Source organism: Zalophus californianus, chromosome 11 (assembly GCF_009762305.2).
Source record: "Zalophus californianus isolate mZalCal1 chromosome 11, mZalCal1.pri.v2, whole genome shotgun sequence".
In the NCBI taxonomy this organism is placed as follows: Eukaryota; Metazoa; Chordata; class Mammalia; order Carnivora; family Otariidae; genus Zalophus; species Zalophus californianus.
Window position 1 is genome coordinate 60,447,353 of NC_045605.1, and position 72,089 is coordinate 60,519,441.

The 72,089-nt window shown below is 38.0% G+C and overlaps 4 protein-coding genes and 1 pseudogene across 4 annotated transcripts; 1 reads left to right on the forward strand and 4 right to left on the reverse strand.

The window, feature by feature from the left end:
* Window positions 1–1,425: 1,425 nt before the first annotated feature.
* Window positions 1,426–2,376, reverse strand: LOC113915151 (annotated as a pseudogene).
* A 7,632-nt stretch (window positions 2,377–10,008) lies between these two features.
* LOC113913674 (olfactory receptor 51F1-like) lies at window positions 10,009–25,780 on the reverse strand. Its single transcript, XM_035723126.1, has 2 exons — window positions 25,663–25,780; window positions 10,009–10,997 (listed from the first exon to the last, which is right to left on the reverse strand). The coding sequence occupies exons 1-2, from the start codon at window positions 25,778–25,780 to the stop codon at window positions 10,009–10,011; spliced, it is 1,107 nt and encodes a 368-aa protein (XP_035579019.1).
* Window positions 25,781–26,774: 994 nt separating this feature from the next.
* Window positions 26,775–27,739, reverse strand: LOC113915150 (olfactory receptor 51F1). The gene is given in 3 exon segments (XM_027580947.2): window positions 26,775–27,366; window positions 27,368–27,628; window positions 27,630–27,739. Coding segments are annotated over 3 exon segments (963 nt in total).
* A 19,386-nt stretch (window positions 27,740–47,125) lies between these two features.
* On the reverse strand, window positions 47,126–55,058 carry LOC113915155 (olfactory receptor 52R1). Its single transcript, XM_027580951.1, is given in 3 exon segments — window positions 47,126–47,655; window positions 47,658–48,071; window positions 55,031–55,058. Coding segments are annotated over 3 exon segments (945 nt in total). The 5' UTR covers window positions 55,032–55,058.
* Window positions 55,059–65,128: 10,070 nt separating this feature from the next.
* On the forward strand, window positions 65,129–66,075 carry LOC113915153 (olfactory receptor 51F2). Its single transcript, XM_027580948.2, is given in 2 exon segments — window positions 65,129–65,972; window positions 65,975–66,075. Coding segments are annotated over 2 exon segments (945 nt in total).
* Window positions 66,076–72,089: the final 6,014 nt, after the last annotated feature.

Consider the following 72,089-nt stretch of genomic DNA (forward strand, 5'->3'; position numbering starts at 1 on the left):
TCTCTTATCTTGAATTCTGTTCCTTATGATAGAGCTAAGGAAAGGCTGATTGAAGCCCCAATATTCTCTGATTCCCATGCCTGGGATAGATCTTCTGCCATATGAGTAGGGCTGGGTGCATGAAAACAGCCACTGACCTCTTGATTCTACTCACCTAGAATTTAGCTTCCACAACTAGAGCTGAGGTGGGAAGAATGAAGAATATGGTGGTCTGCCCTTTCTGGGAGATATCATAGCCTTAGGCTGAGAGCTGGTGGGGATGAGGGTGGGGAGGGGGCTAGGGAACAAAGCCCTGTGTTCTTGACTACACCTATCTGGAATGGAGTTATCAATATACTGCACTGTGGGGGAAGGGAGGAGTGAATGCTGGCTCTGATTCAAGTGCCACCGACTCCCAGTCTTCTTTTTTTAAAAATTAATTTATTTTTTAAAAAGTAGGCTCCACACCCAGTGTGAGTTCAGACCTGAGCTGAGCTCAAGAGTTGGACACTTAATTGAGCTAGTCAGGTGCCCCGAGACTCCTACTGTTCTTACAGTAATTTAATATATTTTCTTGAGTAGTAGTTTTTCTTTTGCTGTATGCACTTAGGGTAATTTTCAGAGAATTTAAATGTTTATATCCATGTCTATATAAATATTTACTGTTTATGGTTGTTTCCCTAAGGGAGAGTGTCCACAGATCTCTTCATGCTATCATTCTGAAAATTGACCTCTCCAGTTTTTAACTTTACAGTTTAAACAACACATTGTGATGGTTTCCTGATCTTCCCAGGTTGGACTAAATGTTGTTCTTATAAATTCTATTAATCCTTTTGCTTATATCTATATGTTGTAACATATCACATAGTATATCAGATTTTGATTGGTTGCTTTCTTATCTACATATTTTACTAATTATGACAATATCTTCTTGTTTGTCTCTGCCACCCTATCATATTGTACATTGTCTAGCAATAGTAGACAGCAAATGAAAGAATGAATCAATGGTGATTAAATTGAATGTAAGAATAATAGAGAGCTGTGTCTAATTGAAAATTAAACAAAACTTAATAACTATTATATATACTTTAAGAAAACAAAATGAGACAGAAAGATATGAGTTACTGTTTTAAGCATAATTTTGGAGGCTTGGTGTAATGGGCAAGGTGTTCATTTTAGCCATTGTCATTCATGCTTTCAAAACTTTATATTAAGATATATAATACCCATTATATTAGTATATTTTATTGCTTATTTCTAAAGAGTACATTATTAATAGTTCTATTGAAAAAAATTTAAATTTCTGTCAAACTGCATCTCCTATCCATCCTACCCAGATATCTAGGTTTTTGGTATCAAGCCACTGATAGAAGAAAGCATATTGATTAAATGCTAGGTCTTGAAAGTGATTACTAAGGAGTAGATTTTACTATAGACGTATTAGAGTCAGACCTCAGATCCTTTGGCAAAGAGGATTTTTTAAATGGCCCTATGGATCTGCTTGGTCTTCACACTATAAATAATGGGATTCATCACTGGTGGAATAAGCAAATACACATTGGCCATAAGAGTGTGTACATAAGGAGGTGCCTTTTTCCAAACCCATGAACAAAGCACAAGCTAACGAGAGGAATGTAGAAGATGGCAACAGCACCTGTGTGGGAGATAACAAGTGCTGAAGGCGTTATGCCACTCCTCTGGGGAAGCAATGCTTAGGGTGGTCTTAATAATCAGAGTATAGGAGAGAAGAATACAGATGGCATCCACTCCTGGAGTAACTGCAAGGGCAGTAAGTCCTAAAACACTGTTGATCTTATTGTCAGAATATGACAGCTGGATTATATCAGGATGGAAACAGTAAGAATGATGAAGCACATAGTTTTGGCAGAAGGATAAACATTTAGGAAGCAGGACCAGAGGCGTTAAGATCACTGTCCCCCTGACAAAGATGGCAAACCACACTTTGACAATTCTGGAATCAGTCAAGACGGCAGCATATCTCAGTGGGTTACAAATGGCAATGAAGTGGTCAAAGGCCATTGGTAGGAGCACTGAAGACTTCACAACAGTAAAGAGTTGAATGAAGAATGTCTGGCCAACACAGGCATGGAAACTGATCTGTCTTGCACTGAACCAGAATATGCCCAGCGTAGTGACCAGCGTTGAAATACACAAGCCCAAGTCAGTGGTTGAGAGCATAAAGAGGAAATAGTACAAAGGTTCATGGAGACTTGACTCAGTGAGGATGACAAACAGGATTATACCATTCCCAGAGAAGGCAGTCACATACAGACAGCAGAAAGGGATGGAGATCCAGGTGTGGGCAGCTTCGAGTCCTGGAACTCCCATCAGGAAAAAGGTCAGAGAAGTGGAAGGGTTGTTAGGAAAAGATGACATGATTCCTTTGGAGAAATAATTCTTTTTTAAATAAAATATCCTAGAAGGAAAAATGAAAACACCATTCAGTGATTTCATTGGGATTTCTATTAACTGTAACTAGATCAATCAAATTAGAGATTATTCTTAGGACTTTATCCTTTCCTTTTTGCTTCTCAATTATGATTTTTCTTTTTTCTTTTTTTTGCTGTATTGAACGTTCCCTCTATGATTTGTATTTCCTAATTTACAAAAGAGAATAGGAATTTTTTTTTTCATCTCAGCAGTACTTTTTGTCATCTTCCACTTTAACCCAAAGTATTTTCTCTCCTCCCTCCTTGTACTTCCTACTTAGAGAGAGAATTGTAGCAAGGTAATCTGAAAATGTCAAGAATTTAATGAATATCTCAAAGTAATATTAATTTTTAAAAGATTTATTATTTAATAAAGAATATATGTGTGTTTGAGTGTTTGTGTTGATACTAGTGCATTATCATGAAACTTTATCATACATTTTAAAGACATAATCTTTTCAGGAAATAATTTAAGGAAATAATTTGATACATCAGTTCAAAATAGCCTATTCATTATTTCTTGGTCAGTGGATCTTATCCTTGTCTTGCTAAGGTTGTTTCTAGTCTGGGGTTATGTTTCTGATATTGATTTTTTATTTTCTTATCTGTTATCACTGTAGTGTTGATACATAATTGTTACAGAAGATTTTTCCTTAGCATTGTCTTTGGCAGTTAGTCCCTTTCAGAGACAACTGTATTAAACTTCAAGGCTAAGAGTGAATGGTTTGTACAGAAGCCAGATATTAGATACTTCCCTCTGCAGTCTGGTGTTGTTGCAATCATTGCCACCTGTTACTTATGTGTAGCCTCAGTAGAGTACACTTACAGAGGGTATCTTCATCAAAGTAAATACACATTTGAGCTTTCAGCTCCACCATTAGGTAGCATCTGAAATGAGACTTATGTAGATGAGGTCCTGGGTAAGTTTTCTTCTCCTTCCTTTCTTCTTTCTCTGTATTGACTTAACTCTTTTATGATCTAGTCCCCTTAATGTACTGGAAAGTCTTGATGAGATGTTCACTAAGCCAAATGGTAGTGCTGTGAATACCCTAAATTGTCTTCTCTTTGGCTTCTCAAAGACTGGTTACTTTTCTCATAGTCCTAGTAATTGGCTGGAATCCCATTGGTCCTTCATGGACATTTGAGCCACTATGCCTCCAACCACTTGATTTGGAGAATGTATTCCTGCAGCTGTGTTATACCTACACAATTTTACCTCCTTAGTTATTGAAACATTCCAGCTCCAAGTTTATGATACCTCTTGTGACTACCTGTTGTATTGTTGACTACTTATTTTTATTTTATTTTATTTTTTTTAAAGATTTTATTTATTTATTTGACAGAGAAAGACACAGCGAGAGAGGGAACACAAGCAGGGGGAGTGGGAGAGGGAGAAGCACGCTTCCTGCTGAGCAGAGAGCCCGATGTGGGACTCGATCCCAGGACTCTGGGATCATGACCTGAGCCGAAGGCAGACGCCCAACGACTGAGCCACCCAGGCGCCCGACTACTTATTTTTAAATCTCTAGCTACTATTGCTGTCTAGTCTCAGCTTTATTCCTGCTCTCACAGGCTGCTGAGATTCCAACATATCTTACATCTGAGGCTGCTCAGTTTGGCACATGTCCTTGGTCTTGTCATTTAATGTTGATATTAAGGATGACTGAATTAGATAATCTCCATTATTTTTTTTCTTACTCTATGCAGTTGCAGTTTAAAAAAAAAAACCACAGAAACAAGCTTGTGGGCATTACTTAATATCCTTAAATATTTGAGAGATTATGGAAAGGGTCCCATGCAGAAATTTCAGTTGTGTAGTATGGTCATTATGGAATAGTTACTATGGTGATTATGAGATGATTGATTCATGCTCCATAACTATTTGACTGAAAAGTGTATTAGGTGGAATGAAATCAATCTCTCAGTTTTATGGCATCATTCAAAAATCAATATGCAAAAATAAAAATAAAAATCCCTGTGTATCAGATAATTTTCAAAGAATATTTTAAAGGCTATATGTATATATATATAGAAGGATAGGGAAATTATTCGAAAAATAATGCCCTTATGGCTGGAATTATCAATACAAATTTAAGTAAATTTAATTTAAATAAAATAAATACTCAAGAAAATTAATATTGAAAACCAGTGTCCATTGGCAGGACAGTAGCAGCAGTAGGGTTCAAGAAAACATACTATTTTGGTTTTCGAAGTTTCTTCTAAGGCAGCATAGGACATTGGCTTTAATTTATAACATTTTAGAGTAATGTAGAATTCTAGAATTTCTATTTATTTATTTATTTATTTATTAAAAAGATTTTATTTATTTATTTAACAGAGAGAGACACAGCGAGAGAAGGAACATAAGCAGGGGGAGTGGGAGAGGGAGAAGCAGGCTCCCCGCCAAGCAGGGAGCCTGATGTGGGGCTCGATCCAAGGACCCCAGAATCATGACCTGAGCCGAAGGCAGACGCATAATGACTGAGCCACCCAGGTGCCCCAAATACTAGAATTTTTAAATTGGAATGTACCTGAGAGATATTTTAATTTCTTCCATAGAATGACATTATATTTATCACATGGTCTTCTTATGATAAAAGCAACTGCTTAATTTTATTAGTCTTATTCCTATCAAGTTGAATTGAAGGGATGGGTGTATAAAGAAAAAAAGAATGGTTGGAAATGATAAAGTTTAGAATCAGCCAGGAGAAGAGAAAACCAAGAGCAAACACATGGTTGTGTTCAAATGGCTGAAATGTTATATTTGAGAAGAATTACATTTGATCCTGTGCCATACAGAAGGCAAGCCTAGAGCCAGCAGGAGGGAACTTATAAAGCACTAAGGAGTGCTTTAACACATGGAATGATCCAGAAACAGTGGAGGACTGAGCTTCCAGTACTACATGTCAAAACAGTCACTTTAAGCACAAATAATGAAAATTCATTCAGTCATTCAGAAAATATGTACTGCACATCTACTATGGATCAGAAACAGGAAATTAAATGTTAAGCACAATGATGTCTCCGACCCTGAAAATTCTTAGTTGACTAGGAGACACAGACAAGTAACATGGAATTACATAGTGTAAAGAATAAATCTAGAATGCTATGAGAGCACATAAAGAAGACACCAAGCTCACTGTGAGGGATAAGGAAAGGTTTCCAGTAAATAATGTCTAGATTGAGACCTGAATTCTAAGCAGATTTGGCAAGAAATGGATTTAGGTATGTGTATGTGTGACAGTTAGTTTTATATGTCACCTTGACTGAGCCACAGAATGTCCATATATCTGATTAAATGTTATTTCTGGGTATGTCTGTGAAGGGATTAGCATTTGAGTCAGTAGATTGAGTGAAGCAGATTACCCTCCCCACTGTGGATGGGCCTCACTCAGTTAGTTGAGGGCCTGAATAGAACCAAAATGCAGAGGAATGAAGAGTTCTCTCTCTTTCTGCCTGACTGCTGAGCTGGGATATGAGTCTTCTGCCCTTGGGCTGGGACTTACACCATCGGTGCTCCTGGTTTTCAGGCCTTCATATTTGGACTGGTACTATAGCATGGGCTTTCCTGGATCTCTAGTTTATAGATGGCAGACTATGGAACTTCTCAGCCTTCATAATTGTGTGAACCAATTCCTCATAATAAATCTCTATCTATCTATCATCTATCTTTCTCATTGGTAAATTGGAGATAATAATATAGTTGCTTGGAAAGGTAACTATCATTTATGAAATCCCCTACAATCTGTCAAGCTTTACATGAATTTTGTGCTTTATGTGGATTATCTTAATTAATTTGAAAACCATATTGTATATAAGCTTCCAATTTTTCATCCCAGGAAGGTAAAAATTAGATAAACAAACTGCAATGTTTCATACAGTGGGAAAGCTAGGATTTGAATTCCATTTATGTAAATTTAAAATTGGTTAAAATTCTACTATGCTGCATGTCAATACTTCTTGATGTGGTGAAATTTGTAGAATAACATTAAAACAATAAACTTTTGGGCGCCTGGGTGGCTCAGTAGGTTAACCATCTGTCTTTGGCTCAGCTCATGATCCCAGAGTCCTGGGATCGAGTCCTGCATTGGGTCCCTGCTCAGTGGGGAGTCTGCTTCTCCCTCTCCTTCTGCCCCTCCCCTCTGCTCATGCTCTCTCTTTCTTTCTCAAATAAATAAATAAAATCTTTTAAAAAATAAACTTTTATGTTGCATATGCACGTGAATTACTAAAATGTCAAGTATTCATGTGATATTTTCCCCCCTTCAATAGTCTTGCACTACCACTGTTCCTTGGCTCTAAATACTCATATAAATGCATATGTATTAGGGTTTCAAACACTTGATATTTGATAGATTTGTTTTTCACTTCCTGATTTTTGTTGCTTTATTTAAAACTTATCTCCTTGTCAATTGAGGAGAGATGGAAAGCTATTATTTCCTTACATGCTAAATTATTAAGACCACTGGTAAAATTAATCATGTATGTTAGATAATGATGTCTCCTGGAGTCATGGATTTGAGCTATGAATACTTCTATTAGTGCTGCTCATTTTCATAGCCACTGCTGACATATTTAACCTAACTTAATTGACTTCAAATGCATCTCTTCATTATCAGTCTGGCTTGAATGTCTTGATCTCTTTAAGAATATTATAGTAACACTACATTAAAAACTTATGATGTACTATATGCTGGCTAACTGAACATAATAATAATAAAAAAGAATATTATAGTCTGTTATTCTGAAGGGACCAGCATCATCCCTACTGTAAGAAAAAGAACTAAAATCCCATGCCTTACTAATAATAAATCTCTATTATTTTTGGATGAATTATTTATCTCTTTGAAATTCAACATTGGGATTTGGGGATATCCCATATTTTATGTTTTTGCTTAAAGAAATTATATTGTCTTACTTTTTATGACAGAATTCTACATTGATGACTCAAATTCAATTTTGGGGTTATTCAGACTCCCCACGTCTAGTATCATGGACAAATACACTTTGGATATTTTATCTTATCTAGGGAATCCTAGCCAGATTTTAAACTGACCACATGTTCTGGATTTTTTTATTTTCAGAATTTTACTGTTTATGAGTTTTTTTTTTTTTTTCAGAATTGAGATTCAGTGCATTGGAAAGAATCTCTGTTTTTTATTTCTAAGCTTTGTTGACAACTCTACAATACTAGGACATTTCCAGAGTAAATGCTTAAATCAAAGGCAGTGCCACAGAATCTTATGTTTGCATCTTAGAAATACTTCCTCTAATAAAGCCAGATTTCTTGTTGCAAGATGAGCCCACATAAACCTAACATTAATGTATATCCACTGTCTTTCTGTTGCCCCTGTACTTACATCAAGTGAAGATGATGAGGAAGAGACAAGGATCTGAGGTATCATTCACATCTGAGGGGAGGGTATCTATGAGAAACCCATTCTCAGGAGAATCATTTGCCTCTTAGAAAAATCTATTCCTAAGGGATCTCTTTCTGGTCAGCTGTATTTTCTTGTTTTGCCTTTGTGCTTCAAAAATACTCTGCATTGCCTAAATCTGCTTGCTGTCCCATGTGGTTTAACGTACTGCAATTGCTAAGGTGGTTTTCTTTTTAACTTGCTATGAACAATATTGAAATATATGCCAGGAAAATATAAATATTGAAGAAACATGGAAAGTGTATGAATATAGTTTTCACACCTACTTTGGGAAGGAGACCACTGAAATCACTTGATATACTCTGGTATTTTAGATCCAGTTTTTCCACAGAGAGAAAGATTTAAAGATTATTCTCTCCCCCCACCATTCCCTACAGAGATCAAAACAAATAAATATTGTATTGAAGATAATAAACAAACAACAGAGAGATATACAGTTATATCTTGTTATAGTTCAGTGGCTTCCCAAACCGGCTGAGTATTAGGCATACCTGGGGATTTTGTTATAAATACAGGTTCATAGGCCTCATCCTTGAACTAGAAAATAAAATATTTTAGGAGTGGGGCTCAGGAATCTGCACTTTCATAGATTTGGGGTTTTTAAGAGCAGTTTTAGGTTCACAGCAACACAATTCAGTGGAAATTACACAGTTCCTGTATACCCCTCACCCCAACTTATGCATAGCCTCCTCTATCATCAAAATTTCGGATCAAAGTGGTGCATTTGTCACGATCAGTGAACTTGTCTTTGGCACCTGGAAAATTTTTTTTAATTATGTATAGTAGTTGGTTCTGTGAAACCATTCATGAAAAAAAAATTGGCTTAAATTACTCTTAGTCAAATTGGGCCATATCCAAATTGGCATAAATTCCAGAGACTGTGCTCTCAAGTTCTAAAATAGCCCTTTGCGTATGTGGTTTGGAAAGTCAGAACTATGATCAGTTGCTGGATAATATAGGTAGAAAAATTGGGATCACTTGTAAGAAAATGTCTTACACATGCAAAATGAATTAAATGACACTTAAATTGTTCAGATGGACTATTTGATAGTCTGTTATGTTCAGTTCAATTCAACAATTACCACTGAGTATCTGCTATGTGAAAGGTATTCTGCTTAGAATTGTAGAAGCTTTAAGGCTTTTTTTTATTTAGGGAATTTATAAACTTGTGACAGCCTTTGTATTCATATTCATATTCATATTCATATTCATATTATCCATATAATCTAAAGTCTATAAAGGCAAAAAAGATATTGGAAAAGTGCTATAAAAGGCAAAATATGGGGCACGTGCATGTCTCGGATGGTTAAATATCTGCCTTTAGCTCAGGTCATGATCCTCGGGTTCTGGGATGGAGTCCCTCATCAGGCTCCCTGCTCAGCGGGGAGTCTGCTTCTCCCTCTGCCTCTGCTTCTCCACCCTGCTTGTTATTTCTCTCTCTCTCTCTCTCTCTCAAATGAATGGAGTCTTTTTTTTTTTAAAAAAAAGGCAAAATATGGGAAGGAGAGATCAAGTGTCATTGGGGAAATCATAAAAAAATTAATGAAGAAGATATTTAAAGATGAGCCTTGACATATAAATAGACTTTGGAGGTGGAAGATGGGTGTCAAGGTTGAAGTAGAGTTAACAATGAAGCTCACCATTAAGAAAGTTGCATGTACTTGAAGGAACAGTTAGCAGACTGGTATTCTATGACTGCAGAGTATGTGAAAAGAGAAAGAGGTAAATTTTAAAGGAAATTTGAATCCAAATTGTGGAGGACTTTGTTAGAGATAGGAATGGTGTATGAGAAATAAACATGGAAGAGATGCTTATTGGTTTCTTACTAAATTTTATTTGTGCTGGATATTTGAAAAATTAATTCAAAATGAATGTTGTGTAGTTTTGATAGAAATAGCAGAGAGATAGGAAGTCAGTTAGTAATCTGTAGGAATAGGGTAACTGAGAGGTACTGAGAATCTGACTTAGTATTTTGGTGGTAGGAAAGGTAAGATTGCCTTAGGGAGGACTAACAGCACCGTGGAGATGTTTGAATTAGATGACACCTAGTTCCACCCAACTCTAAAATTGCATGGGTTATAACTCCAATTTATGATCAAATTTCACTGACTTTGAAATAGGTCTTTATGGGCCAGTAATTGTTAAATATGAGTTCCCTTAGAACACACAAGTTTGAGCACAGCTTTTTCAATCTGCTTTGTTTTCACCCTGTAGATGATGGGATTCATCAAAGGGGGAATGAGCAAGTAAATATTAGCAATCAGTGTGGGCACGTATGGTGGAGAATGTTTTCCAAATCTGTGAACAAAAGACAGGCTGATTAAAGGGATGTAGAATATGGCCACAGCCGTGATATGAGAAATGCAGGTGCTGAAAGCCTTTTTCCTCTCCTCTGGAGATGCAATGTTGAGAACTGAATGAATGATCAGGACATAGGAAAGCAGGATAAAGATAGAGTCCACTCCAGTGGTAGAGATGATTGCAATTAGTCCAAATGCACTGTTGATCTTTGTGTCTGAATACAAGAGCTTCATCACATCAGGGTAGAAGCAGTAAGAATGACGGAGCACATGACTTCGGCAGAATGATAGATGCTTGAGAAGCAAGACTAGTGGTGTCAGAATGACAGTCCCCCTGGTAATAACTGCCAAACCAATCTGTGAAATCCTTGCATGAGTTAGAATGGTAGCATATCTCAATGGGTTGGAAATGGCCACAAAATGATCAAAAGCCATAGCCAGGAGCACTGAAGATTCCATGAAAGTGAAGAGGTGAATGAAGAACATTTGTGATAAGCAAGCATTAAAGCTGATCTCTCGGGCATTGAGCCAGAATATACCTAGTACTGTCACCAGTGTAGAGATGCATAAGCCTATGTCAGTGGTGGACAACATGGAGAGGAAATAGTACATGGGCTCATGGAAGCTTGGCTCAGTGAGGACTACGAACAGGATCAGGGTATTCCCAGAAAGAGCAGTTAAATAGAGGCAACAGAAGGGGATCGAGATCCAGGCATGGGCCCATTCAAGTCCAGGGACCCCAGTCAAGAGGAAGGTAAGGAAAGTAGAATTATGGGAAATTTGTGTTATGATCCGCAGGAGCTGAATTCTCTTGTTAAGATCTTGATTTTCTAAATTTAGAATTTAAAAATTACTTTTCAATTTTAATACATATTTAGTCAAGTGCTCAAAACTTTAGAGTATAGCTTAATTGAGTACAGCTTAATGCATTTGTATGCACTCGTATAACTACTTTCAAGATAACCGATAGAACATTACCAGCAACCCAGAAGGCTTCCTAATGCCTCATCCGCACCAATATCCTCTCATATTGTAACCATTATTCTGACTTCTGTTACTATAATGACTTTTCTCTGTTCTTGATCTTGATATAAATAGAGTCATGCAGTATATACTACTTGCATCTGGCTCCTTTCACTTGGTGTTATGTCTGTGGGATTCATCACTGAAATAAGATATTTAATTAAGTTCAATTTAATTTCATACTCAGCTAAATTTGTTGTTTCTCACTAATTTGGACTCTTATCAATATTTTTTGTTACATTTTTTATCCTTCAACTAGATTATAAGTTTATACTTATTAATATGGTCTCATGAGAATAAGAGTTTATTTTTAGCTAAACTTTGCTTAGTATAATTCTTTGCTCATAGAAGATATTCAATATGTTTTTGCTAATTTCTATTTTATTTGCCCTTCCTGAAATACTCTAATGATGAGAAGGTCTAAGCCTAAGAAAATAATTGATTAATTTTGCCTTGCAATTTTAGAATTATTAAACCCATATTCTAAGTGAAAATTTATTTTAACTTAGCAGGGAAACATTTCTTTTTAGGGATAACCTAAGAATCCACCATAGATAATGCCAGTTCATCCTGTCTCATGACATAAGTTTACTATAGGGAACTGAGGGAAGATGCTTCAGTTCCATGGATCTGAAGCTTGATACTCTTCTTAATTTATAAACTAAAATACCACCTTGTTTACCATTATGGAACCTGCCCCTGTCATGGTAAAAATCAATGAGGAAAATGATAATCTTCTTTTGTAGCATGTATACCCTGGTCTTTAATCTGACTTTTGATTTCTTATAGGGTTATTTGGATATATATTATATGAATGATAAGAAGATGTTCCATACAATGATCTAAGTATTTTACATAGATTACTTCATTTGAGCCTTGGACAAACCTAAGGGAGAAGTATTTTTATTTGTTACAGATGCATAAGGTGAAGTTTAGAAGTTTGGATAAATAGCTGAAGGTCATAAAAGCTGAAAGAATTGATGCTGGGAATCAGAGAAAATAAGACTTTAGAACCTGTGCTATTAACAATTACACTGCACTTTTGGGGGTGGGGAGATGGGTTAGCCCGGTGATGGGTATTAAGGAGGGCACATATTGTACGGAGCACTGGGTGTTATATTATAACAATGAATAATGGAACACTACATCAAAAACTAATGATGTACTGTATGGTGACTAACATAACATAATAAAATAAAATTTAAAAAACAAAACAAAAAGCAAACAAACAAAAACAACTACACTACACCTTTCAATGATAATAATAATGATATAATTCTAGTTCAATAATAATATAATACCATATCAATAAATAAGACCAATGTGTTAGAGATATCTATGTTTGTAAATCTCCTAATTATTTAATGTTTCTATGGTTCAGAGTCAAAACAATTTTATGTCAGGATTGCATATGTATTGTATAATATGTAAATAAACTAATGAGGCTTAATTTAATTTAATTTTATTATTTTTTTAAAGTTTTTATTTATTTGACAAAGAGAGAGACAGAGAGAGCAGGAACACAAGCAGGGGGAATGAGAGAGGGAGAAGCAGGCTTCCTGGTGAGCAGGGAGCCTGATGCGGGGCTCGATCCCAGGGCTCTGGGATCATGACCTGAGCCGAAGGCAGACGCTTAACAACTGAGCCACCCAGGCACCCCGAGGCTTAATTTTAGCAAATTGTAAGTTCTTAAGCATATTGTCAGATGCTATAATTTAAATTAATTCATTGGATGTTATAATTTAAATTAACCCATGGTGGGATGCATGGGTAGCTCAATTGGTTAAGTGTCCAACTTTTGGTTTCATCTCAGGTCATGATCTCAGGGTTGTGCGATTAAGCCCTGCATCCAGCTCCATGCTCAGCATGGAGTCGGCTTGAGATTCTCTCTCCTTCTCCCCCTCCCCCCATTCATGCTTTCTCTCTCTCAAATAAATAAATAAACCTTAAAAAAAAAAACCCTCTTTAGGATATCTGTTGTTCCTTTAGAGGCCATCCATGATAATTTCTTTTTTTTCCCCATTTTTATTGTTATGTTAATCACCATACATTACATCATTAGTTTTTGATGTAGTGTTCCATGATTCATTGTTTGTGCATAACCCCCAGTGGTCCACGCAGAATGTGCCCTCTTTAATACCCATCACCAGGCTAACCCATCCCCCCAACCTCCTCCTCTCTAGAACCCTCAGTTTGTTTTTCAGAGTCCATCGTCTCCCATGGTTTGTCTCCCCCTCCGACTTACTCCCCTTCATTCTTCCCCTCCTGCTATCTTCTTTTTCTTTTTTCTTAACATATGTTGCATTATTTGTTTCAGAAGTACAGATCTGTGATTCAACAGTCTTGCACAATTCACAGCACTCACCATAGCACATACCCTCCCCAATGTCTATCACCCAGCCACCCCATCCCTCCCACCCCCCACCTCTCCAGCAACCCTCAGTTTGTTTCCTGAGATTAAGAATTCCTCATATCAGTGAGGTCATATGATACATGTCTGATTGACTTATTTCACTCAGCATAACACCCTCCAGTTCCATCCACTGTTGTTACAAATGGCAAGATCTCATTCCTTTTTATGGCTGCATAATATTCCATTGTGTATATATACCACCTCTTCTTTATCCATTCATCTGTCAATGGACATCTTGGCTCTTTCCACAGCTTGGCTATTGTGGACATTGCTGCTATAAACATTGGGGTGCACGTACCCCTTCGGATCCCTACATTTGTATCTTTGTGGTAAATACCCAGTAGTGCAATTGCTGGATCGTATGGAAGCTCTATTTTCAACTGTTTGAGGAACCTCCATACTGTTTTCCAGAGGGGTTGCACCAGCTTGCATTCCCACCAACAGTGTAGGAGGGTTCCCCTTTCTCTGCATCCCTGCCAACATCTGTCGTTTCCTGACTTGTTAATTTTAACCATTCTGACTGGTGTGAGGGGGTATCTCATTGAGGTTTTGATTTGGATTTCCCTGATGCCGAGCGATGTTGATCACTTTTTCATGTGCCTGTTGGCCATTTGGATGTCTTCTTTGGAAAAATGTCTGTCTTCTGCCCATTTCTTGATTGGATTATTTGTTCTTTGGGTGTTGAGTTTGAGAAGTTCTTTATAGATTTTGGATACTAGCCCTTTATCTGAAATGTCATTTGCAAATATTTTCTCCCATTCTGTCAGTTGTCTTTTGGCTTTGTGGACTGTTTCTTTTGCTGTGCAAAAGCTTTTTATCTTGATGAAATCCCAATAGTTCATTTTTGCCCTTGCTTCCCTTGCCTTTGGCGATGTTTCTAGGAAGAAGTTGCTGTGGCTGAGGTCGAAGAGGTTGCTGCCTGTGTTCTCCTTTAGGATTTTGATGGACTCCTGTCTCATATCTAGGTCTTTCAACCATTTGGAGTCTATTTTTGTGTGTGGTGTAAGGAAATCGTCCAGTTTCATTCTTCTGCATGTGGCTGTCCAATTTTCCCAACACCATTTGTTGAAGAGACTGTCTTTTTTCCATTGGACATTCTGTCCTGCTTTGTCGAAGATTAGTTGACCATAGAGTTGAGGGTCCATTTCTGGGCTCTCTATTCTGTTCCATTGATTGATGTGTCTGTTTTCGTGCCAGTTCCATACTGTCTTGATGATGACAGCTTTGTAATAGAGCTGGAAGTCCGGAATTGTGATGCCGCCAGCTTTGCTTTTCTTTTTCAAGATTCCTCTGGCTATTCAGGGTCTCTTCTGATTCCATACAAAATTTAGGATTCTTTGTTCCATTTCTTTGAAAAAAGTGGATGGTATTTTAATGGGGATTGCATTGAATGTGTAGATTGCTCTAGGTAGCATTGACATCTTCACAATGTTTGTTCTTCCAATCCATGAGCATGGAACGTTTTTCCATTTCTTTGTGTCTTCCTCAATTTCTTTCATGAGTATTTTATAGTTTTCTGAGTACAGATCATTTGCCTCTTTGGTTAGATTTATTCCTAGGTATCTTATAGTTTTGGCTGCAATTGTAAATGGGATCGACTCCTTAATTGCTCTGTCTTCTGTCTTGTTGTTGGTGTATAGGAATGCCACTGATTTCTGTGCATAGATTTTATATCCTGCCACTTTACTGAATTCCTGTATGAGTTCTAGCAGTTTTGGGGTGGAGTCTTTTGGGTTTTCCACATAAAGTATCATATCATTTGCAAAGAGTGAGAGTTTGACTTCTTCTTAGCCGATTTGGATGCCTTTGATTTCTTTTTGTTGTCTGATTGCTGTGGCTAGGACTTCTAATATTTTGTTGAATAGCAGTGGTGAGAGTGGACATCCCTGCCGCGTTCCTGACCTTAGGGGAAAAGCTCTCAGCTTTTCCCCATTGAGAATGATATTCGCTGTAGGTTTTTCATAGATGGCTTTTATGATATTGAGGGAGGTACCTTCTATCCCTATACTCTGAAGAGTTTTGATCAAGAAAGGATGCTGTACTTCATCACATTTTTTCTCTGCATCTATTGAGAGGATCATATGACTCTTGTTCTTTCTTTTAATATATTGTATCACGTTGATTGATTTGTGGTTGTTGAACAAACCTTGCAGCCCAGGGATAAATCCCACTTGGTCGTGGTGAAGAATCCTTTTAATGTACTGTTGGATCCTACTGGCTAGTATTTTGGTGAGAATTTTTCATCCATGTGCATCAAGGATATTGGTCTGTCATTCTCCTTTTTAATGGGGTCTTTGGTTTGGGGATCAAGGTAATGGTGGCCTCATAAAAGGAGTTTGGAAGTTTTCCTTCCATTTCTATTTTTTGGAACAGTTTCAGGAGAATAGGTATTAATTCTTCTTTAAATGTTTGGTAGAATTCCCCTGGGAAGACATCTGGCCCTGGGCTTTTGTTTGTTGGGAGATTTTTGATGACTGCTTCAATTTCCTTAGTGGTTATAGGTCTTTTCAGGTTTCCTATTTCTTCCTGGTTCAGTTTTGGTAGTTGATACATCTCTAGGAATGTATCCATTTCTTCCAGGTTATCTAATTTGCTGACATATAGTTGCTCGTAATATGTTCTTATAATTGTTTGTATTTCTTTGGTGTTGGTTGTGATCTCTCCTCTTTCATTCATGATTTTGTTGATTTGGGTCATTTCTCTTTTCTTTTTGATAAGTCTGGCCAGGGGTTTATCAATCTTGTTCATTCTTTCAAAGAACCAGCTCCTAGTTTCATTGATCTGTTCTACTGTTCTTTTGGTTTCTATTTCATTGATTTCTGCTCTGATCTTCATTATTTCTTATCTCGTGCTGGGTTTAGGCTTTATTTGCTGTTTTTTCTCTAGCTCCTTTAGGTGTAGGGTTAGGTTGTTTATTTGAGACCTTTCTTGTTTCTTGAGAAAGGCTTGTATTGCTATATACTTTCCTCTCAGGACTGCCTTTGCTGCATCCCAAAGATTTTGAACAGTTGTGTTTTCATTTTCATTGGTTTCCATGAAGTTTTTTAATTCTTCTTTAATTTCCTGGTTGACCCATTCATGCTTTAGTAGGATGCTCTTTCGCCTCCATGTATTGGAGTTCTTTTGACTTTCCTCTTGTGATTGAGTTCTAGTTTCAAAGCATTGTGGTCTGAAAATATGCAGGGAATGATCCCAGTCTTTTGGTACCGGTTGAGACCTGATTTGTGACGTAGTATTTGATGAATTCTGGAGAATGTTCCATGGGCACTAAAGAAGAATGTGTATTCCATTTCTTTGGGATGGAATGTTCTGAATATGTCTGTGAAGTCCATTTGGTCCAGTGTTTCATTTAAAGTCTTTATTTCCTTGTTGATCTTTTGCTTAGATGATCTGTCCATTTCAGTCAGGGGGGTGTTAAAGTCCCCCACTATTATTGTATTGTTGTCAATGTGTTTCTTTGCTGTTGTTATTAATTGCCTTATATAATTGGCTGCTCCCATGTTAGGGGCATAGACATTTACAATTGTTAGATCTTCTTGTTGGATATACCCTTTAAGTAGGATATAGTGTCCTTCCTCATCTCTTATTACAGTCTTTGTTTTAAAATCTAATTTGTCTGATAGAAGTATTGCCACCCCAGCTTTCTTTTGGTGTCCATTAGCATGGTAAATGGTTTTCCACCCCCTCACTTTCAATCTGGGGGTGTCTTTGGGTCTAAAATGCGTCTCTTGCAGACAGCATATTGATGGGTCTTGTTTTTTAATCCAATCTGATAGCCTGTGTCTTTTCATTGGGGCATTTAGCCCATTTACATTCAGGGTAACTATTGAAAGATATGAATTTAGTGCCATTGTATTGCCTGTAAGGTGACTGTGACTGTATATTGTCTGTGTTCCTTTCTGGTCTATGCTGCTTTTAGGCTCTCTCTTTGCTTAGAGGACCCCTTTCAATATGTCTTGTAGGGCTGGGTTCATGTTTGCAAATTCCTTTAGTTTTTGTTTGTCCTGGAAGCTTTTGATCTCTCCTTCTATTTTCACTGAGAGCCAAGCTGGATATAGTATTCTTGGCTGCATATTTTTCTCGTTTAGTACTCTGAAGATATCTTGCCAGTCCTTTCTGGCCTGCCAGGTCTCTGTGGATAGGTCTGCTGCCAATCTAATGTTTCTATCATCATAGGTTACTTATCTCTTCTCCCGAACCGCTTTCAGGATTTTCTCTTTGTCTCTGAGACTCGTTAGTTTTACTATTATTTGTCGGTGTGTTGACCTATTTTTATTGATTTTGAGAGGGGTTCTCTTTGCCTCCTCCATTTTAATGCCTGTTTCCTTCCCCACATTAGGGAAGTTCTCTGTTATAAATTGCTCCAATATACCTTCTGCCCCTCTCTCTCTTTCTCCTTCTTCTGGGATCCCAATTATTCTAATGTTGTTTCGTCTTATGGTATCTCTTATCTCTCGAATTCTGCCCTCGTGATCCAGTAGTTGTTTTTCTCTGTTTTTCTCAGCTTCTTTATTTTCCATCATTTGGTCTTCTATATCGCTGATTCTCTCTTCTGCCTCATTTATCCTAGCAGTTAGTGCCCCCATTTTTTATTGCTCCTCATTAATAGCCTTTTTGATTTTGACTTGGTTAGATTTTAGTTCTTTTATTTCTCCAGAAAGGGTTTCTTTAATAACTTCCATGCTTTTTTCAAGCCCAGCTAGTATCTTTAAAGTCATGATTCTGAACTCTAGGTCCGACATCGCACTAATGTCCGTATTGAGTATGTCCCTGTCAGATGGTACTATCTCTTGTTTTTTTTTTGTTGAGGTGATTTTTTTCGTCTTGTCATTTTGTCCAGAGGAGAACAGATGAAAGAGAGAACAAAATGCTAACAGGGTACCAACGTCCCCAGAAAATATACTCTAAAGAAATCAGAAGAGAGCTGAAACCAGGGGAAAATAAAGGGAAAGAAAGAAAAAAGAAAGAGAAAAAGAAAAAGATAAAAACAAACAAAAACAACAGAACAAAAAAAACCAGAATATGATCAAATATGATCAGGCTGGTGCATAGATCAGTGGCACGCACTAGATTTTGGGTGTATTTTGGTCTTTTAGAAGAAAGTTCCTCCCAAGTTTTTAAAGAAAGAAAGACTTATATATGTACAAAATAAAGGTTGATACAATGCAGGGACGGAATATGACTGTAAAGATGAAAAGTATAAGAAATTTTATAAAAAGAATCGAGAAGATAAGAAGTTCTTTGAAAAAAGAAGAGGATATAAAAAAAAGAAAGCAAAAAAAAGGAGAGAATGTGATCAGGCAGGAGACTAGAACAAAGCCATACACTAGAGATTTAGTGTATATTTTGATCTGTTAGAAGAAAGTGTATCTCAAAATTTTAAAGAGAGAACAACTTATATATATACATATATATATATATATATATATATATATATACATATATATATATGCCAAAAATAAGGGTAACTACCTTGAAGGGATAGAATATGAAAATGAAGGGATAGAAAAATGAAAAATAAAAATGTTTTTTATAAAAGGGATTGATAAGATGTTGGTTGAAAAAGGGAAAAAGGAAAATTAAAAAAAAATTAACTTTGACAGACTAAAGAATCATGGGAAGAAAGCCATGAATTCTATGTGCAGTTTTCCCCTAGTGCTGGAGTTCTGCTGTTCTTATTGTTCGGTAAACTTGGTCTTGGCTGGTTGTTCATGTTCATCCTCTGGGGGAGGGGCCTGTTGCCGTTGTTTCCAAATGTCTTTGCCGGAGGCGGAATTGCCCCGCCCTTGTCATTTGGGGCTAAGTAATCTGCTCAGGTTTGCTCTCGGGAGCTTTTGTTTCATGGAAGCTTTACCTACAGCTTTGGAGGACGAGAGTGAAAATGGCGGCCTCCCAATCTCTGCCTGGGAGGAGCCCAGAACTCAGGGCCCTGCTCCTCAGTGCACCCCCAGAGAAAAGCAGTCAATCACTCCTATCTCCACGGTCTCCGGCCGCACTCCATGCTCACCTGGCCTGTGACTGAGCGTTTCTATCTCTGGCACCGGACTCAGTGTGGAGTCTCCAAACCTAGCAGATCCCTGCAGTATGCTCCGGTGCCACTTCTCCCAGGGGAGGAAGGAGAGCCTCCTCAGATCTGCCGCTTGTTGGGTCCCTGCTGGAGGAGCAGTGGCCCGACTGTATCCCCGATCACAGTTTATGGCAACCCCGAGCTGAGAGCCCACACCTCAGCTCCCTCTTTGCAGCCGGCTTCCCTGCTCCGATACCTGGCGCTCTGCTGCACTCAGGCACCCCTGGTCTTTCTGTGACCCCGAGGGTCCTGAGACCACACTGTCCCACGAGGGTTCCACCCCCCACTTAGCCACTGGAGCGACGTCCCTCAGCGGAGCCGAGTTAAAGTTCCGATTTTGTGCTCCGCGGCTCTATCACTTGCCAGAAGCGGCCGATGGAGGCCCCCTCCCCTGCCGTCTATCCTCCCGATTATTGCCTCGGATTTACTTCTCTGCATGTCCTACCTTCCAGAAAGTGGTCACTTTTCTGTTCAGAGAGTTGTTGCCATTCTTTTCTTCGCTCTCCTGTTGAGTTCATAGGTGTTTAGAATGGTTTGATCCCTATCCAGCTGAATTCCTGAGACCAGATGAAATCCAGGTCTCCTACTCCTCCGCCATCTTGCTCCGCCCCCCTGTAAACTCTGTAATTCAAAGATAGGGACTGTTTTATTTATCATTTATTTTTTAATTAATTTTTTTTTTAGGATATGTTAAAGATTTATTTATTTTAGGGAGAGAGAGCGCACACATGAGTGGGAGGGGCAGAGGAAGAAGGAGAGAGAATCTCAAGCCGACTCCGAGCTGAGCATGAAGCGGGATGAGGGCTCCATGCCCCTTACTCCGAGATCATGACTGAGCCAAAACCAAGAGTCAGACGCTTAAATGACTGCACCACCCAGGTGCCCCTGTTTTATTTATCATTTTAATCTGTGTCTGGCACACTAAGTGTTCAGTAGTAAATTATGTGAAGTATTATACCAAATACAAAATGCTGAGATTTCTCCTATGATAAAAACCTGTTTTTACCACCTAGCCTATCTGTTCCATTGCTCTCCAATTCCTTCTCTTACCTAAAAAATAGTTTTCCTCCACTTTTCAGCCCTTCTTTGATTCCAGTCTACAAGCTCTTTATCAGTCACGTTTCCCTACTGTTTGAAACCCTACATTTTATTTCCTTTCTTCTGCCTGTTACTCACTTATTAACTCAGTATAAAGAAGACTATTCTAACAGAGTTGTTCAGAGGTGGCATGAGCTTCCTGGGGGCAATACTGAATTTCCTGTTTGATTGTATTCAGCAAAGTTAGATCTCCATTTAAGGAAGGTGAGGGTATTCAACTCATGTGTTTAGACTAGATGTTTTTTTAAAAAACTTGGAGATATAATTCATATACCAGGCAATTTATCTATTTAAAGAGTATAGTCAGTGGTTTTTTAATATAGTCAGAGTTGTGCAACTATCACCACAACCAATTTTAGAAATTTTTACCACCTCTCCCACATACATACAAAAAATTCCATACCCATTAGCAGTCACTCTCCTTTCTACCTCCGTCCCCTCCACCGCCAGCCCTAAGCAACCACTAATCTACTTTCTGTCTCCATAGATTTGCCTGTTCTGGACATTTCATATTCATGGAATCATGTAATATATGGTCTTGCATGACTGGCGTTTTCTTTTTGTTTCTTTTCTTTTCTCTTCTCTTTTTTTCTTAGCATAATGTTTGCAAAGTTCATCCATATTGTAGCATGTATTGGTACTTCATTCTTTTTTATGGCCAAATAATACTCCATTGCATGGGTATACCACATTGTATTTATCCATTTATTGTCAGTTGATGGACTTTTTGGTAATTATGAATAATGCTGCTATGAACATTTTTGTACAAGTTTTTGTGGGAGCCTATTCTTCTTGGGTATATACCTAAGAGTAGAATTGCTGGGTCATATGGAAACTTTGTTTACCCTTTTGAAGAACTGCCAGGCTGTTTTTCAAAGTGGGAATTGTACATTCCCATCAGCAGAGTGTGAGAGTTTGATTTTCTCCACATCCTTGCCAATACTTTCTCTCTTTTTTTTTATTATAGCATCCTAGCCGGTGTAATATAGTGTATCTCACTGTGGGTTTAATTTGCATTTTTTGATGACTAGTGTTGTTGAACATCTTTTCATGAGCTTATTGGCCATTTGTATATCTTCTTTGGAGAAATGTCTATTAAGAGCCTTTGACCTTTTTTAGTTGGGTTATTTATCTTTTTATTGTTGAGGGGAAGGAGTTCTTTATCTATTTTGGATACTAGAACCTTACCAGATGTATGATTTACAAATATTTGCTCCCATTCAGTATGTTGTCTTAACTTTCTTGATGGTATCTTTTTTTTTTTTAAGATTTTATTTATTTATTTGACAGAGAGAGATAGCAAGAGCCAGGAACACAAGCAGGGGGAGTGGGAGGGGGAGAAGCAGGCTTCCCGCTGAGCAGGGATCCGATAATGGGGCTTGATCCCAGGACTCTGGGATCATGACCTGAGCCGAAGGCAGATGCTTAACGACTGAGCCACCCAGGTGCCCTGATGGTATCCTTTGCAGCCGAAAAGTTTTAAAATTTGAAGTCCAGTTTACCTATTCTTTCTTTATTTGTTTGTGGTTTTGGTGTCCTATCCAAAACCATTGCCTAATCCAAGGTCACAAAGATTTATGTCTGTTTTCTTCTAAGAGTTGTATAATTTTCTTACATTTAGGTCTTTAATCAATTTTGAGTTAATTTTTAAAAATAGTGTAGGTAGGGGTCCAACTTCATTCTTTTGCAGATGGATATCTCGTTGTCTCCATACTACTTGTTGAAAGACTGGATGATTTTTTTAAGCCTCCTTCTGACTCTGAAGATTACATGATGCTTTGTAGTACATTAGTTTCTGTTATTGTCTAAATAGGTGGATAGTCAAGATTTCATAGGATGGCCATCCTTTTCTCAAGAATACATTGTGTCTAAAAACAGGGATTGTCATTGGTCTTATATCAGTTTCTTAAACTTCTCATTTGCTTTCAATTCTGCCCTTCTTTGATGATGATTTATTTATTTATTTTTAGGATTCTGGTTTGCTTCTGGTCTTTGACAGCTCCATTTTCTTTTCTTCCTCTTTTTGCACATAAGTACACCTATCCCACCAACACTTTTAATATGGGAATAGTTCACTCACTTTATTTTTTAACTTTTTCATTTAGGTAACTTGGAGTTTCTTCTCAAGCCTGACTGTAGCCTAATAAAAATTTCTTCTGAATGTCCCACCAACACCTGGAACTTAGTGTGTGAAAAATGTGTACTTAGTCTTCCCCTTGTCATAAGCCCACCCAGTTTTTTCATTATCTTCTCTTAGTGTATTAAACTCCTAACCTTGGAGTTTTCTGACCCTTTCCCTCTTTAGTTCTATATTCTGTTCAATAGTAAATGCTGCTGATCATTCCATGCTCAGAGCCCTTGGATCCTTATTGTTACAGCCAGCCCCTCAGGCCCTTACATTTTAGAGCTTAATTACTGCCTTCTTGTTGATTTCTCATACCCTAGTTTGTCTCTGCATTATGCCCTATACTCAAATGCTAGATTTAATCCCTTTCAGGTACCCTTTTCATTAAGTCATTTCCCTGATCTTAGACCCAGAGTATCAAATTTATCTACCACAAGTTAGCATTTAAACCCTCCACCTCCACTTCCCTCTCCTTATCTCTTGTTACTTCCCTAAATGGGGCCAAACTAATTTGGTAGTTAGCCTTCTTTATTCTTTATTCTTATTTCTTTTTCCTCATCTCTTTCTTGTTGCAGAGTTCTTCTTTCCTTCTGGCATGCCTTTGCTTCTTTATTCTATGTCTAGTTCCCTTCAATGATTGATCCCATTTGACTCCTTTTTCTTTTTCTCTCTTTGCATTCTTTTAATGCTTAGACGTTTGGTTTATCTAGTAATGTCCATGATACCCTGTCCTTTTTTGTTGGTGTTTGTTTTCAATATACTATTTTTTTAAAATTCAGTGTGGGAACTGTTGTTTCTATTTTATTTATGGCTCGCTCCTAGAGTCCTGAACATAGTACTTGTCCTATAAATCTTCCTGGCTGACAGACTATAGAAGTTTTGGGGCGAGAGGTATAGTGTTTAACATTGTCAGCATTTTTTAATTTTAGAAGTGCAAAAAAATATTTTTGTGCCATTACCTGACTTTTATTTTTAATTTTCTTTTGTTTTATACCAAGTTTTGGAGACTGCATTCTCAGTACAGTATAATGAAGTTGAACAACGTATATTACTACAAATATTAAATCTAGTTTATTGAACACTAGCCATCTGATCTATCATATTCTCTCAAGAGAAAGGTTAGCTTTTTGGATGCTGGCTAGGCATTTTTTTTTGAAGGTGCATTATAGCCTTAAAGCCATTACTCACCATTTAATATATTAAGATCCTTGACAATTTAATAGCTACATAGTCACCACCCAGAATAAGGAGTGTTGACCTGGTTTTCTTCTGTCTGAAGCTCTACTTTTGTTGCTGTCCTCTTGAAAAGCACTTCTTCCCATAAATTCCGTGTCTTCCAAAGTCAGTATTGGGAGGGAAAGGAGGATTATCGGAGTGGAGCTGGCTGAGAGAGGGATACAAGATGGAGAGCAGCTCCCAAACCTAGTAGGGGCTGGCTGTCTTACCTCCCTGCCTGCCCGCCCGCCTTCTTTCTTACCTGAGGAGCACCGTTGGCTTAAAGACAGTCATCAGTTTATGTCACCTTATTAACATCATGAGTGCAAGTTTCTTGTTCTTTTCTCTTTAACCCTTTATCTTCAGTCCACATGCCCATTCCCTTTCCCGTTCATATGTACCTACTGTGTTTATGTCCCTATACCTACATATTTGCTTGGAAGACCTGTAGTATAATTATGATGTCTTCAGCTTACATAATGGTATTTGCTTTTTACTCAGTGCTGTGCTTTTTAAGAGATTCAAGTTGGTGTAGGTACATCTAAAGTGTGATTTCTAAAAGCTGCATAGAATTCCATATTTGTATCCACTCCATTTTGATTTTTCCATTCTTCCAGTTACTGAAATCAAAGTTTCTTCAAGTAACTGCTACATTATCGTCACAGCAAACCTTCTCACACAGTCTATAAAGTCTGTAATTTGTACATAGACCATTCTATTTGAGAATGTCTCTGAAATTTACCCACCAAAGTGGGCTCACGGGCTCACACAGGACAGAGACATACTTAATGGCACTAAGATCTCCTAGCAGAGTGGCTGTGTCTGTTTACCCTCTTCCAACATCTTTGCCGACCTTTGCTGTTATCCACCATTCTAATTTTTGCCCTTCTGATCGGTATGAACAATGCTATCTCATTATCTTAATTTGTATTTTACTCATTGCTTTTTCTTTGAATTTGATCATCTTTTCATTTACTTGTTAGTCACTTCAGCTTCTTTTTCTGTAGGTTCCCTACCCATAGCTTTTGACCATTTTTCTTTTGGGTTTCTTGTGATTTTCATATAAAATTGTAGGAATTCCTTGTCTATTCTAGACATTTAATCTGTCAATTTTGGATGTTGCAGGGGCTTTTCCTTGTCTGTCATCTATTATAGCTCTGTTTGTGGTATTCTTTATTGTACAGAAATCTGTAATTTTGTTGAAGTCAAGTCTAACAGTATTTCTCTATATAGTTTGTATTTTTGGAGTCTGATTTATGAAGTCTTTCTTCTCTCTCATGTCTTCTGCTCTGCAGTGTTAGCTCCAGTGGTTTTTCCCCACAACCCTGTTTACATGGCCTTTTGAAGAACGGTCTTTCCTTTCTTACCTGTGGCTCTCAGGTGGCTTGGCAGTTGGTGTTAATGCGCGACTGCCCCTGATGCAGGAAAAAATGCAAGACAATTGATGCACGCTTTCTCTAAACCCTGTGCTTCTACTCACAGAACCCTGTGACCCTGTTTGTGCTACATGAATCCTGTCTGCCCAGCAAAAGCTGATGGGAAAGGGATGCATACTTCCCCAAGCAGAGTAATCAAAATCTTTCTCCAAGGAATTTGAAGTTGTGACTAGTCTCTGCTGGCCTCTTGAAGGACATGCAAACTGAAGGGTTTTGGGGTGCCCATCTTCATCCATGTTCACAAAGAAGCTAGAGAAATGGTCTGCCAGAAGGGAGAATAAAGATCTGCACAGAGAAGCACAGGAAAAAGCCTATGGCCCAAAAGAGAGGGAGACAAAAGTAGACTGTGAGAGTAGCTGTCCTGGATCCTGATGGCTTTCCAGTTTCTTGTTCTTTTCTCTTCTGAGACCAGATTGCACTTCCTTTTCTGTAGTAGTTAGTGATGGCTAAATGCTGTAACAGATTCCAAAGTGTATAATGGCCCTAACACAATAGAAGTTTATTTCTCACTCACATAAACAGGTCCAGATGGTTCTAAGTTGGTTGGGTGGCAACACTGGAGGACTCTGTACCACACAGTTATTCAGGAACCTAGATTGATGGAGCCTCTGCCATTTTCATCACATGACTTCAGAGGTCTCCCTAGGTCAGCATGAAGCCTGCAGATGAGAAATGAATGTGGAGTTTAATACATGGGAAGTTTTATAGGCCAGGCCTTGAATCAGCACGTATTACTCCCATTCGTCTGGCTGGAACTCCGTTGCATAGCTACATTTAACTGTATAGGAAGCTGAAAAGTGCAGAGAGCCTGGATTCAAATCTCAACCCTGAGCCAAGTTAGATGTCTGGTTGATGGTCTACATGTCTTTAGGCCTCAGTTTCTTCATCTCTAAAATGTAATTAACATTATTATATATTTCATTGAGCTGTTTGAAGATTAAATGGAATATGTCTTAAAAGCTGTTGGTAGAACAGATAGTATAAAGTAGTCACTAAATGTTAATTACTTTGAGTACTTTTATTATTGTATTACTAATGTTTTCATGTTTCCCTTATTGGACTATAAAATTCTTGGGGTGTAACATATTTTATGACTGAAGACACAAAAATGCCCTCTAAATATTTGTTGAATAAAGGAATAAAATGACAAAAACATATCTGATAGACAGTAATGTACCAGAGTTGCTTTTCTACAGTGAAAGTCACTTTTTTCAGATTTTTCTCAAGCAGTTATCTCTGTTTATTTTGTAAGGAGAAGACTGAGTATATAGCCTTGCAAATCTGTTTTGTTTTTACACTATAGATTATGGGGTTGAGCATGGGAGGCAAAAGCAGATATATATTGGCCATCACCGAATGGACAACTTTGGGGGCTGATGGACCATAGAGATGTACCAAGGACAGGCTCATCATGGGGATGTAGAAAACAGCCACTGCTCCAATGTGGGAGACACAGGTGTTAAAGACCTTATGTCGCTCTTCAGGGGAGGCAGTACTGAGGACAGAGTGAATGATCAAAATATAAACCAGGACAATGCATGGTGTATCTACTCCTGTGGTCAGGATGAGATCAATTAATCCACAGATGCTGTTGGCCCAAGTATCTGAAAATGCTAATTTAATCACATCTGGGTGGTAGCAGTAGGAGTGGGAAAGGACATTTGCCCTACAGAAATAGAGGGGCTTCAAGAGCAAAAGTAGTTGTACTATTAATACTATAGTGTGTATAATCATTAACAGGCCCATCTGAATGATTCTAGAATTAGTGAGAATGGTAGCGTACCTCAGAGGATCACAGATGGCCACATAGCAGTCAAAGGCCAGCCACCAGCACCCCAGATTCTATGAAGGTAAATCCATGAAGAAAAAACATCTGGATAATGCAGTTATTTAGATTGATTTCAACTGCCTCAAACCAGAGGATACCTAATGTTGACATTGTAGAAACAGTCAAGCCCAAGTCAGCAGCTGAAAGCATGGAGAGGAAATAGTACATGGGCTCATGAAGACTCTGCTGGGTAATGATGACAAATAGGATCATGCTGTTCCCAGAGAGGGCAATGGCATAGAGACAACAGAAGGGGAGAGATCCACACATGGACAGACTCTAGGCCAGGAATGCCAGTCAACAAGAAGGTTGGAAATTTAGATGTCAAGTTGCTTAAGAGATCCATGTTTTTCTAGATTTGTAACATTTGTCCTCACAATTATCACATCCTATAGAAATAATAAATTACATTGTCACACACAAATACCTAGATAAATTTTCTTTTGGTTAGGAAAGCTATCTAGGTCATGGATAAGTACTCTATCATTGAGAAAACTCCAAATCAAACTCTATTTTAATTATATATATATATATATATTTTTTTTACTCTTAAATTCAAGGAAAATGTCTAAATAATCTTATATATTTTGATGGTAATTACATTGACAGATTTATTTTTTTAATTAATTTATTTTTTATTTGTCTATTTTTTAAATTTTATTATGTTAGTCACCATACATTACATAGTTTTTGATGTAGTGTTCCATGATTCATTGTTTGTGTATAACACCCAGTGCTCCATTCAATACGTGCCCTCCTTAATAACCATCACCAGGCTAACCCATCCCCCCACCCACCTCCCCTCTAAAACCCTCAGTTGTTTCTCGGAGTCCCTAGTCTCTCATAAAATCGGAAGGGGAGACAAACTGTACTGATAGAATTTTAAATACCATTAGATCGTAAGAGTCTATGAATAGACAATTAATATATAATAAATAATAAAAATCAATGCATTCAATTTTGAATATGTTGTTTGTGAATGATTATGGGAAACCCACCCAAAGATTTCCATGGATCTTCAGTGCCCACGTGGGTGTGAATTTCCAGGCAAAAGTCTCCAGAACATTTCAGAGTTATCACTATATGTGCCATTTTAATTCAACAGTGTGGGTGAACCACCTCAGAGAGTACATTTACAAGAGAAAACCAATGAAGACAAACTCCATAGAAATTATTGGAAAGGACTATATACACTAAAGCAAGATAAGGCTAGACAGCTTTACAGGAACCATTAAAACCAAAAGAGATGGTGTCACGACTGGGTGTTACATGAAAAACAATGTCAAATTGCTTAAGTGGTCAGGTCCTCCAAGAATTAAAAAATTCAAATGTTTATACTCTATGTGGAAAACCTAAAGACTCCACCCAAAAATTGCTGGAACTCATGCAGGAATTCAGTAAAGTGGCAGGATATAAAATCAATGCACAGAAGTCAGCTACATTTCTATACACCAACAACGAGACAGAAGACAGAGAAATTAAGGAGTTGATCCCATTTACAATTGTACCCAAAACCATGATACCTAGGAATAAATCTAACCAAAGAGGGAAAGGATCTGTACTCAGAAAACTATAGAATGCTCATGAAAGAAATTGAGGAAGACACAAAGAAATGGAAAAACGTCTCATGCTCATGGATTGGAAAAACAAATATTGTTAAAATGTCTTTGCTACCTAGGGCAATCTATACATTCAGTGCAATCCCTATCAAAATACCATCCACTTTTTTCATAGGACTGGAATGTTGGAAAAAGAAAAGCAAAGCTGGTGACATCACAATTCCAGACTTCAAGCTCTGTTACAAAGCTGTCATCATCAAGACAGTATGGTACTGGCACAAAAACAGACACAAAGATCAATGGAACAGAATAGAGAGCCCAGAAATGGACCCTCAACTCTATGGTCAACTAATCTTTGACAAAGCAGGAAAGAATGTCCCATGGAAAAAGGACAGTCTCTTCAACAAATGGTGTTGGGAAAATTGGACAGCCACATGCAGAAGAATGAAACTGGATGATTTCCTCACACCACACACAAAAATAGACTCCAAATGGTTGAAAGACCACAGTGTGAGACAGGAATCCATCAAAATCCTAAAGGAGAACACAGGCGTAAACCTCTTCGACTTTCGCTGCAACAACTTTTTGTTAGAAATGTCTCCAAAGGCAAGGGAAAGAAAGGCAAAAATGAACTATTGGGACTTCATCAAGATAAAAAACTTTTGCACAACAAAGGAAACAGTCAACAAAACCAAAAGACAACCTGCAGAATGGGAGAAGATATTTGCAAATGACATATGAGTTAAAGGGCTAGTATCCAAAATCTATAAAGAATTTCTCAAACTCAACACCCAAAGAACAAATAATCCAATGAAGAAATGGGCAGAAGACATGAACAGACATTTCTGCAAAGAAGACATCCAAATGGCCAACAGACACATGAAAAAGTGCTCAATATCACTCGGCATCAGGGAAATCAAAATCAAAACCACAATGAGATACCACCTCACACCAGTCAGAATGGCTAAAATGAACAAGTCAGGAAATGATAGATGTTGGCAAGGATGTGGAGAAAGGGAATCCTCCTACACTGTTGGTGTAAATGCAGGCTGGTGCAGCCACTCTGGAACACAGTATGGAAGCTCCTCAAAAAGTTGAAAGTAGAGCTACCCTATGACCCAGCAATTGCACTACTGTGTTTTTACCCCAAAGATACAAATGTAGGGATCCGAAGGGACACCTGCACCCCAATGTTTATAGCAGCATTGTCCACAATAGCCAAACTGTGGAAGGAGCCAAGATGTCCATTGACAGATGAATGGATAAAGAAGATGTGGTACACACACACACACACACACACACACACACACACACACACACAATGGAATATTACGCAGCCATCAAAAAGTGAAATCTTGCCATTTGCAACGACGTGGATGGAACTGGAGAGTATTATGCTAAGCAAAATAAGTCAAGCAGAGAAAGATAATTATCATATGATCTCACTGATATGTGGAATTTAAGGAACAAGGCAGAGGATCATAGAGGAAGAGAGGAAAAAATGAAACAAGACAAAACCAAAGAGGGAGACAAACCATAAGAAACTCTTAATCTTAGGAAAGAAACTGAGGGTTGCTGGAAGGGAGGGAAGTGGGAGGATGGGGTAACTGGGTGATAGACATTGGGGAAGTTATGTGTTGTAATGAGCAGTGGGTATTATGTAAGATTGATGAATCACAGACCTGTACCCCTGAAACAAATAGTACTTTATATGTTAATTAATTGAATTTAAATTAAAAAGGAATTCTAGAGAATGTAAAATAATCTAAAGTTATAGAAAGCAGATCCTGGGCTACCAAAGGGAGAGTTTGGAGGGAGGTACAGAGAGGGAGGTATAGAGAGGGAGGCTTTATAAAAGGGCACAAGGAAACTGTTGGTGATGATCTTTATTTTCATTATCATGACTATGGTGGTGGTTTCACAGGTATGTGCATATGTCAAAAATTGTCAAGTTATACACTTTAAACATGTGTAATTTATTGTTTGTCAATTACACCTCAATAAAGCTATTTCAAAAGAAAAAAAAAAGTAGAGTAGGGGTTGCCAGGGCCTAGGGGTAGAGGGGAATGGGGAGTGATTGCTAAATGAATATGGGTTTCTTATTTGGGATGATAGAAACATTTTGTAATTAGTGGTGATGCACAACTTTGTGAATATACTAAAAACTATAAAAAGTGAATTGCATACTTTTAAAGGTTAATTTTATGGTGTATATATTATGTCTCAATAAAAAATATTGTCAATTAAAAAAATTTTAAATGCAGCTGAGAGCATAGTGGCCCTAGAAACACAGTGAAGTCTAGTGATGAAAGCTGAGAACCTACAACAGTGGCTTGAGGATGAAGGGACAAATAAGTGGTAGAGGCACAATGTGTATTATTTCTGGAAACTCATCAGTGAAGGCAAGGAAGTGGGCCATCACTAAGAAGACCATAGCTAGATGGAGATTTGTACAAGATTGGACAGACTTAGAGAAATGTAAAGTTATAGAAGATAGAGATTGAAAATATAGAACACTAGGGATTAATTGGTATAGAAATCTCGTTAAGAAAGTAATAGGTGATTGAATATAGAGTGTGATAGTAATTAGCCTTCAAAAAGATGAGGATTATCATTTTCATTGACCTTTGAGGATAAGTGGCAAATGGGTAGATTGGTGGAGGCTTATGTGAGGGAATTATAATGCAGTGCCTACTTGGTGTTCTTTTTTTCTTTTTTAAAAATTGTGGTCAAATACACCTAATATAAAGTTTACCATCTTAAGTGTTTTTAAGTGTATAGTTCAGTGGTATTAAATACATTCATAATATTGTGCAACCATCACTACCATCCATATCCATAACTCTTTTCATCTTGTAAAACTGAAACTGTACACCATTAAACATTCACTCCTCATTCCCCAGTTATCTCTTTATAGAGTTTTGACTACTCCTAATATCTCACATAAGTGGAATCACGCAGTATTTGTCCTTTTGTGATTGGCATATTTCACTTAGTGTAATATCCCCTAAAACCATTCGTGTCATATCCTATGTCAGAATTTCCTTCCTTTCTTTCTTCCTCCCTCCCTCCCTTCCTGCCTTCCTTTCCTTTGTCTTTATCTTCCTCTCTTCCTCTCTTCCTCCCTTCCTTCCTTCCTCCATTTCTCCCTTTCTCTCTCTCTCTTTCTCTTTCTCTCTCTTTCTCTTTCTTTCTTTCTTTCTTTCTTTCTTTCTTTCTTTCTTTCTTTCTTTCTTTCTTTCTTTCTTCTTTTCTTTCTTCCTTCCTTCCTTCCTTTCTTTCTTTCTTTTTCTTTCTTTCTTTCTTTTTTCTTTCCTTCTTTTTCTTTCTCTTCCTTATGAATTAAGAGTGGGAAATTTACTGCTGTTCAAGGAATATCAAGGGATAGATGCTGGTTTGAGAATATGATAGAGGTTTTCAATAGACATTACAGGGAATAAGGGAGGCAGCTAAATACACACAGAAATGTTATAAATGTTACAAAGCCTTGTTCAATTAAAATGTTAAAAATAATTTTGAAAGCAATACATTCAAATTCTTAAAATCAATTCTAGGAAGACTTAAATAATAGCAATATTAGTTATTATAATATTAATATTTTTCAATCAAGCTTTTAAAAATATTAGGTAAAGTTTATTACCTTAGAGTAAATACCCTGTAATTAGCATATATGTCATCATTCCTTTTAGATTAGTTTTCTGTAGTTCCTTTTTAAACTCCAGTTCTCAGGTTTTCATTCAATCTGTGAAAAACTCTTACAATGTTTATCTATAAACTAGCCTGGGTCAGATATCTGTGTGTTACGTGGATCCCTGAAGACAAGGTGAATCCTAATATTGCCTGATTTTCAGGAAGTTCGTATGAATATTTGTGAATAGGTAACAATCAAAGCATAAAGTCAACACAATGAACACCTTTCTGTACTTTCTTACCAGCTTTATGTGGAAAGGGGAGCCTCCCTTGTCTTTACCACCAGAGAGAGAATAAGTTACAGTTCTGGAGCCATGGACTTTATAGCAAAGTGGAATTGAGCTGTGGGGCCATTGTTAAAATGTGCATCTCCCTGGGGCCATATTCAGAGAAAAACTGAAATCCCTCTTTCTCCATCTGTAAATACAGGACAACGCTACATAATCTCAGAAGGATTTTAGCTACTAACTCAAGTGACTAGTGATCCACAGGCATTAAATGCAAAGCAAAAAACCTAAATTATCCATATAAATGGAAAGTTTAGACATGCTCTGGGCATTGTAGAACAGAGATGCATGTTAAGGGGTATGAATTATCAGTACACTGGGAAGATAGTAACTGATGTTCACTGGAATAATAATTATGGTGACAATGAAGGGAGAAATTATGCACCCCAGCTTCCAGGCCCCTGGTCCTACATTATCACATTGACACATGGGGAGGATGATACATCCACTCCTCAATCCATCTCTGTCCAGCCACTCACTAGCTTTTCCCCAAGAAATGGGTCAGCTCCTTTTATATTAATTGGGCCCCATCTAGCTAGTGGCCAGGTCACTGTGAGTGAATGATGAGTTCTTGTGTGCATGTGTTCTTGCTCTCATAATTGCTATTTTCCTGTGATAAGTTCAAGGACCTAAGATTCCTGGGGAAGTTTGGCCATTGTTGTCAATGTGGACAGTTGTATAATGGAGGCAGGTTGCTTTTCAGACCTGGCAATTCTAGATTCATAGGAAAAAAGAAGACCCAGATTTGAACATTATGTTTCTCCATTATAGAGAAGTCTCACATTGGCAAAGAGAGTCTTGTGTTTACCTAGATATCAATAAAACCAGTAATCTGTTACCCATTTAGCTATTTTTCTTTAATTTCTATTTTTCTATTATTTCTATGGTTCCTAGTTTAGACTCTTTGTTTATTTAAGATTTAATTTATTTATGTGACACACACAGAGAGAGAGAGCATAAGCGGGGGGAGCGGCAGGCAGAGGGAGAGGGGTGAGCAGACTCCCCGCTGAGCAAGGAGCCCAATGCAGGGCTCAATCCCAGGACCCTGGGATCATGACCTGAGCTGAAGGCAGATGCTTAACAAACTGAGCCACCCAGGTGTCCCCCCGGTTGAGACTCTTAATCCCAGAAAATGTAAGAGGTTCAATTCAAGTATTATAGCTCTACCTGGAACACCTATCAAGTGTCTGGCTGATACTTCAACAACAAAAAATGAGCTATGAGCAAATCATTGCACCAAATTTTATGAGTCAGTGTAAAAAAATTTAAAGTTTTACCACTGTTGCCTTCAAAAAGCTTACAATCTAACTAGGGTTTCCATCCAAATCTTTCTGTGATGGACAGATTATAAAATAATAAATAGTCCCTGATTATCCCTGCCTCCTTGAACCTTTGCTCTTGTGTAATCCTTTGCTCTTGAATATGGGTAGGGCCTGTGATGTGCTTCTAACCAATGATATAATGGCAAAGGTGATAGGATATTACTTTCAAGCCTGTGTTACCTAAGATCGGCTCTGATGAAATGTCAGCATGTTGCTTTGCTATATGGCAAAGAACTGAGGGCCATCTGTAGCCAACAACCAGCTAGGAACTAAACATGGCCTCCTCCAGCCAACAGCCAGCAGGAAACTGAGTCCCTCAATCTAACAGGCCACAAGGAACTAGCTGAATCTTGCTAACAACCTGGTGATCTTGAATGCATATCCTTCCCCAGTTGAGCCTCATGTGAGACCCTGGCCCTGACCATACCTTGATTACAGTCTTGCAGACTCAGCTAAGCTGTACCCAGACCCCTGCCTTACTGAAACTGTGAGATAAACATTTTGAATTCTTTGAAGACAGGACATATGCGGTAATTTGTTACGCAGCAATAGAAAATTTCTGTATGAGGTCTAAAGAAATCTGTTTCAGTCGCTTTTCACTGCTCGATTATCTTGTGGTTCCTCATGAGCACTCAAGTACTAAAATACAGAGTGACATTTACTTAGTTCCTGAGTGGTATGTCATGACTCTTGACATGGAGGTTTTGAAGTTACTGAGGAAAAAGATGGAACTTTTTACAGCTTATGCATTATATAAAGCACCCAGAACACATCTGGATACATCATAGGAAGCAAATAATGGCTTGTTGAATTGGAAATAAAAGTCTAACATAAAGATAATAACATACGTTCAGCAGAATATGCATGTGAATGTATAGCTCAATGATTTATCACATAGAATTGCAGCCCAGGTAATGATGTGGGATAGAGGCCAGCACGTTTTTTCTTTTCTATAAGGAATAGATTGTAAATATTTTAGTTTTTTTTCAGGCCATATAGTTCTCTGTCTTAACTATGCACTTTTGATATTATAGCATGGAAATAGCTATGGACAATTTGAATTGATATGGTTGGGTTCAAATTAAACTTCATTTATAAAAATAGGTGGCAGGCCAGATTTGGCTTGCTGGCTACAGTTTGTTAATTCTGATCCTTACTACATATTCTTTTTTATCCGATCCCAGTACTGTCCCCTCCTTCTACACCGAAAGTTACCACCATCCTGACTTCCATTGGTTTTGCCTATAACTTGCATTTATAATATAATAAAATATAAATATATAAATTAAAGAATCCAGTATCAATACTTATGTTTCTGGCTCATTTCACATTACCTTTGTGAGATTTTTCCATGTTGTGTATGGCAGGTGTTTCATTAAGATTTATTTATTTGAGACAGAGAGAGTGTGAGCAGAGTGGGGAGCAGAGGGGGAGGAGCAGAGGGAGCTACTCTCCAGCAGACTCCTCACTGAGCGCAGAACCTGATGCAGGGCTCGATCCCAGAACCCGGAGATCATGATCTGAGCTTAAACCAAGAGTCAGATGCTTAACTGACTGATTAACCCAGGTGCCCCTGTTCATTCTTTTTAATTCTTGTAATTGTATGAACACACCAAAAGTTATCAATTTTTCTTTTCCTAGACACTTTCATTGTGTTCTGGTTTGGTTATAATTATATTGCTATAAACATTATTATGTCTTTTAGAACACACATATATACATTTCTGTTGGTGAATATTTTAGGAGCTAAACTGCTGGGTCAAGTTTGAGATACTACCAAACAGGATTTAAAAGAATTTATACCAGTTTACATTCACACCAGCAGCATGTGAGAGTTTCTGTTAATTCATATCTTTACCAATATTTGATATTATCAGTATTTTTAAAGCTAACCATTCCTATGGGTGTGTTTTCTGATTTTGGTATTAGCATTTTCCTAACTAATGATATCATATACCTGTTCATATGTTTAATGGCACTTTGAATACAGTTTCTTATAAGCCTGTTCCAGGCTTTTCCCCATTTTTTCATTGGCTTGTTTGCTTTTTCTTTTGATTTTTATAGAGTTCCTTATATATACAGGATACAAATCCTCTTTTTAATATTCACTTTCTTGAAAAGTGTCTTTTGTTGAATAGATTTCCTGTTTTAATTTAGAGCAAGCTGTTTTCCCATTATATTTAGTGACTTCTATGCTCTAGTTAAAAAATTGTTGTTTACTCCAGCAATGTAAGTATATTGTCCAATGGACAATAAATAGGAACCTGTTGTCCAAATGGGAACCTAATTTTTTTATTTTCCACATTTAAATCTATATATCATTTGGAATACATTTTTGTTTGTGGTATGAGGTGGAGGTCAAGTTTATTTTTGTATGACTATAAAATTAACTCAGCAACTTCCATTGAAGAGACCAAGTTTTCTACATTGCTCTTTGGTTACACATTTATTATAGAGTGTCCATATATTTCTTGTGTCTGCACTGGACTCACTCCTCTGCCTCCTTATTCCATTTGTCTAATTCTTGGCAAAAACCAAATTGTCTTAATTATTGTAGCTTTGTAATGGTTCTCTTTTGAATTCAGTAAGTCTTCAAACAATCTAAAAAATTTCATTATGGATTTTAGAATCAGCTTGTTGGGGCGCCTGGGTGGCTCAGTCAGTTCAGCGTCTGCCTTCGGCTCAGGTCATGATCCCAGGGTCCTGGGATCGAGCCCTGCATCGGGCCCCCTGCTCATCGCGGAGCCTGCTTCTCCCTCTCCCTCTGCTGCTGCTTCCCCTGCTTGTGCTTGCTGTGTGTGTGTGTGTGTGTGAAATAAATAAATAAAATATTGGAATCAGCTTGTTAACTCACCATACACACACATACACACATGCACACATGCACGTACACACAAATCCATACAGAAACTGAGATTTTGATGGGATTGCATTGAACCTATAAACTATCTTGAGGAGAATATTTCACAATACTTTAACATACTGAATTATGCAATCCTTGAATATGGTTTGTTTCTCCCTTTATTTAGGATTTCCTTAATTTCATTGCTGTTTTGTAGTTTTCAGAGTAGAGATACTTTTGTAAAATTTATTTTTAGGTGTTTGATTTTTATGTATTTTAAATGGTAACCCTTTAAATATACTCTTCTAAGTGTTTGTTAGTGGAAAATATGAAAAACACTTGTATGGTGACATTGTGTCATAAATCTTGCTACATCCACTTATTAATTTAAAAATTTGTCCATTCTTTTTTAAAAATTCTATTTATTTATTTATTTATTTATTGAGAGAGAGAAAAGAGAGAGAGAGAAAGAGCACACAAGAAGGGGGGGAGGTGCAGAGGGTGAAGCAGACTCCCTGCTGAGCAGGGAGCCAGATGAGGGGCTTGATCCCAGGACTCCAGTATCATGACCTGAACCTAAGTCAGACGCTTAACCAACTGAGCCAACCAGGTGCCCCAAAAGTTTGTCCATTCTTTTTATATTCTGCATAACCTATCAGGCTTCCTATAAATAAAACTATATTTTTTCCTTTCTATTTATTCTCTAAATGTGTGTGTTTATGTTTATTTTTTTACCACAGGTACTTGGTTTTAATGCAATGAATTATAAGAAACACATTGATTTATTAATGTGTTTGGGAAATGAAAAATCATACAATGATTATACATGTTGATTATGAAATACATCCTTAATTCATACACTTTAAATGTAAAAAATTAAAGTTAGCATATTAGAAATAAGAATACTCTTCTTTGATTGCAAATGAAGAAATGGTCATTTATCCAAATTCCATAATAATTGCATTGACATTGGCAAAATAGAACATGTTTACTAGAATGCAGTCATCTTCAGTCCTCACTGTACATTAACATCAACTGGGAAAGTGGGATTTTTGGACTTGAGTTCTATTTGATTTTGATGTAGTGGAAGGATAGACAATTACTCTTGAAGGTTACAGTCCTCGGATGGAATTCTAGGGACATCCCAGCGTGATTTTTCCAATATTTATTTGGAATTCCTGGAACACTTGATAAACATCTCTGGATCTCCCCTTCTTAAAGTGAAGGTAGGGCATAGTAATTGCATTTACTGAGCACCGAAGTGTTTAATTATCTCACTGATTCCCATAGCTGCCTGCAAATAAACAGCAATATCTTCACTTCGTATGTTGAGAAATAAAGAATCAAAAAGTTAAGGATCCTGTCAAATTTTATATAGATAGTATCAGAGGTAAAATTTGAACACAGATATGTGTAAAGATTCTAAAATTTTTGCCCAGGTTGAAAGTTTAATGGCAAGGTTTTAAGTAAACCTTTTATTGAGGTATAACATACATTACAGTGCACCCCTTATAACTGTACAGCTTAGATTTTCACATTTGAGCACTGGTGTAACCACAACCCAGTTAAAGAAACAGACGATTACTAGCACCCCAGAAGCCACCTTTCCAGATCTTTTAATCTTTCTTCCTCTCCTCAAAGGCAACCACTATTCTGACTTCCATCAAAATAGATTAATTTTGCCTGTTTCTGAACTGTAAGTGAATGGATTAGTGCTCTATTTAAATGTAAGCTTTTATATCTGGCTTTTTAATATTTTACTGTTATTTTTTGCTCTACATTGTGTTTGTGGCATTCATCCACAAAGTTATGTCTAATTATAGTTCTTTCATTTTCATTGCTGAATGATGTTCTACCCCATGGCTGTATGTCACCTCAATTAATTTATCCATTTGGTTGTTAATGGGTATTTGGTGGTTTTCTATTGCCAATAATTCTGCTGTGAGCATCATTTTCCTTGGCATTCAGGAAACATATGCATGCACTGCCATGGTTGCAAGCCTGAGAAGGAAATTGTTGGGTTAAGTGCTAGTAGACATGACCAAGAAGTTTTCCAATTATAGCCATTTGCACCTGCACTAGCATGGCAAGGAAGTTGAGTTAATTCACATTTTTCTCTATAGGTGGGCTTGCTATGTTTTTTTGTTTGTTTTAGTCTTTCTGGTGGATGTTTATTGGTACCTTGCTAATGTTTTAATTTGCATCTTCTTTGTGACTAATCAGGTAGAAGCTCGGATATATTTCATCTTGTTTGGATACCTCCTTTTAGGAAATGCCTTTCCCAACTTTGTTTCTGTAATGACAAGTTTAATTTTCTATAAGAAATACTTGCAAACGATACAAATGACACAGTTAGAATGGTGAGCAAAGCAAAGAGATAGGTGCTACTTGTTTCTTATTCCCACAACAGAAAGTTCCTTGTTTCTGTGGTTGTTGACCAAAGTCTGACCTTCCCAAGTCTTTTGCTTATTTTCTACCCAGTGATGTTCTTTTACCTCCTCATTACTCATTCATGCCTTTCATTTCCATGTGGCTATTCATAGATCAGGCAGCACTTACTGAAGTAAGCATTCTTTTGCCATCACCATGGAATCCCTTTTAGTACTTATCAAATGACTATGGTTGCTTCAAGGTTTTCTGTGGTGTCTATGCCTGGTAGGATTAGCCCTTCAGTTTTCTCCTTCTGTAATAGTGCCTTCGCATTCTAGATCCTTCACCTTTCCATGTACAATTTAGCATAAGTTCCCCAGGAAAACCTCCTAGGAGTTGACTGGGATTGAATAAGATCTTTTGACCATTTTTGGAAGAATCTGTCTATTTAAAACGTAGAACCTTATAATTCATGAATACGATAAAACCCTATATTTGTATATCTTCTTTAATTCCTCCAACTGATGTTTAATCATTTTCCTGTTGATGCCTTTCAGAAAGTTTTTTGATGTATTCCAAGTTGTATGATTTCTGATGCTATTTTATTATAAGATATCATGTGAGAACTTTATTTTCTAATTAATTGTTAATATATAGAAATACAATTGGTGGGGCACCTGGGTGGCTCATTAGGTTAAGTATCTGTCTTTGGCTCAGGTCATGATCCCAGGGTCCTGGGATACAGCCCGCATGGGGCTCCCTGCTCAGCAGGGAGTCTGCTTCTCCTTCAGCCCCTCCCTCCATGCTCACGCCCCCATGCTCTCTCTCTCAAATAAATAAAAATAAAATCTTTTAGGAAAAGAAATACAATTGATATTTTAAAATTGTTCTTGTATCCAGTTATCTTGCTTAATAATACCAATCACTAATAATGACTTACATCAATTATTTTATCTAATGCTATGCCTGTTTGTTCTTTCTGACTGTGTAAATGCACAATCATGTCATCTGTAAATAATTTGTTTTGTTTTGATTCCTTCACAATGCTACAGTCCTCTGCTTTTCTTGCCTTCTTGTACTTCTTAAGGACTGTGATACTAAGTTAAGTAAAATAGTGATGGTAGGTATCATCATCCTGTGCCCAAACTCAGGGAGAATATTTTCAGCGTTTTAACATTAATCATGATTTTTGATGAGGAAGTTTCTGTCCAGTTTACTAAGTTAACATGAATATCTATTGGAATTCATCATTTTTTTTTCAAATTTACTACAGAATCACATAGTTTTTTCTTTCTATTCTATTAATGGGTTAAATACGTTCAATGATTGTTCTGTATTCTTGCTGGATTATTTTTAATAATATTTTATTTGGTAGTTTGGCCTCTATCTTAATGAGAGATTTGATTTCATTTTTTCTTGTTTTGCAATACCCTTTCAAGATTTTGGGCCTCTCAAAATAGCTAGGAAATGTTCTTTTTTCTCTCCCTCTAGAGCCATCACTTCAGTCTCTGCCTTTGTGTTCATGTGTTCTCCATGTGTGCATATCTCCGTGTTCAAATTTCTTTTTTTTTATGTAAGTTTACTAGTCATATTGGGTTGGGGCTCACCAAAATGACCTCATTTGTACTGGACTACCTCTGTAAATACCCTATCTGCAAATGAAATCACATTCTGAGGTACTCCAACATATCTTTTTCTGGGGCACGGTGTTCACAATTCAACTGATACCATTGAATGCTTTTGATATGGAAGGCACCAGTAGGAGGCACTGAACAGTGAGACTGGAACCATTCTGGGTGTATGGTGGTGAAAGCAATGGAAGGAGGAGGAGAGTGCTGAGATATCCAGGGACAGAATGACACAAATGTGAGAGGCATGTGTGCCAACCATCTTGGGCAGGGCTTCTCCACAGGGCAGTTACAGCATGGCCTGCAGTATCATAACATATGGTGTTGTAATGACAAATCTATCACATCCAACCAGAAAGGCCACAAGAGACCATAGGTATGGTCTGGTGTCAGCATTTGTCAGTGTTAGCATAGCCACATGCTCACAGTAGGTCTTAGGGGATGATGTGGTTGAGGCAGAGGGGCAACCAGGAGCTCATGAAGAAATGGGGGCTCATGCACAGCACGCTTTGTGGTTTCACAGTTTTCCCCAGCTTGACTGCCAGTTACTGGAACAAAATGAACACGGTGGGGTGGAAAGCAAATTGGCACATCTAGTACCCAAATGCACGTGGCCACCCTGACTGAGAGAGGAGAAAGTATAGATGAAGCAGACCAGCGTAGTAGAGGCAATTATAGTAGTTCATTTTATGGGCTTGCAACCAATAAAATGGACAACCTCTTAGGTGAGGTGGAAGTAAGAGAACCTCTACTATGAAAGCTTGCAGGGCCAGGAAGAAATACATAATGTGCAGGCCACATCAAAGCAGGGAGCTGTTTTTCACAACAGCCACAGCATAGCTGATAGAGAACAGGAAACAGATCCAGAATTGAGAATCGTCCTGCTTGGAAGGACACAGGAAGTGTGTGGGAGCCAGTCCCTACTGGTGGCATCTGAAGATGACTGCTGTGGGGAAGGGTCCTACCCTCTGAAGGGACTAACGAAATCATAATCGCACGCTGTTTTTGAGAAGTCTGGGAAGTGTGAGAGCTGAGTGATCAGAAGCTTGTCTTAATAAGAACCCACTTATCATATGTGATAAATATACATATTTCTCTGAAACTAAGTTAAAAAAAAATTGGGTTATATCCAGTTTCTCCTGATGGCAGTGTTTATAAATCGCAGGCCCAGATTTATAGAATGAAGAATAAACATTGCAAGCATTAAGGTTCCAAATGGAAATGAGTCACAATAAATGCTGTGTTGATCCTCATTCTTTTCTACTCATTAAAGTCAATTGCATCTAAAGAAAGAAATTACTTTTTCATAATGCCTATGGGCATATCTGAAGACTCTGATCTTTTATACAGGTTTAATTAAGGTAAATTTGAAAAATGAAGAGAATGGGTAGAAGGAAGGAGAGTGTGAGGTTGTGATTTATACTCAGAAGTATGTATTTAGTCTTTGTCCCCTTTTCTGGCACAGAGCTCCTAAAACTCTTGGAATTTACTAAGTGGTAAGAGCCATTAGGTGTCTTGTTATGTTAATGAGACAACATTTGGACCCCACCCAAGATGGGGGCTGGTTGCCAGAGGAACCAACCTTGGATTAGAGAGTTGGAACTTTGAGTTCCACCCAGACCTCCAAGGAAGGGAGTGAGGGGCAGGAGGTTGAACCAGTTGCCCATGGCCAATGATTTAATCAATCAATCATGCCTAGGTAATGGAGCCTCCATAAAAATCCCAGTAGGACAAGGTTCCCAGAGATTCTGGGTTGGTGAACAACATATGGAGACTGGGGAGCATAATGGAGAGGACATAGAAGTTCCATGCCCTTTCCCACCCCTTGCCCTAGGCATTTCTTCCATCTGGCTCTTACTGAGTTATATCCTTATAATAAACTGCTAGTCTCCTAAGTAAATTGTTTCCCTGAGTTCTTTGTGTTTCCTTAGCATATTACTCAAACCCAAGGAGTGGGTCATGGGAACCTCTGATTTATAGCCAGTATGTTAGAAGCATAGGGAACAACCTATTCTTGTGATTGGTATCTGAAGTGGGTGGGAGGTACATTCTTCTAGGACTGAACTCTTAGCTACGGAATCTGATGCTGTCTCCTGAGTTGTGGGATAGTGTCCTGCTAGTGTCCTGAGAATTGCTTGTTGGTGTAGTGTACCCCCATACACAACTGGGATTTGGTCTCGGATTACCAATTTAGAGGGAGGGAGAGAGAGACAGAGAAAGAGACAGAGAAACAGAAAGACCTAACTTCAGGGTCTTGCCCATCCTTCTTCTTGTGTTCTCTGGTGGAATGGGGGTACCCCTGGGCCTTGAGGCCTCTGCCCAGCCTGTCTCAGGACTTTGCGAGGGTGAGAGTCGGGGGAGGTCTTAGTCTTATAGCAAGAAAAGAATTCGAGGACTGACCAGACACAGTGGTTGCATGGTGTAAGTGAAGAGTTTATGAAAGAGAGAGCACATTCTAGAGCTGGAAGAGTGGCAAGCTCAAGGGACAGCTGTATAATTCGGGGTTTTGGTTTCTGTCTTTTACTGACAGTTGTTAACAAGGGGGTGGCAGATTTATGTCTTTGGGAGGGGATTACTTGGGAGCAGGGCTTAGTGCCTTTTCTCCCTTACTTTGGTCAGGGTCTCTGGCGTTCTTTTCTTGGGCCTGTCTGGTTTGATCTAGCTTCTTGTGGAATGCTGCCAGGACAGGCCTCTGACTTTTCCAATAGCTGGCCATGATTTCTCCTTTGCTGGCCTCGAGGTATCCTCTTAAAGCTTAACTAACTACTCCGGAACTGACCCCAGACAGCATAGATAGGCTCTACGTAATGCTTAAAATCCAGGAGAAGCTGACTTGCTCTTGTTCAGTTCTGCCTGGCCTCTCCTAGTCAGTGTGTGTGTTCCCTGAGAGAAGAGAGGCACTGTGATGACTCTGCCCATCTCACAAGTGGGAAATCCAATCCCTCACTCAAAGTATACCCTTGATAGTTTTTGGAAATGAGTACACGCATGCTGGGGTTAGTTACAGATTTGATGTCCTGGACCCACTGCCCACTGATTCTTCAGGTTGTAATGAAGGCAATCATCTGTTTTCACTGATTTGGAATACTTAAGGATACTTCTAATCATGACACAGCTGCACGGCTTAGGGAATTAGTTTTCCTATTGGAGCTGGGATTGTAGGTATCCAGTGTGCTTCTTTTGCTCATTTCTTACTAACTACATTCTCTGATTGCCAGTCTCTCTTGTTCTCAATGCTATTCCCATCCTCTTAGAGAATGTTTGGAGCAACATAATTCCTCAATAGATATTGCTTGAATAGAAATTTAAAATGTTGCAAATATTTTACATCTGTTATTAAAAAGAAGCGAATGAGGGACAAATTGTTATTTATATATCAAATTTATCTTCTTTGACAAACAACATCCTTCAGAGTTTCCATGGGAAAACTGAAATGAGGCCTTAGGACTGAAAGTCTGGTATCCCATTTGGGAGGAATGAGGCCAAAATGGACCTGCACATGCCATCTTGTGGTCAGCATTGGAATTGTTGTGATGATGGTACCAGGCACACGTAGACATTTAATCATTCATTCCTGTAAGTAGTTTTTTGTAGGTGAGCATGGTCTGGGGATAGAATAGTGAACACCTGTGCTATACTTTCATGGGAGTTATATTCCAGTCAGAGGAACAGATGGTGAATAAGTAATTTAAATAAATTACACATTGTGTTAAGAGAGGGAGGAAATAAAATATTTGTGTTGAGAGAAAATTATAGGGGGCAAGAACCAGTTGAGAACACAGGTTAAGAAACCACTCACTGATAAGGAGGGTATTAGTTGAGACCCAAGGATGTCGAGAGGAGCATAGAATGTTCTAGAAAATAACAACTGGGGGAAGTGGGAAGACTTAGAGCAAAGCTCTAGACAGATAAGAAGTGGATATGTTTGGAAAAAGGCTAGAAGGGCTGAGGCAAAGGAAAAAGGTAACAATTAGTATGGTAACAATACCTCAATGAGTATGTTGAAAAAATAGAATATACTACTCAGCAATAACAGGAAATGACCTACTTCTCTTACATGCAACAGTATGGCTCAATCTGAAAAACTTTATACTGAGTGAAAGACACCAGACTCAAATGAATGTATTATTTATTCCTTCATTTATGAAAGTGCTAGTGAGAGAAAAATTAATCTATAGTGAAAGACATCAGATCAGGGTTTGCCTGGTCGGGGTGGAGAGGGGGTAGTTGACTCCAGAGAGGCAAGAGAAACTTATGAAGTGAGGGCAGTGTTCTATGTCTTAATCAGGCTGGTAGCTACAGAGGCAGGTATATGTGTCAGAACTCTTCAAACTGTATGTGAAAATATTTACATTTTATTGTCACAACTTATACAGCAACAAAGCTGATTTTAAAAAGTAAAAGAGGGACTCGCAATCATTAACTAATTTGCTGATAGTAGGAACACGGTCGATCCCTTTACATGGCTAGTATTTGGGAATCATGAAAATGCTCCTTCAGAATACCCATTCATTTCTGGGGACACTTTTAGGCTCCTCTAGCTATTTCTTCTGGGAGAAGCAAACATGTTTCCAATTCCTCTTCAAACACCTTCATCTGATGTGTTGGTTTGAATAACTTAAGAGCCTGTGTTCTAGAACCTTCTTCACTATTGGCTTTGACAGGAGAATGGTGAAGGAGAATAAATATACAAATGCAATAATTGTGATGGATGATTTTTACCTTATTTGTGGTGATGCTATCATGTGTGTATGCATATGTCCAAACTCATTAAAATGAATACATCAAATATATGCACCTTTTTGTGTAAGTACACCATAATGAAGTTTAAAAAATCAGAAAAAATATGGTTTTCTAAAACAGGTTAACATTTTAATGGAAAAGGAAATTAAATATTAACAAATACTCAAACTTCTATTGACTTTCTCACTACCTTTAACCATACAATATAGCTATCTTCAGAAGAGAATGTCCTTTTCCATTTTTTTCCAAAACTTCTTCACTGTGCAATCCATTGTCATCAGGGAATAAGCAATTTCTGGAAGGAGAGACCAACACTCAGCATACAAAATGCTCACTGTTACCAGTCTCAAAAAGTTGTGATTCTGGCAGCAATTTTCATGGAGATTTTTAAGCTTTTCTGGGACTTGCTGTATTCTGGAGTCCTTCATCTTCTTGAATTGCCCACTCCATTTCCCTAGGCTTTGGCACTGAATTAACCTGTTCCGTACACTTTTGTTATTGTTTGAATTACTTTTTCTCATACTAAAATTACATCCTCAATCAAGGATAATTTTTAAAAATACATGAAAGTGCAAAAAGAAAATTAAAATATCACAAATCTCACTACTCTGAGTCGCTATTATTAGCAGTTAGATGTATTCCCAGAATCTTTTTCTATGCATATGTATTTCTTTTTAGAATTGGTTTCAGCCTTATGGGTAAGTGTTATTTTTCTTTTTTCTTTAATATTATATCTTGATCATTTTTCACATCTTTACATGCTCTTTGCAAATACATTACTTAAATGCTACATGATATTCAATTGCTCATTCTTCATATAGATCAGTATATGTATTTTCCTGTTTTTGGTTTTATAAATAATGAATCTATACATGTCTTTGTACTTTTTTTTCCCCTCAAATTCTATTTTTATAAAGAGATTCCAAGAAGGGAAAAATACATGTACTTTTTAACTGTTTTGATGGAAAGTTCTAATCTCCTTTTTATAGCAACTTAGACTTCTCCTGGCAGAGTAAAAATCATTTTCACCTTAGTGGTCTGTTGGAAGATGGCATTCTGTTCAAATCTTCACTAATTGGATAGATGGACATATTTTTTACTGTTCTCTTGTGACGATGAAAATTGGTCAACTCGGTATTTATGATCAATCACATCGTTCAGAGAGCTCTTGTTCTGGGCATTTTCAAAATTGTTCTTTTGTTCTGGAGTGTTGCTAACCTCTGGGCCCTTTGTTCACAGATGACTTTGTTCTGATATGTGCATCCCAGATCAGTGGGGTGATGGGGTTGGTTGTGATGCCATGACCCTTGGCTTAGGGATCTTTTCCACAACATTCTGGAATAAGCCTGTCCCTGATCTGCTTGGTCCTAACTCCATAGACAATGAGATTGAGCATGGGAGGTACCAGTAGATAGAGATTAGCGAACATGATATGTACCACCTGGGGCACATGATGTCCAAAGCGGTGGGTGAGGAAAGTAAAGAGGGCTGGGATATAAAAAGCCAAGATGACACAGATATGGGAAGCACATGTGCCAAAAGCCTTGAGCCGGGCTTCATCAGAGGGCAACATCAGAACAGTTCTCAAAATCATCACATAGGATGTACTGATGACAATCATATCAGAGCCAACCACAGAGAAGGCGGTAAAGAGCCCATATGCATGATTGACTCTAGTGTCTGCACATACCAGCTTTAGCACAGCCATGTGCTCACAGTACGACTGTGGAATGATGTGGTTGGGGCAGAAGGGCATCCTGGAGACCATGAAGCAGAAGGGACTCACCCACAGCAACCCTCTCATCATCACAGCTGCCCCCAGTTTACCCACCACAGCTGGGTCAGGATAGTAGAGTGGTGGAGTGGGAAGCAGATAGCCACATAACGGTCCAAGGCCATAGCCATGAGCAACCCAGACTCCACAGAAGAAAAGGCATGGATGAAGAACACCTGGATGAGGCAGGCATGGTATTCAATTTCATGAGCATGAAACCAGAGTATAGCCAGGATTTTAGGTTGGATGGAAGAAGAAAGGGCCAGGTCAGTGATAGCTAGCATGGCTAGAAAGGCGGACATGGGCTCATGCAGAGTGTGGTCAGTTCGAACTAGATGAAGGGCAATGATATTGCCAACTATAGCCACAAGATACATAGCACAGAGAGGAAGGGCAATCCAAAATTGGTAATTCTCAAGTCCTGGGATCCCAAGTAGGATGAAGAACACAGGATGCAAAGAGCTGTTCCCTGAGGCCAGCATCACTGGATGGTTAATTTGTTCTCCATTGTGAAGGTAATTTACTCTCTGTAGGTGATAATAATCAAATAAGTAATTATTATTATTTTTAGTATTTTGATAGGTTCAACTGAATAATAGGGTAATTGGGCTTAATGGTAAACTGGAAGAATTTCAAATGTTTTAATGAAAAATTTTTGCAACATAAAGTGATGCTACTCTTCATTCCTCCTTCATATTTCTGTCATTCAAAATGGGATCAAAACATACTAGCTGCAAGTGTGATTTTTGTCGAAGAATCAGTATTTTCCTTGAAAGTAGAATCTGCTAAGGGAAAACTATCCTGACAAATAATGTCAGTAATAGTCATTCTTGCCCTTCTATTCTTCAGAACTAACTGACGTGTTTAACCTTTCCCACCGGTTCTTTTCAAGCTTCTGTTTAAGCCACTTAGGCAACTTTTCAGGGTAGAAGCCAGGTTGGAAAACGCTTTGGCTTAAAAGTTCATAGCAAGTATGTAGTGATGTTGAGTTAGCTTTTACTCTAGGAGTTACCAGGGGAATTTGGGCTGGAGGATAACTGACTGACGATTGTACACCTGTAATTAAACCTATTATCTGTAGTGTGTGTCCTACTAGATTAGAGGCCAGCAAACATTTTTCTTAAAAGGTCAGATCATACATATTTTAGGCTTTGTGTGCTATACAGTCTCTGTTGCAACTGGTCAGTTTAGCCACTGTAGCATGAGGGCAGCCAGTCAGTACAGAAATGTGTGAGTGTGGCTACATTCCAGTACAATTTTATTTATAAAAACAGCTTGCAAGCTAGATTTGGCCTGCAGGTTATAGTTTCCTAACTTCTGTCCTGATGATAAATTTTCATGAGGTGAGCCCTGCACAGTGCACCATCCTAGCACTGTTTATGCTTGGCACAGAATAGGTTTTTTTTTTTTTTTAAAGATTTTATTTATTTATTCATGAGAGACAGAGGGGGAGAGAGAGAGAGAGAGAGAGAGAGAGAGAGAGAAGGGGAGGGAGAAGCAGGCTCCCAAGGAGCAGGGAGCTGGATGTGGGACTCGATCCCAGGACCCTGGGATCATGACCTGAGCCGAAGGCAGACGCTTAACCATCTGAGCCACCCAGGCGCCCAGAATAGGGGTTTAATAAACATTTGCTGGAGCAAATAACAAAGAAATGTCATTGTTCAGTGGCAATGGACTTTTTAACTGATTAGCCATATCATAAAATCCTTGGAGAAACCTTTTAAACACTACTTTTTCACCATGGCTACAAGAAAGTTATACATAATTCTCATAGTAGAGTCTGCTCTGCTGGCCAGTGAAAGATGTGAATGCCCTCCTATGCCTATACTTGTTTACATGGTCGATCTTGTCTGATCCCTCTGGTGCCTAACACCTACCTAGGAGTCCATGACACAAAAGCTTACCTGGTTCTTACTTTTCAATATTTCATCTCAGTTGACCTGAGCCTTTGAATCTCCTCTGTAACAGAAACACACAGACAAGAACAGTATCTTTTCAAATCTCCCATAACAAATCACCTGTTGGAACTAACAAATGTTTCATTCAACCAGACCTAATGGTTCCTAAAAAGGGTTTCTTCAAGATCCCAAATAGACCTAACCTCTTTCTGATTTTCCCTAGCTTTATAACATTATGAGAGTAATGGGGCTCAGACTTTATAAATCTTGCTCTACATTGCAAACTTTGCTATCCTACCTTGATAATAGCCATAGGTTTGCTCAAAACAAATACTCCTATCTGGGGTATGGTGAAAATTCAGATACACACATTATCTGGGGTCGAGGACTCTAGTTTTATCCTCTGTTGCCTGGCTTGTTCTTCCAGTTATATGTGCTGTTTGAACAGAGTTCCTCTCTCCCTCCCTTCTGCCTCCTGTATGTCACCCTCCATTTGTCAGGACATGGTCACTGAGGCTCATGGGCACCTGGAAAACATACTTAGACCATCTTCATTCTTGTACTGAGCACTGGTGAAGATGCCTGCTAAACCTACAATTTTTCAAAGTGCATAATAATCTCTTTAATTAATTGTGGAAGACATTGCCATTTTTGTAAATATAGCACCATAAACGTTTACATTTTATTGTTTTTAACTCTCACAAAGTTTCTGCCCATGAGCCTTCATGGGGAACTCACCTGTTCTCCATACTCCTTTTGGAGTGGTGACTCGTCTCAGGTGGTGACCTGGACCCAAGTCTGAAATAGGAGAGTGGGTCTCTGATGGGTGCCTTTCTTTCTTCTCTATACCTACAACCCCATGGAATCTGGTGTCCTCCTTCTGAGCAATTCCCTTGCCTCTTCTTCCCTCACTTATGTACTCAGCCTGTATAGAGTGAAGGCTCCAAGTCGTGTGGAGTGGACAGGGAGTTAACCAATCTTAGATCATTTTTGTGAAGTGTGTGAGATTTGAAATCCTATTTCTGAGGGAGGCACAGGTTATCAACTCACTGCTGGGTGGAGAGATGGATATGTGCATTCCCTCAAGAGTAGGAAAAGAAGAGCAATATAATTTCCCTTCTTTCCCAACATTCCTTCTCCCTTTTCCTGCTTTTACATATTTCCCTGTCCCTGCACCCCCATGGGCTAGACCTCTTGTGAGCCTTATGCATACTGAAAGAAGAAATTAAGTCATCTTTTTCAACGTTATAGCTAGGGTGATCACACACTGAACTTTAGAGTCAATTTTTCTGTTCTCCAAAGTACAATCTAACTTGTGAGAACTTGGCATAGCTTTTGATTCAGGAAATATTGTTACAAGAATGATGTTCTCAGGATTTCTGGGTGGATCAGTTGGTTAAACGTCGCCTTCTGCTCAGGTCATGATCCTAGGGTCCTGGGATCAGGTCCAGCACCAGGCTCCTTGCTCAGCGGGGAGCCTGCTTCTCCCTCTGCCAGATGCTCCCTCTGCTTGTGCTCTGTCTCTCTTTCTCTCTCCCTCTCTCTGACAAATAAAATCTTAAAAAAAAAAAAGAATGATGTTCTCACACTGATGGAGCTCAACTTTCATCTATGAGTGTGGGTTTGAATTCCGTGCTGGTACCACTGGCTCTGTTAGTCTTCAATTACTGCACTTATTATGTGGAGTTATTTATGTCCATCAATTTAACCATATTGCTCAGGCCTGAAGGGGTAAAGGGTAAAATGGGCTGTGATCTTGCTAAGGAATAGTTTCAAGAACATTTAGATCACTTTCTCACTTTGGGGTATCTAAAACCAAGGCCTAGGATAATAATGCTGGAACAGGGTAGGGTTCAAATCCAGCGTCCTTCATGGAGGGATTGTGTGTGGAGGCAGCCTTCCTACTTTTCTAGAATTCCCTGGAGGACATGAATGTGAGCAGAGAATCTTTTCCCCATCTCAGAAGGAAATCCATCAGTCAGGGATCTCTGGACCTGGAGCACCCAGTGAGTCAGGCCATTGAGCACAGTATATTGCCTTGTCTTCCAGCTTCTTGGAGCCTCTGTGAGTCCTACCTTTCTCTGGGAAGGGCAGAGATGACTGTGGCACAGGGAAACGACCCACCTTGAGCTCTGCTTCATCTCTGACCATGAGCAGCTCTAACTGGTTCCTGTGACTCAGGTTTTAGCAGAGACTAGATTAGGACCTATTTAGAGACCTGTTCAAGGCTGGCCTTTCCCTTCCCCAAGCATTAATTCTCCCCTTCCTGATAGGCCCCCCTGTCTCCATCTCTGGTTTCCTTTGAGACTAGAAACTAAAGCTTCAAGCATTAACCCCTAAGTTGTCTCTCTGCTCTGTATACACAAATGCAAAGGCTGAGGGATTGAGTGCATGGGCAAGAATGAGTGTTGTTGAGAATACACAATTGTGAGCTTATCTGTATGCATGTATTTTTTGTTAGTCCAGAGTATGTATATTTACAATTGAAAAGAAATTTTATACAATGTGAAGGTGTGTTGATATGTTTGTTGATGTGTGTATTTGAGAGATGTGTTAATAGACATGTGTGTAAGGATTGGATTTGAATGTGAATGATATGTTTGTATAATGTGTGTTTGTGCAGGTGTAAATAACCATTTCATTAAGTATACATGTTTATTGGGATAAATTGGCTCTCTGAGTACAAGGGCACTGCATACACATATATTCTGAAAGCATATGCTGAGCTCCAAAGCTGATAGTGTGAAATTATACACCAAAATGTGCGGGTTTGAAGAGGTGTTGACAATCTCTTGGTGCTTTTGTATGTACCTAGGTAGCTCTGGTTCTGAGGCTCTCCCACTTCTTATCAGGAGAGGCGGGAGGACGTCCAGATGGAGGTCTTGCCATAGTTCTTTTTGAAATTTGGTGTAGCGGGAAAGCCCTCCTCACTCAGCCTGAACAGTTAAGCTTACGCAGAGCTTCCTCTCACTCCCCATGTAGGGCCTTGCTGGTTTTCTCTTCCTTCTTTTTTCTCAGCATTCCCTGATGTCAAATGAAGATTTGAGAAAAAAAGTATTTAAAAACAGAAAGTAAGGATTTATTTGTAGAGTTCGGACTTCAGAAGCTATGCCTCACAAAATCCACAACCCAACATACATTTATAGGAAACAAATCACACAAAAAGTTTACAGTAATCTGTTTATGGTGAATTGCCATCATCACGTTCACAAAGGTCAGGATTTATTTTAAGATATAACCATAACAAAAATCTGGGAGAGAACTGTTTTTGTTAGGGAGTCCAGGTTTACAGGAAAGATTCAAGGTTTTATTATTTTGGGGATCAGACTGATATTGTAATTCTGGATTTATCTCTGGTTGCAATTTCTTTTTCTTTGTCTACTTCTTTTAGCTCTGGTAAGTTAAATATTTGGTATTAAGAAAGTGGAAAAAAGTGCCAGGCTTTCCTCCTCTCCCTCTTCTTCTTCCTTTCTCCTCCTTCTTCCCCTTCCCCTCTCGCCCCCATCTTCCCCTTCTTTCCTACTTCCCCCTCACCTTCCTCTTCTTTTTGTCCTCCCCTTTCTCCACCTCCTCTTCCTCCTAGTCATCATCATAGTTGTCTTCTTCTTCTTCTTCTTCCTCCTCCTCCTCCTCCTCCTCCTCCTCCTCCTCCTCCTCCTCCTCCTCCTCCTCCTTCTTCTTCTTCTTCTTCTTCTTCTTCTTCTTCTTCTTCTTCTTCTTTTCTCTTCCTCCTCCTCCTCCTCCTCCTTCTCCCTCTCCCTCTCCTCCTTTTTCTCCTTCTTCTTCACTGGAGGAACTTTTTTCCCCAAATGAAATCTGACATCTAGGGATGGGACCTGAGTTTCCTCCTCTCTTGCATCTTCCACAGTCCCAAATGCCATGGTGGCTCCAAGCAGGCATGACATCCAAGGTCTTGTGGAAGTTACTTGTTAGGCCAACCACAGTTTTTCAAGCTTAGGTGGGTATGGCTTGCTGAAATGAGTGTACACTAGGCAGATCAGTCCTTTCCCGATTTACCCTCCTAAAGTTCTCCTCATTGTTTGTCTCTTTCAAAAGCTGGTATATGCAGGATGCACTGAAGACTTGGGCACCTGGCTCAGAGCCCTGCTCTAAACTTCAGTCTCTAGTAGAACGTTCAAAGATTTGTGAGCTGTATTGAGAGGCTAGTTAGGGTTGGTTACCATAGACTTCTAGCCACACCAGTGTTCTGTATAGATAAATGTTTTTATGATATATCCCACATAACTGACCACACGTACCTGCATGTACATAGGGAGGTTAAAGAATATTGTTTGTGAGACTTGTGCTGTGTAAATAACCTTAGGAGCAAGGTTGTTTAAAATCTATTATTGGGCCTCTAGGTCAGAACTGGCCCTTCTGTTCTGGATGCCAAGAACTTCAAATCTTGTCATTTGACAGCCTCCCGCTGCTCCAGGCTGGGTTGGGCCACCGGAATGGAATCCAGGAGGGGAGGTAAACACATTGAGCCCAGGCTCCTTGAAATATAGAAACATGATAGCATGGAAATGCAGCTCACTCCAAACTGCATGTAGGTGAACAGATGTTTAATTTCAAACACTCTTATTTGTTCTACAAATATGGTGCTTATGGGGATAGTCATTTGGAAGTGTCACCTGAGGGGAGGACCCTCCACCCAGGCCTCTCAATCAGGACTGCACCCTGGCTGTTTCCATGGGTATTTAAGTACCCAATTTGATGTAACTTTGCCTTATTCTCACTTATTGCCTACATTCATTACTTTCATCTATGTGTAGCTTCCTTCCCTCTTCTGTTTCTATTAGGTTTCTACAATAATAATAAAATTTTCTTTCCTTTTTGAAACTGAAATATGGCTGTTGTGAATCTCTTGTGCAGAACAACCATCTGTGACTTACATTTTATAGGGTTGTGAGGGGAGAGACAGAGAAAATGTTTGGAAAGGAAGTTTTGATAAAAGAAAACATTGTTGAGGATATTGACATGAGAATCCTGGGACACTTCCGTGTAACTATGTTGAAAGCTCATCCACATTCATAGCTTCATAGCTCCTATATCCTCTATTGTGTTGACCTTTATCTTCATTGTCGATACTCAGTCAATCATGACAGGAACTTGTCACAACTCAGAGCTACTCAATCTCTGAATTCCTGAGCATCTCACTCTAACTATACCATCTTATCTTTCTAGTTTTTTTTTTAACTCATTCCATGTTTTCTACATCATCAATTCCTTCAAACCCTATATATATATATATTTTCCAATCCTTTCAGCCCTCTTTTCTTTTACAGTTCTTGTCTATGAAACCTAGTCCTCATAGTTCATCATTTCAACCATACTCATATGAATAACCTTAACAACTATCTATCCATCTCAGCTACTACTCCCAGTGTCATTGTCTCTTGCTACCCCTGTACCACTGAGCAACCTCTAGAAGCAGTAACATAAATGATCAGATTGGAGCCATTGCAAGTTCATGGTGACTGACTTTACCTGAGCTCTCAAAACAGCCCTAACTATTTTCACATTTCTCTCCCTTTCATTGTGCTGAGACATGGTGTTAGGAAACTATAGTAACTGACCTCTGTACATTGTTCAGACTCTGTCCCCTAATTATAGTGAAAATCTTTTGTTACTTTCTTCATCTCTTCAGGAAGCAGAACTTCCCACCATGATGTTGAAGAGGAAAGCTCCTTCTATTTGACTTCAGAAAGTGTAATGCCAGATGGCTTTTTCCTGCCTCATTTCTTACTCACCTGAACAAGGTACTCTCACTGCCAGTCACTCCACCGTGCAGGGTTCATTACCACATTCAAATAAGGAAATCAAATCTGAGTAAAGGGGAAATAATTAGGTCTATGCTCTGCTTCTTCAAACTTCAGGGAGAACCTTGCTGATGTCAACATTGTAGTGAAGGTCCTACACACAGCAAAAAGACAAGACAATGTATGTGCACTGATTGGATAATTGTTAGGAGTCGAATTTTGTCCCCCCCCCCAATTCATATGTTGAAGTTCTAACACCCAGTACCTCAGAATATGATCTTATTTGGAAATAGGGTCATTAAAGATGTAGTTAGTTAAGATGTGGTCAGAGTGGAGTAGGGTGGGCCCTACTCCAATATGACTGGTGTCCATATAAAAAGGGCAAATTTGGACACAGGGACATATAAACAGAGATTGAATGCCACAAGGACATGAAGGCAGAGATCTAGATAATGTGTCTACAAGCCAAAGTTCCAGCAAACCACCAGAAGGCAGGAGAGTGGCCTTGAACAGATTCACCTTCATGGTCAACACAAGAAACCAACCTGGCTGATACTTTAATCCTGGCCTTGTAAGCTCCAGAACTATGACACAATACATTTCTGTTGTTTAAGCTATTCAGTTTATGGTACTTTGTTATGGCAGCCTTAGTAACCTAATACAACAATAAATATCTTTTCATCCATTATCTTTATTTATCTATAAATAAGTGTATTCCACATGAGCCAGTGGATTATTAAATGTAATTTTAATTAAATTGTTTATGTAATTGTTAAATATTGTTTAATTCATCTATTTGTTTACATAATTAAATTGTTATCTATCTAGGCAGGGATCCTACAGTGTCTTACATATCTTAGGGGTGACCTTGTATTGTAAGGATAGATCAATACATTATTGAAGAAATGATAAAGAAAGCAGAAATGGCTCCGATCACAGTTAATTTTCAACAGAGATCAATGCAATTCAGGGACAGAAAAATGTCATGGCGCTAAACTAATTGTATAAAAACAGAAAGAGCCTCAACTCTTACCTCAATGTGAAAAATCTTTATTGAAGTTTTAATATTAGCCTAAATTTGAAAGCTAAAAGTATAAAGATTCTAAAGGGAAAAAATAGAACAATATTTCATGAACTTGAGGAAAGCAAAGATTTCTTAGTCTACAAAAAGCATAGCTATAAAAGAAGAAAATCAAAGATTGTACTTCATCGAAGTAAAAAACATCAATTTCAAAATATAGCATTATAAATTTGAAAAGGCAAGTCAGAGATGGAGAAAACATTCACAATGCATATAACTGAAAAATAAAGTCCCACAATCAATTAATGGAAAGACAAATAACTCATTAAAATTTTAAGCAAATGATTTAAATAGGCACTTCACAAAAAGCAGTAGATGAATGGCTAATACACACATGGAAAGGTGCTCAACATTATTATTCATAAGAAAAATAAAAAATCAAATCAGAATGAGATTCCAATGCAAACTTATTAACATAACTAAAATCAAATACTTTGGTAACAGTAAGTATTGGCAAAATTGTGGGTCAATTGGAGCACTCAGACACTGAGTACAACCACATCAGGAACCTTTGGCAATTTCTAATAAAGGTGAGGATCTTTTTGGCCAAGCAACTCCATTTCTAGTTCATACCACAAGTTATTTTTTTTTATTTATGCACCAAAAATGTCAAAGAATGTTCATAGTAGCTGTATACATAATAGCTAAGATGTGAAAACAACTTAAATCTGTCAATTGGAGGTTAAACAAATTTGCTACATCTATCCAATTGAATACTACTGAGCAAAGAAGGAAAAAGAATGAAAAATGAAAAAAAAAGGTATATACAGAAACAATATTGTGGAATTTCAAGGTACCAAAAATAAAAAAAAAAAGTAGAGCCTAATGCATTAGAGTAGGGAAAAGATGACTTATAAAAAAAGGCAAGAAAGTTCAGTTTTGGTTTACAGAGGCCTAGTTGTGAATAGGTGAGATTTGTTTAATTGTTTCTACATGCTAAGTTGTATTCTAATGGTTTAAAAACTACTGAATTACTGATTGTATAGAACAACCCAATGAAATAGGTATCAACATTTTACAGGTATAGAAACCAAGACACTGTGGAGTTAAGTTTTTACAGTGTAGGCATATAGAACCAAAATTTTATCTCTAGTTTTGTTCACTATATTAAACTACCTTAAAAATGTTCAGAGACAATTATTACAGCCTAACAATTCTATATACAGCCAATCCATCAATAAAATGTAAAAGCAAAAAATAATTTTTTAAGGCAGGAACAAAGAAAATTTATCATTTTCTGCATCCTTTTTTTTGTTTGTTTAAAGATTTTATTTATTTGAGAGAGTGAGAGAGAGATAGAGAGAGAACAGCAGAGGGAGAGGGAGAAGCAGACTCCCCATCGAGCCGGGAGCCTAATGTGGAACTTGATCCCAGGACCCTGGGATCGTGACCTGAGCAAAAAGGCAGAAGTTTAACCGACTGAGCCACCCAGGCGCCCCTGCATCCTTTTTCTTTTTCTTCTTTTTTCTGAGTAAAACCAGAGTATGTACTTCAGCAAAATAAAATACATATCCATTGCCAACCAGGTACAAGTGGAAATTATTCAGGGGTGCCATGTAAAGTAATCCCAGGAAAGCAGCACTCAAATATGCCTTAAAAAAGTGCAGAATGGGAGGGGGAGATGAACCATGGGAGACAATGGACTCTGAGAAACAAACTGAGGGTTCTAGAGGGGAGGGGCTCGGGGGATGGGTTGGCCCGGTGATGGGTATTAAGGAGGGCACGTACTGCATGGAGCACTGGGTGTTATACGCAAACAATGAATCGTGGGACACTACATCAAAAACTAATGATGTAATGTATGGTGACTAACATAACATAATAAAAAAAAGAAAAAAGTGCAGAGTGTATTAAAGCCTTGCAAAACGGAAGATGATTTGAATTTCAGAGAAACAGAAAGTTGTCCTAGGAAACCATGGTCCAGTGTGAATTAAATGGAAATTTGACATAATCATGGGCAATTGGATCAGTGGAAAAGGAAAGAATTGATTTTATGTTGATGAATATGTGTTATTGATATAAGATGCTATGCCATTCTTTTTTAGTCATACCATATATTTTAGATTCTGTGTTGAATAATGTGTATTTCATATTTCCAATCAAAATTTATTTGTTTTAAGGTTCAAACAACTGAAATGTGAATGGGTAATATTTAATCATAGCTATAAGACTGTATGTAAATTTATATATCTTATCCAGGCAAATATTATGCTGTAGGTGACTGAATTTGGTAATGGAGAAGGGAGAGAAGGAGGAGGTATGAGAGTATTTCTTGCCTGCAGCCTACATGGCAATAAATGGGATCTAAAGGTAATGATTATGCTAAGTGAAATAAGTCAGCAGAGAAAGACAATTATCATATGGTTTCACTCGTATGTGGAACATAAGGAATAGCTGATAACACCATGGGGAAGGGAGGGAAAACTGAATGGGAAGAAATCAGAGAGGGAGACAAACCATGAGGGACTCTGGACTCTGGGAAACAAACTTAGGGTGACAGAATGGAGGGGGTTAGGGGTAACTGGGTGATGGGCATTAAGGAGGGCACATGCTGTGATGAACACTGGGTGTTATATGCAGCTAATGAATTGTTGAACACTACATCAAAAACTAATGATGTACTGTACTATACGTTGGCTAATTGAACATAATAATAAAAAATAAATAAAATAAAGGTAATGGGGAAAAAGAATGTTTATGTTTATTGAAAAATATTATAGATTTTTAAATAATTAAAATTTAAGTAATTAAACATTAAAAATCATTTTAAAAATAATTGAAAGAGAGATGGTAAACATATTATTTAGACTGGCTTCAGTCTAGTGTGATGAGCCTCCAAGGGAAGCCTAGTCCTCACACCTAGAATTATGCTGCTCATCTGATTATATTATCTCTAAACCCCAAGGGTCTCTTGACAGCCAGGCTGGGTTACATGCTGAGCTCCTTATAGAAGCCCAGGTCCAAGAGCTATCCACATGCATACATGGCTGGGCAGTGAGTGGGAAGGGCAATTCCCCCTCTGCTGGGAGCAAGGTAAGATGCTAGGAGCAGAAAGAGCAGACCAGGGAGAGGGACTATTGAGAGCTAATCTGGAGAGCCAGGAAAGGATGGAGTAGTGGGAGGCATGGAACAGGGCAGGTACTGAGAAGCCCAGGGCTGAAAATCAGAGGTAGAAGGGTACAGATAATGGGAAGAGGGGTGAAGAGTGGCAGGGACAAGCTAAATGTTGTGGAAATTAAGTGAGATATCAACAACAAGTTTGCAAACAAATATTTATTCCCAGGAGAAAAACACTCAGTTATGTCAAGGAAATGGAGTGAGTTGTGATTCTGTGTGGCCCAAATTTGACATTTATTGTAAATTTTATTGTTTCAATCAAATTTTAAATTTGACTGATTTCCATATCTCCATTTTCTAGGAAATAAGCTTTTTGAGTTATTTTACTTAGCATCAGCTCCACCTTTTTACAGGATCCTGGTAATCTGAGCTTTCTAATAGCTGTCTTCACAGAAGCCATTTATATTTAGAAAGAAGTACTTCAAATACATCTTGGTATTTGACCAACCATCACAGACAAACTGGAAATAGGCAGATCAGGGATATTTTTAAAGTTCAAGGTTTACAGATGAGGCGTCTTAAATGGGAATGGGTCACCAGGGTTTCACCTCCCATCAGTGCAGGAGGAAGGACACCTAACTTCATCTTTATTATGCTATTGGACCAGAATAATACATCCCAATGTCCACCATGTCCTTCATGACCAAAACCTCTGGACACAGAAATCTACTTAGTGTTATGTTTCCTATTCCCAACTCCCTCACCATTGATCAAACCACGGACTGTCATCAAACAAACAACAGACACATAATCTAGTTTGAAGTGCATGCAGCAGCATTCTTTGGTCTTGTCCTTCTAATGCATGTATGATGTGATGTACTTTTTATTTTGTTCACAGGCATCTTTTGCAATCAATGGCATTTAAATTTGATGCAGTGTTTTGTATCAATATTTTACTTAATAGCTTTAATTTCATCCTAAATAGAAGACCTTCACTAAAAAAGTCCTAAATTCATTTTCTCTTATTTATTCTAATATTACTGTAAGGGCTTTGTTTTACCTTGAAATTCTTAGTCCAAATGCAGAAATCTGTGTAAAATAGGGATATTTTAATATTTTTATAAATTGTTAGCCAATTGACCAAACACCATTTATCACATATCAGTTCTTTTTTCTAGTGATATAAGATGCCATTGTCATCATATTCTTTATCCTCATTCACACAATTTTTTGAAATGCAATTTTTTTCTGGGGATATATATTTTTAAACTTTTGACAATATTATATTTTGTTATTATAATAACTTTATATTACATTTTGATATATCAAAGAACAAGTCCCCTCCCTTCATCATTTTCAAATTATACTGAATATATTTGCACATTTATTGTACCTAATACATTTTAGGATCCATCTGTCACTACCCATTAAAAACTCTTTTGTGTTATTGATTGATAATGCTTTAATTTATGAGAATATTCATGGGAGAATTCATGTCTTTTCTCTATGGAATATTCTTATATTTAAGAAAGAAACAAAGGACTTTTTTTTATGTTCTTCAATAAATTTTTAGAGACCTATTCTCTCCCTGCCAAACACAGACATTGTGTTATACTGATACAGTTTATAGTTTACGGCTATTATAAATAAATACTTATTTTTATAAAATTTCCTCAGTGATTAATTCTTATGAACAGGAAAAAGTATTAATTTGTGATATTGATCTATGTGGGCAATTTGGTGAACTCTATTTTAACAATTTGCAGTCTGTTCTTTGAGATTTCTAAGGTAAAGAATCAATTAAAACCTAAATAAAGACTTTGAAAAATTTTCTTTTCAAAAGTAACACTCTACTTTCATTTACTTGTTTTTTCTCATTTACTAAGACTTTTTCATAGAATGTTGAATAGTAGTTGTGATAGTAGGTATCTTTATCTTTTAATGACTTTAATAGAAATGTTTTTAATAGGTCACCAGTAAATATGTTTGCTCCAAATTTCTAGAAGATGTCTTTCATTCAGGAACTCATTTCCTTCCTAAATATTAAGAATTTTATCTTGAATTGCCATTGAATTTTCTGATTTTTTCTCATCCCTTGACCAGGTTTTTTCTCCATTAATCTTTTTGTATAGCCATACCATTAATAGATTTCTTAAGCTGAATAAATCTTTCATTCATAAGACAAAGTCCACTGTTTCAAAGTGCATATTCTTTAAAAGCACAGTTACATCTGACTTGCTAAAAAGTTATTTATAATGTTTGCATGTGTCATTCTAAGTAATTAGATAACTAGCTTTCCATTTGTTTATATGCTCGAGAATAAGGCTTTTCAACCTCAGCCCTGTTCACATCCTGGGTTGGATAGTTCTTTGTTGTCTTGTGTATTTTAGGATGTAAGCATCCCTGGCATAAACCCACTAGATGCCAGTGGCACTCCCTCCCCAGTTGTGACAACCAAAACTGTCTCCAGGCATTGAAAAATGATCCTTGCTGGGGAAGCAAAATTCCCTCTTTTCCACTCTACTAGAATTTGTGAAAGATAGAAATACTCTACTTTTTTTTTTCTTTAAATTTGGGTGTGGGAGTTTTTCCCATCATTGACATTTCCACTGCTGGTTTTGATTTCTTGAATGAGTTTGGTGATTGCTGTTTTTCTATGAAGTTGTTCATTTTGTATCTGTTGCCAAATATATTGTTATACTTATGCATACTATATCATTATATTTAAAGTTTTGTTTCTCAATACTTTGTTTTCTTTTTCATTTCTCATGCAGTTAATCACACTTTTTCTAAAATTTTCTTGACCACTCTTGAAAAAAGTTCACTTATTTTCTCTTTAAGTAATCAACTTTGGTTTTATTGTTAACTCATTCATTTGTGCTCTTAACCTTTGTTTACTGCTTCTTCTCACATTTATTTAAATATTTTCCTAGCATCTTATATTGAAAAAAAATAATTTATATCCTTGTTTTCCTAATAAATGTATATTCTTCAGACTACACATGCACTCCAGTGTCTTGCTGTACAGATTTTCATATGTGGTTTTCCCATTTTTATTCAGTTTAAAGAATTTTCTCATTTTTATTTTTCTGGCATAGAGAAGATGCTTAATAAATGGATGTTGTTATTGCTTTGGAGACCTTGACATCTTATATTTATAATACATTATTATTTGTAGGTTAATTAATAGACTAGGTTATACAGTTTGAAGATCTGAAAGAGATTATTTTGTGCTTAAATAAAGAAGAGGTGGAAGAAGAAAGTCATTAAAGTTTAAGTACGAGGGACTCGGTGATTGATTGGGAAAGATATGTGTACAGGACAATTCCCAGAGTTCTGACAGAGAATTGGTTAATTTTTACGAAAATTATAAGCTTTATTCAGAATATATAGGAGTAAGAAAAATTGTAGGGCAAAATGATCAATTTGGTTTTTGAAATATTGAATTTGATTTACTCATGAGAAATATGTATGGCAACGTTCAGAAGGAAGTTCTAATCTTTAAGAACCTGGAAACCACAGCTGCCTTCAGATATCTATTTGAAATTTTTCATTAAATAGGTGCAAGATGAAACTGTAAAAATGGGTGAGATAATTATTTAAATGAATTGAGAATGGACAAAGGGCAGGTGCCTGAAGGATTCCAAAGTTAAGGTTCTTTGGGTACGGGGTGGGAAGCCAGAGAGAGAAATTGCTGAGTGGTGGGAGACAAGTAATAGAGACTAGTGCCAATACATGAGGAGAGAGAATTTCCAGAAAGAAAGTATCCTCAGCATAATATGTAAGTGTTGGATAAATGAGAGGACCACAAAAATGAGTCAACCGAATCTGGCAATTCTATTTTGCTATTATTTTCCATAGTGGGTGTAGCCTCAACACCTGATTCTTTGGCCCTTTGCACACAGAGACTATCAATGATAAAATTCCTTTCCCTGGAAGCCTAAAAAGCTTCATGTTTACATAATTCATAGGGAATTAACACCTGAAACTGAAGACTCTACTCCAGAGATGCCACATTGACCAAAATGTGTCTCTGGAAGGCACAAATCTGAAAAATGTTTGTCAGGGACATTTTGTCAGAGTGGTTTAGAGATTCCTCCTATGATTCCTCAGCTTTATTGAATGAAGGTGTTGGAGTCCCATATGCGGGGTTCCGACTGCAGCTTTTCTGAGTATTTGGGAAAATTACTTAATCGCTTTAAACATCAGTTTCCTCATAAAAATATTAGGGAAAACAACTTTTTGTATTTTGTTGGATGATTGTGATGATTCCATGAGATTATGGGTATGAAGATGGTTGCATCTGGCACATGGTATGTGTTCAAGAAATGATGGCTGTTGTAGTTCTTTGTGGATTCAGGAGCAGCCTATGCTATGTATCAAAATGTAATGCTTACTGCACTACGTTAAAATAATGGCAATGTTTGCATTTCTAGCTTTCTTTCTTCCTTCCTTTCCTCCCTTCCTCCCTCCCTCTCCTCACTGTCTCTCAATTTCTCCCTCCCTCCGTCCGTTCCTTCCTTCCTTCCTTTCTTCTTTCTTTCTCTTTCTTTCTTTCTTTCTTTCTTTCTTTCTTTCTTTCTTTCTTTCTTTCTTTTTCTTTCTTTCTTTATTTCTTTCTTCTTTCTTTCTTTCTTTCTTTCTCTTTCTTTCTTTCTTTCTTTCTTTCTTTCTTTCTTTCTTTCTTTCTTTCTTTCTTTCTTTCTTTCTTTCTTTCTCTTTCTCTCTCTCTCTCTCCCTCCCTCCCTCCCTCCCTCCCTCTTTCTTTCTTTTTCTCTCTTTCTTTCTTTCTTTCTTTCTTTCTTTCTTTCTTTCTTTCTTTCTTTCTTTCTTTCTTTCTTTCCTTTCTTTCTTTCTTTTCTTCCTCCCTTCCTCCCTCCCTCCCTCTCTCACTCCCTCCCTCCCTCCCTCCCTCTCTTTCTCTCTTTCTTTCTTCCTCCACCTTTGTGTTATATATGGTTTCTCTCAACAATTACGTAGTGCTATATAAAGATAACCTTGGGCGATTAATTTTTGAGTCTTAGTTTCCTCATATGCAAAATATACTGCTATCTACCTCCTAGAGTTAGTGTATGGATGAAATTACATAATGCATATAAAATATCAATAACACAGAGAACTTTCAACAAATGGGAGTTATAATTATTTTTGTTAGGGTAGTTCTTTGGACCACCTTGAATTCACATATGTAAACATATGTGTCTTGGGGATGTCTTTGGCATTCTTCGGAATATTTCCCTGGAAAAACTAATAATATCCACATTTCAAATGTGACTTGATTTTTTCAGTGCTTTATTTCAGGATTAGTAATTTATTTTCAAAAAATACTGAAAATCATTATATTATTATGTTGTACACCTGAACCTAATATAACACTGTATGTTAAATTATACTTCAGTAAAAAAAATACTCTAGACCAATTTTCTCAAATTGTTTAAATATTTTACTGGGAACTTTTATAGGCAGGGGTGACTTAATTGTGATGTTGTTGTCACCAAAGGGAATACAGACTTAAGAAAATTTGATGTGGCATAATTCAGAGAATCTTCTCTTTTTAATAAATGAGGAGAAGCATGGAGAGAAGCATCCAGTACTAGAAAGCTCAGAAAAAACTAAAATTCTTAGAGAATCAGCAGTAGTAATTCAGTGAATGTGAGAGTGCCAGAAAGATGTTCTAAGTGATAGCTACATATTTATTATGCGTTCAATTATTCAAATATCCCTGTCTTCTCAGCCCCTCATTATGTTGGCCCTCAATAATACCAATGCTCAACCTCTGACCTTCATCCTGACGGGTATCCCGGGCCTGAGAGCAGCCCAGGTTTGGATCTCCATCCCTTTTTGTCTCCTGTATGTCATTGCCCTCTCTGGGAACAGCATGATCCTATTTGTGGTCCTCTGTGAGCCGAACCTCCATGAACCCATGTGTTATTTCCTCTCTATGCTTTCAGCCACAGACCTGAGCTTATCCCTATGCACACTTTTCACTACCCTTGATGTCTTCTGGTTTGAAGCCTGAGAAATCGCCTTAAATGCCTGCATTGCCCAGATGTTCTTTCTCCATGGATTTACTTTCATGGAGTCTGGGGTCCTGCTGGTCGTGGCCTTTGATCATTTTATAGCCATCTGTGATGCATTGAGATACACCACCATTCTCACCAATGCCAGGATTGCCCGGATTGGAATGAGCATCTTGATAAGAAACATTGCTGTCATGTTACCAGTGGTGCTCTTTGTTAAGAGGCTGTCCTTCTGCAGTGCTGTGGTCCTTTCCCATTCTTATTGCTACCATGTTGATCTCATTCGACTCTCATGCACAGACAACAGAATCAACAACATCTTCGGTCTGTTTGCAATTTTCTCCACAACTGGGTTTGATTGCCCTTGCATCTTGCTCTCCTATGTACTGATCATCCAATCTGTTATCAGCATTGCCTCCTCAGAGGGGCGGCAAAAAGCCTTCAATACCTGCATATCCCACATTAGTGCTGTTGCCATCTTCTACATCCCCCTCATCAGCTTGTCGTTTGTCCATCGCTATGGCCATTCAGCACCTCCATTTGTCCATACCATCATGGCCAATGTCTTCTCATCCCTCCTGTGCTCAACCCTATCATCTACAGTGTGAAGACTAAGTAGATTCGAAAGGCTATTATCAAGGTCTTAATTCAGAAGCAGCAACAAATCTAATCACTAGTTCCTAGTTAACTCAGAGTAGAGAGAAAGCCATTTATGAATGAATGCTTTGGTAGAATGGGGTAATTGCCCCAAAGGGCCTAGATATTCTTCCAACAATCTTAAACTAAGTACCTTACAGTTTGTGTGATATTTGCTTGGTTTCCTTGTCTGTGAGTTCATATTAATATCACTTAAATTATGTTTTGTTTTCAAGGTAAAGTGAGATAATGTATGTAAACAACTATTCGTATTTGCAAGTAGTATGAGACCTGAATAAAGTATTCATTCAGATTGCATACAATTCAAAAAGTCCAGATTTAATGTAGGAAACTTTGTTAATAAACCTGTTGTTCTTTTCTGAATGATATCCAAAAGGCACTTTAATTAATTTTTCTCTTCTTAAAATTCTTGGTTAACTCTAAAAATAGTCATTCTATAGAGTGTATCTTATAAGCATATCAATGTAATTCAACATTGGATCATATATAGGTAGTTATGTTGCCCTTTCTTATATCTGATATACATACAAAATGCCATATCAAATGCTCAGGATCAGTTCTTGCTGCTGTTAGCTGAACTTTAAAAGTTGGTAATAGCATTACTAACAATCCAGGAATGAAGATTACACAATTTCTCCAAAATTAACCTTAATAAAAGGGAATTCATACTTTTGGCTCATGTTTTATCTCTATCTCTGCCATTATTACTCCATCTGTGGGCCCACTGGATCAGCAGTAGTGTAGCCAAAGCTTGCTGATATTTACATGTAGTTTCTTTCTATCTGATTATTGAGTTTCTCCTCTGAGGTGGGTACTGTTTGATGGGTATTAGCACGAGATACAAAGATTTTCACCCTCTGTGTCCACTTCAGTATGTATTTCACATACATCTTCTATAGACTTCCTTATCTCTCTTCTTTCAAGTTTGCTAGTTCCATTCACTGACCAACTATCCAAGCCTTTCAGCAAAGTACAGAAGTCCATGTATATCCACATACCTTAGACAACCTCTCTTTCTAAGTTAACAACCAAGAGCATTGTCCATTATGGGAATTTTCCTTCAGCACTCTCTCTCTTTTTTTTTTAATGGCCACCCATGTGTGAGGCTGTTGTGCCACTGTATTCTACTTCTGGTTAGTACCAACTTGCCCACCAGTCCATCCATAAACCAAGCCTGAAGTTTTCCTTCTCTTCCAGTAACTTAGCAGAACCTTCAGTGAGGCCATGAATGTGAATTAATGGAGAGGCATCTATAATACAGTGATAAGTGTCATGGAATTCTGGGACAACTATTCACAAAATTTATTTGTGCTTACTTTGACTTTGTACTTTGTCTTTCCTACTGTAATGGTTGCAACTTCACAGATGTGGTAACATGAAAGTTTTTCCAGCTCCTAAGTGTAATATAACCAATTATATACTTAGGGCTCTGGGGAATAACCACAGGTATGAAAATCATTGTGTTCACTGTGAGATAAAATTTGTTAATAATTCCATTAATCATCCTGCCCCAATAATCTCATACTTTAATCAAAAAAGAGCATGATGACATGTTTCATTGCCTATTATCAGTGAGAAATGATATCCCATGTCTAATAATCCTCGAGGAATTTGGGTATTTTCCTTTCCTCAAGGAACAAGTACATATGTAAATGGACAGATTTACTTTTTTAAGTAAATTTTGAGACTGTGAAGTTACTAAGGTGTCTATTGGTGAAGCTTGCAAAACAATCTGCCCTCTGGGAATGCCAAGAAAGGTGCCAAGTCTCTGAGCTCTGTGTGCCAGACAAGCTTATGACTGCTGGGCACTGCTGGAACTGGGATATGGAGAGAGTGCCCTTTATAGGACTATAATACATTTCCATGTGAGGCTCAGGCAGGGGTAGCTCCAGGCTGCCCTTTTGAGAGGAGGGTTGGGTGGCTAGATGGCTAGCCCTGTGCTGCCCTGATTTATATACACATACCCAGGGCTAAGGAAAAGAAGTAGGAGATGTTCCCTCAGCTAGAGTGCTGCTACATACTCTCTGGGCCTTTGGTTATGTCCCTGTTGTCCCAGTGAAGAATGGAGAACAAGCTCAGTGGCTAATACTGGAGGAAGCTGTGCACTGCTGGAACTGAGTACTGAAGAAACCACACAGTGCCAAACAATGGAAAAATAGCGTGTTCTGTGGGAGTCCGGCCAACAAAGCACACAGAAACCAGGAAGAGAAAACTCTTCCCTCCTGTGTTCCTCCACTGCCTTCCACTGACAAGTCTTAACATTGTATCAGTTGACAAAATAAAAGTATTTACAGAGTCCAACACCGGAATCATAGAACAGACAAAAAGGAATTTGGAGCTGAGAGATGGTAAATAAATAATGAGTCAGTCACCTTTATGGGTGACTATGGACTATTCCTGCAGACCCAACTCTGAAGCCTTATCAAATACATTTCATGAGAGTCCATCCAGAAAAATGAGGGATACATTTATCCATTGGATCTCATTTATCATTGGTCAGTGTTTATCCTATGAGTTGTTAATTCCCCCATTCTTTCTCACATGTATGAATACCAAGTGAATACCTGAGAATGTGTCTTGCCTCAGTGTCAGGCCTGGGGCAAGAAGCAAGAGGAGCACAATGCAGGCCTAAGGCAAGAGGTTATCATGTTCTCCCTGTGTGAAGCCAGCCAATGAGTGATGGGTCTGGTTGTTGCAACAACGACTGGACAATAAAGCCAAAAGAAACTGATTCATGACATAAACTCAAACCCTGATGTTTTCACCAGGAGAGGTTGTAGGTTGACAGAAGGCTGGTTGCCTCCAAGTGAGGTTTGAGCCATCTTTCCGGTTGAACTGAAAAGCCACCCTTGTTCTTTTCTGGTGCAAGCTCTACTTCACCATTTAATTCCATAAATCAATTAGGGTGGCATACTTATCAACTTCTTTTTCTTTACCTTTTTTTTTTTTTAACCTCAGAGAAGAGAAATGGTTCAGAAAAAGGTTTCCATGGGCCAAGTGGTTTAGAAAGGGTGGAGGTAGCTCCAGGACAATGGGGAAAGTCATACAAGCATATAAAGCACATAGAAGTGGTCTCAGAGAGGGCCATGAGAGCAACTCCTTTTATAAGGAATATTTGTCATTGTGAAATTCATAGATTTTTACATTAAAATTATAATACTAACAATAAATAAAAAAAGAGGAATAAAGGAAGGGAAGAAATGAAGGAGGAAGGGCTGGGGCAGCAATTTGAATTGGAGAAAGAAAAACAGGGGGAGGATAATACATTTTGTTTAATCTTTTACCTAAATTTTCTTAGGTAAATTTGCCTTTTATCTAAATTTAGCCCTCCTAGGGGCAGAGTTCTCACTGCCTTGCTCCCTGAAAAAAAACAAAACAAAAAACAAAACAAAACACCAGTATTTTTTTCTAGATCCAGCTGCTTTTCCTCCTGGTGACCTTAATGCCATTTCTGGATCTAGAGATCAAGGAATGTTCAACTCAGAATAATGCAGATATATGTCAAGGAATTCTGGGAGGATGTAGCATAGACATAATTGAGCCATATATTTCCATTACGATCCCAGACAGATGCTGGATTAAGTACACCAAGTTTAAGAATTTTTATTACTTTATTTAATGCTCTGACTATAATACATACATATATATACATACATATATATATATTAGAATGTGGAAAATCAATTTTCACTATCAAATTACAAGCCTCTTTTCTCTAATTTTCTGCCTGACTTATGCTGATGACTGTAGCTCATCATTATATTAATCTGAAGACCAAATGATCATTGTAGGCTTATGTAAATCAGTTCATTTATCTGTTGTTACTTTGTTTCAGGCTAAAGATGTTTAACTAGATCTTCTTTTCTATTCTGTCTCTGAAAATCATATGTCCTCCTAAGTGTACCACCAGAATTATACTTTTTATTTATTTCCAATTTTCAAAGTTGAGGGCTGAATGAAAATTGATACTTCTGACTTCGAGGTTCTAAGATATCAGAATGTTTGTGATTCTGGGCTTTCCTTTCTATTTTATGAGATTAAATGCCTTCACTGGCCAATAAATGTGAAGGGACTGGATATAAGACAATGAAGAAAGGAGGAGTCAATGATAAATTTGAAAGCTGTGACCTACCTAAATCCACTCACATTTAGAAGAGTAGTTGTTGTGATGACCAAACAGAACATATCTGTGGGCAGAATTCCATGTAAGGTCTGTGACAGTCTTAGATTGAGTCTATTAAGGCATACACTTTTGTAGCAATAGCTGGATATAGGCCACCTTATCAATGTCTGAGACAGTCTCTCCTCAAAGCCTGTACCTGATGTGGGAACAGAATCTCAAGAGTTAATTAAATCCGTGACTGTGAGTCAGAGCCTGCTTTCTGCATTTCTTAGGAGAGCCTGCTATTGACAGACGATGATGAAGTTAGAGAGTCATTGTTCCCAGGGGATTAAGTGCCTGTTAATTCTAGGAGGATGTGCTTATGCTAGGAAAGAGTATGAGGGTCTATATAAGAATATGGATTCCCACCATGGTGCTGAAGCAGAGAAGTTACAGAACCTGAAGAATCTGAAACCTTTTCACCCTTGCTGAGGATAAGGAACCCAGGAGCCTGGTAGGTGTCCTAGAGACTCAAATTCAATTTCCCTAAGATTATTTTATGTTTATCCTAATGAAAACTCTGAAATTTATAAAGATTAACCTATGCCTTTGAGAAAGCTAGAGGTAAAAATGCTTCATGGGTTGTCTAGCCTAAGGGATCAAACCGCATTTGGGACAACACTGAGAGCTGAAAAGTTTAGGGAACATATGTGGGATGGGGTACATCTTTGTATTTACATGGTGAACACAGTTGAAAAGACAATGTTATCAATAGTAAGTCATTTCTTTGGTACCTGAATTAGGTTGGTAGCTTGTCAAAAAGACCTCAGACATGGAATCTTGGAAGTGACCATTTTGAGGAGACTTTTGAACAAGAATGGATAAAAAGTGTATTATCACTTTTCTCCCTCTGAATCCCACTCCCCTGACAAGGGCAGAGTGTCAGCTGCACTACCGGGGTTTTTCTGGCTTAGAGCTATTAAAAGGAGAGCTACCCGAGGTGTGAGTAAGTAATGCTGGCACCAAGAACATGAGCAGGATCAAGCCCAAATACCAGAGATAAGAACCTGAATTAGTCACCAATCTAAAGGGTAGACATTGGACAGCCAAGAGCAATGGCAAAAGAATCCAAGAACAGAGAAAGAAGGGCAAGAACTATGGCCATTCTGAGCTGGGCCAGTAGCAATTGCATGGAAACAATGTGAGTATTTCAAGCACCTTACAAATGGCAGCTGTGCTATGTGCTTCACGTCAAGGAAATACTCACCACATATGAGAGGCTGAGACAAAATGGGTGCTCAGTACTGAAATATGTTCTCTTCATCTAGCCTCATCACTTCTCCATATGACACACCCCACATACCACAAACTGTCATAGTTCCTATCTTCAGTCAAGTTGAGGCAAAGATCCTTCAAAATTTTGGCAGCAGAGAGAAGAGCTAGTAACTGTTCTCCCCTTCTTCCTGCTTTCTAGTTCCACCCTTCACCCTGTAATTTCTTCCATCTGGATGCAACTCCCTCTTTCTCTACCCTTGACAAGAAATACTCCTTAGCTCCCCACAAAAAGACCAATGCTTGCGCTTGGCCATTCCCTTCTCACCACTTATTCTGGTCTACTAGCAAGCAGCTCGCCCCTTGGGGGATGATAGCTGGTGTCAGAGGTGTCCTTCCTCTGCTCCCTGCTGTGTTCACTCAGACTGCCTCAGGCTACAGTAATGTGCTGGTGAATAGTGTTTGGTCCCGGAAATCTCTCGGTGGTTTATGGTTCTGGGAGTGGTGTTGTGTAAGACAATTAGGAGGGGGAAGAATTAAAAGAATATAGAAAAGTACAGAGCATTGCCCTGTGTTTTTGCAATTCTTTTGGGAAAATTTAAAACATCTGTGTATTTGCTTCACGTGTTATTGGCTTTTTAAAAATGAAAAAT

Excerpts from the sequence above, each read along its gene's own strand:
- LOC113913674 (XM_035723126.1), bottom strand. The coding sequence starts at position 25,780 with ATGGATGAAGATGGGCACCCCAAAACCCTTCAGTTTGCATGTCCTTCA. Across the intron at positions 10,998-25,662 it reads TGATTACTCTGCTTGGGGAA|AAAATCAAGATCTTAACAAG; the intron begins GTATGCATCCCT and ends TTCTAAATTTAG.